Source organism: Mya arenaria, chromosome 16 (assembly GCF_026914265.1).
Source record: "Mya arenaria isolate MELC-2E11 chromosome 16, ASM2691426v1".
Classification (NCBI taxonomy): domain Eukaryota; kingdom Metazoa; phylum Mollusca; class Bivalvia; order Myida; family Myidae; genus Mya; species Mya arenaria.
In genome coordinates, this window is record NC_069137.1 from 34,854,419 (window position 1) to 34,926,507 (window position 72,089).

General features: G+C 38.3%; 2 protein-coding genes across 3 annotated transcripts; both read left to right on the top strand.

Annotated features, from left to right (window-relative positions):
* The first annotated feature begins 12,115 nt into the window (after window positions 1-12,115).
* On the top strand, window positions 12,116-26,058 carry LOC128221026 (thrombospondin-1-like). 2 transcript variants are annotated; one of them, XM_052929427.1, is made up of 11 exons: window positions 12,116-12,144; window positions 12,764-12,790; window positions 13,247-13,356; window positions 13,674-13,742; window positions 16,956-17,109; window positions 18,772-18,939; window positions 19,282-19,452; window positions 19,798-19,968; window positions 20,289-20,456; window positions 20,617-20,745; window positions 25,787-26,058. In XM_052929427.1, exons 1-11 carry the CDS (start codon window positions 12,123-12,125, stop codon window positions 26,056-26,058), a joined length of 1,461 nt encoding a protein of 486 aa, XP_052785387.1. In that variant the 5' UTR covers window positions 12,116-12,122. The 2 variants fall into 2 exon arrangements, with proteins under 2 accessions (XP_052785387.1, XP_052785388.1); XM_052929428.1 differs by lacking the exons at window positions 12,116-12,144; window positions 12,764-12,790 and adding an exon at window positions 12,253-12,334 and having other exon boundaries at window positions 13,257-13,356.
* Window positions 26,059-64,760: 38,702 nt separating this feature from the next.
* LOC128221584 (galactoside alpha-(1,2)-fucosyltransferase 2-like) lies at window positions 64,761-66,700 on the top strand. Its single transcript, XM_052930189.1, has 2 exons — window positions 64,761-65,631; window positions 65,837-66,700. The coding sequence occupies exons 1-2, from the start codon at window positions 64,761-64,763 to the stop codon at window positions 66,250-66,252; spliced, it is 1,287 nt and encodes a 428-aa protein (XP_052786149.1). The 3' UTR covers window positions 66,253-66,700.
* Window positions 66,701-72,089: the final 5,389 nt, after the last annotated feature.

Here is a 72,089-nt window from a genome sequence, read left to right on the forward strand (position 1 = left end):
CTCTGTTTCTCCTGTAGACTCAGTGTCACTTTCACCAGACATTTTGGTTACCTATAAAATAATAAAAGGTTGATGGTTGATGAAGTGATGTTGTTTATTTTTATTCTAACATGGAATTTATTGGAGGCACAGTTATAGAAAAGCATGCTGAGATTCTTCCGAGTAGCAATGAAAGGACGTCAAGGGACACTTATACGTTATAACTGCAGACGATAAGTTTGATATCATAAGACCAACCTTCCTCGCAAATATTATAAATTAATAATTTTGTTTCATTTTTGTGCAACTGGTAATTTTTCTAAGTTAAAATAAGGTTTTGTTACATGGAAATGTTCCAATAAATTATAGTTCAATCTGGTCAATAAAATACATTTATGTTTTTTCTTATTTATTCACGTTTGCGTTTGATTATCATCTGTCAAAAATCAAAATGTCGTATCTGTACTACAACTGAATTATTATTTACACAAGTATATATGTCAAATTCTAGTATCTCATTTCAACATTAAAATAGGGGTTCTTTCGATATCCAAATGAATTATCGTACCAATAAATCATAAGTACAAAAGCAGAATATTAAATTTAAAAACAGCAGTAGGATTACAAAGTATACAGACACAGACTTATCCTCTTTTTTAAAAACATAAATTATTTTTGATGAAGCAACTTGCAATCTATAAGTTTTCTTTAGAAACAGTGTTTTTAGGCATGTTTTTTTTACCCTCTGAAATAACGAAGATAATAAACAACAAAACAACTTACATGCTCTTTCAATCATCATTATTGAATATTTCCACAATTTTCAAAATGCTGTTTTTTCATCGCACACTAAAGTAACAATGTCAAAACCTCGTAACTCAAGTTACGCGGGTTGTGACTCTTGTGATGAAAGACCAATCCGAGTACGAAGTTTTGTCACATGTTACCAAGACCATTTCCCATTGGCATTCACTTACGAGATTTTGTCGGAAGGCGCGGAATTAGTTTTTGTTTCCCGCTGAATGAAAAAACCCATTTCACAAAAAAACAGGTTACGAGTTACGAGGTTTTGACTCCGCAACGACGATATTGAATAACATTTTATGGCGTTCTTTCAGAAAAGTGCACGAAATTGTATACGAACGTAATGTAATTGCGAAAATGAAATTGTTGAAATTGTGTCCCAGCCATGTTAGCGCTGAAGTTTAAATTGGACGTGATAACGGGCTTAAATTTTAAAACAGTAAAAACTTTTATAACACTGCTCAATCTCAATAAACTACCGGAAAGCATGTAATAAGACTTACATTGCTTATTCCAGTTCTTATACAAACTATTGAAAAACACATACTAGTATTAAAAAGACTCTATGTGTCAATGCAAACAATCATAACATTATATGAGAGGTATCATCCGTTACTCATCTCAAATGACCATATTTATGAAAGAACACAAAAGGCAGTAACTCGAGTTTCGACATTTTATCACAAGGGGTATTTCCATTAAGAGTGAGCCCCCTTGTCTGAACGAATTTACTAGTATTTCCAACATTTCTGTTATGCGTGGAACTGAGATTTAGTATTTCTGTGTTTTATGACGATAAAACTGAGTTTTTTTTTCAACATTCAATTGTTAAAGGTAGTTAATGCTGGCTCATCTCATCACAGTCGGAAATGGCTTAATCTAAGATACAGGTACAAAGTTCACTAAAAAGCTAGGGAAAATTCAATATTTGTTAGAAAAACTTTCGGTCTAAGGTAGTTGTCTATCTAAAGAAGTATTCATTAGTACAAACATCTGATTGCTCGCCGACAAAAACAAAGTGTGCCAAAATATGTGTGCCATTTTACACAATCATCGCTTACAAGAACTAGTCACTTTCAGGAAACTGTCCTGCCTACAATACAGCAACATATATCGATAAATGAACACGAGATATCATCGTGCGATACATAACAATTATCTGACCTGGCCCCAATTTCTCGAAACTTCTTAAGTTTAACAGGCTTATTTCAATTAGCCCAAATATATACTAAAGCTGGATGTTGTTCAATGTAAAATGGTTTATTGTGATTATCATAAAGATTATTCCTTTCTAAAAAATAAAAACTCAAAAATGTAAATATAACGCAAGTTATTGAAAAACAAAAATAGTGAGCTGAGCTTAATCCTGTTATAAAGGACTTAAAAAGTTTCGATAAATTGGGGCCTGTACTTTGTGCATTTTTTAATTATAACAGCGGGACATTAATCCTTGTGTAGTAAACTTAAAATCGGAGTTCGACAAACACTTTCAATTATTGCCAGACTTTGATGTAGACCATGAAATCTTAGCACCTTCTACTATGATCATTGTTGTTCTTTTTTATTATGAGATATATGTACGTGTACTGGTAGATTATAAGAATATTTTTGATATTGTGGATGATTATAACAGATATAATCTTAAATGAAGAATGAAAGTTAGATATTTTTGGTTTTAGACAATGTTTGCTAGGATCAAAGCCAATAATGGAAACTGGTGATAAATACAGTGTCTGAAAGTTTCGTATGCATATCCGAGCATATTTCAATATGAAATAACTGGATATAAAGAGAACTTAACTGTCGGCTTATATGTGATTTCAAGTAGTACTGTTCCAGTCCACCATGACCTACAACCACCATGGCACCAAACCTCTTTGGTAATAAAACTACAACATGGCCCAAAACCAGGCCATGCCCCAAACCACAACATGCCCCACAAGCACCGTTGTTTCAAACTATCACAGACTCAAACCACAATCAGTCCCTTACCAACAACCAGTCCCTAAACCACACCCATAACATTACCCAAACCTGCACATGTTCTAAATCACTATATTTGTTGCCATGTAATTCGACGTCATTCGTTATATCGTTGTTTTGTGATTAATATTGGAACGAAATGAGGACGAAATTCTTTAAAACTTCTATATCCGTGAGTCAGATGTGGTTGCATTTCTTTTCTTTTCCTGGTGGAACCTTTGGACCATTTACGAGTTTACATGTGCATATGATTCCAACACATGTATAGTTTATTTGGAAGTGTTTCAGGATTGAAACTTAACTGGAACATACACTTGTTACAAACGGGGTTAATGAAGCTAAAATAAAAGAAAATGTCCTTAACTTTCCAACCGTAGCAATTTCCTGGATGTCAATTGGTCAGGCTGTACATGATAGATAGGATTTGTATTATTCGATTCTCGAGCAAATCGGATGAAGAGGTAATTGAAAAGCAAATGGTATTTTACAAATCTGTTATTACTTTTACAGGGTAAGCAGCAGTGTATCTTGCGTTTTCTCACTATATTTGTCAAACAAATTCATATGTTTTGGTAAACTCATCATATATATAATGCCATTTTACATATTATGTTTCAAGTTCTTGTTTAAACAAAGCACTAGTTTTCAGTAAAATTCTCGTTTGTCATTTTTGGTACAACGAAGTGAAAATAAAAATGAGTCAAAATATATAATTAAGTGCCATCAAATACCAGTAGTTTGTCGCACATACCGCAATTTAATCGTTTAGTAGCAATTATTAAAGATACCTCTTTAAATGATTAGCCAATATTTCAGTGTCGATGTTGAGTTGATGAATTGCATTTATCCGTGAGCCCGCCTGCTTACTTCTGCGGGTAAAGGCGTCTTATTTGGACATTTAATTGTGAGCATTACAACTGAATTAAATATTCAAACTAGACGAACAAGATGCTTCTTACCAGTATTAACATTTCGTTGTCATTGTGTCTCCCACCTTTGCAGAAGATGCATGTGGATATATGTTTTAGTACTTAGGATGACATGTTAGTACAGGAACGCTGTCGTACTTATAATGTCTCACATATGCTTGAAATATTTGTTTATACAAAATTATTTCAGTTCGATTGTTAAGACAGATGATACCAATACTCTAAAAATCCGCTTTCTGGATAGAAACCAGTACTAGTTTTCTTTTTGAGAGGATCGACTGGGTCACTTTCCCACCGAACAAGCAAATCAAGCAATGCATGTCGTTAGAATGGGGAATCGTGTGCGATTCTACTTTAAAAAAAATCCAATTTTGCTTCATATGTCGGAGACTTGTGACTCGGCCAGGACGGCTTTGGATTTTTTTTTTCATTCTGGTACAAAGTACCCCCGCTTAACAAAACAGAGAGGATTGTGCATGCCAAGTTTTTTAATCATCAACCAATCTTTTACTCTTAATTGTAAGGAATATTTCTCTTTTATCAATAGCAAAATCTGCTTCGTCAATCTTTTGAAAAACTTTGTTTCAGCCTAAGATTATTAAAAAGACTGCTTTTGGATCTTGTACTATATTTTGCAGTAGCGATCACGTTTTGACTCTGATCCATCGGTTAAAGGCCCGGTCACACCGCAAGAACTTTGCTGGAGCGTTCCTGGAGCGGTGAAAAAAAAATCATCACAGCTCGTTACCGTTCACCAGAAGTTGGCCCCCGTTAAGGCAACGCCGTATACGCTCGGCCACCGCTTATGGTCCTTCCTACCGCTCCGAAAGTTTTGAGCTGCACAAAATATTGCGAGCGGTGAGGAGCGGGCAATTTTCCGCTCCGGCAAAGTTCACCACCGCTCCAACAACGCCCAGTCAAAGTTTGGCACCGCTAGACGCAAGTTCGTGGACGCTTGGGTCCGCTAGGCCAACGCAGAAATCTTGAACGCTGGACCACCGCTGCTTCGCCAGCTTTGCCCGGGCGGTGATTAAACGTTGCACAAACTTTGGTGGAGCGGTTGTAAGCGTTTTACGAGCGGACACGGGATTGCTGGAACGGTGTCGGGCGTTGAAGCAGCGATCCATTGCGGTGATGAACTTTGGTTTGGCGTTGGTATGGAGGTGTCGGAGCGGGACCAGAATAAACCAACGCTCGCTACCGTTAAGCCAACGCTATAGCAACGCCGGCTTCAGCGGTGCACCGCTAAGGCAACGCCCTTGTTTTCGATTTTTTTCCCATTTTGTGCGCGGTGACGAGCGTTGTCGAAATTCGGTCCCCTCTCCCTACCGTTCAAGGAACGCTCCAACAAAGTTCGGGCGGTGTGACCGGGCCTTAAGGCATTCCACTGTCTCATCATCGCGCCGATACATGGACGAAGGTCATGCGAATTCAGGGACGGCGTTGACAGTTTTACGTTGAGTGTTTAGGCATATATAATAAGGATATGTTTAAGTTTAGTGGGGGTATATTTTTTGTTTTGGTCGCACGGCCCGCATTCCCTATATGTTTGATATGCTATCAGTAAAAAAATGTAATTTTGAAAAATATTTTTTACTTTGATGTTGAAGTAGACATAACTTCAGCCTTGAAATTGGTGTTGTTCAAATGTTCTATAAATATTAGTTGTTTTAATTTACGTTGAAAGGGCACCTGCCATAACCATCAAGTGAGCCGGCAGATTAATAGACTTCTCAATTGTACTTTACATGCATTGTGTTATTCAAAGAGCCGTATCATTCACTGGCAAACAGTTAAATAAAACTCATGTTACCGAAAAGCTAGTGCTTTTCATATTCATTTATTGACGTTCACAGAAGGGTGTCATAATTGGTTTTCGATAAGTATTTTTAGTTTACGTTTTAATATCACATGTATCATATATACTATAAATCTCTTTTGACACTCATTTGTGTGATGTTTTATGCTGCTTAAATGACAACTTACCAATATAAAACATTAGTGCAATAGGCACAGTTAACATTATCATTCCAATCTGAAACAGACTACGACAATGCCGTTCGTCATTTATAATGTGAAAAAATTCACAGCACTTTATCGTTGATTCTATATCACTGCGCCGTAGCAAAATGACACCTGCCAACTTCTTCTTCTTCTTCCAGTATCAATACAGGGCCAGGTTTGTGACAATGCCGCACCGTTTTCAATCTAAATGGTACTATACTCAGGTGGATAATCCACCGTGAGTAGAACGGTAAGTAAATTGGATTCCGTTGCCTGGTTTTAAAACAATCTACGGTATTGAAATTTATTTAGCAAACAAATTACAATATTCTGATCTGCGGCATTGAATTTATAGCAACACAATATCACAGGCTCTGACATCAATGTAACAACATCTTACAATATTCCGATCCAATCTTTTGGATAATAATCTGAGCGATTCATTTTTGTTTCCAACCAAGAGTTCACTCCTGGATAGCCAGCGTAATACACAGTTATTCCCCGTGACAACCATGCACCCCACCATCCGAATGTACCGGAAGTCACTATCACGTGATCACATGACGTCATTAAAGCAAAATCTCTAGCCGCATCATCAAATGGGCTAAACACTACGTTTGATTTCTTAATATTATTTCTACACCATTGAATACCGTCGCTTAGGACAACGAACGTCACATTTGTAAACTTTTGTTCATAAAACGTCATTGCTTTCGTCACAAAATCGAGACCGGCAACTGTGTATCCTCGGTGGATTGCTGACGTCATCAACATGTCGCCTCTTCTATAATGAAGACATACGTTTTCATAGCCTGAAAAATCAACAACAGGGAATTGAAGAGCCAAGCGTTGACAATCAAGAATGATAATACGGAAATATGAACTATATTGATACCATCGGTTTAAGTGTCAGTGGAAAAAGCCTTGATTCAAATGGTTGCTGTTGACAACTTCAACTCTCAGCATGGAACAGGTGTTCGTATTCACAATTTTCATTTGTCAATAAAATTTCTTTCACAATCAATATATTTTCATTTCAAGGTACCTCCTTTATTTAAAGAAATATTTTTTAGTCTCAATGAATAAAGCTGTAATTACAATACAGACTACATAATGCCAATGGGAGGATCTCAAAAAACTTGAACAAAGTTATGGTATTGACATCGTTCATGCATTAAGTAATATACATGTCGTCAGGCGTAACCAAATCAAAATGATTGTTTCCTGTTTCCAGATGGATCATATTTGTTTAATTCTTACCATGCATTTTTTTCTGACTGTAAATTTAATAATTGATTGCGCATTCATAAGAAAGAGGCATTATTTACCGCTTTATGGAACACTGGTTTTAATGTAGCGCAGACAAAATGGCGACGGTTACGTGTGAAAATGATATACAAAAACATTTTATTTAATAAAACAAAAACACAAGAATCTATTATTATCTATCGACGCTATCATTTGTTAATTTATTATATCATCCGTATTCGTTACCTTTTATGAGGAGGGGTTCTGTGAATGGGGGCAATAGAATCAGAAACAAACATTATTTCTTTCGCCTCATATACCTGTCTTTGAAATACTTCTAAGGAAGGCCCTCGCTTGCGTTGCGTAGATAGATTTCATTTTGAATATTCGGCGAATATCATTTGCAACATTCTCAAAGTATCTCCAGGACTGAAAATATCCTTTTATACTCCAGTTGTATGCGGGATTAAGATGTTCCGTTTCATCTGCATAAACACCAGGTATTCCTACGTGATGAGCTCTGACGTTTTCTAGATTAAAATTATAACTCAGATCAACAAAGTTAAACCAGTCCATTTTTGAGAGTCTGTCGTTTAGTATCGGAATAAACCCGTTTTGTTTTGCTATACCAATAAGAGCCGCAACTTGGAACATTATATTTCCAGTCCTACCTGGCATAAGAGAAAGAGAAATATACGTTTTGCAATTTGGTTTTCGAAGATGAGTTCTACTTTTGTTATCAAACAAATTTTTTAAAGGTAATACTTCATTTTCATTCCATTTTAAAGTCGCACATGGTTCGGAATTAAGAAAGATGGTATGAGTTTTATCCGTTTTAATTCTGTGTGGTATCATGTTCTTATTAAATAAGCCAGTCTTCATTGGCGAGATACGTGACATCCCGTTTCTGACACTTGGTTGGAAACCATTATCACAATCTCTTCTTGGACGAATTATGTCTCTCCAAACCATGTCAAAGCAGGTGTCCTTACTGACAACGCGTGATTGGTTGTTAGCCCTTGAAGGGTCGAATACCTTCGTATACGCCTTGTTTTTAGCTGTCTGTCTTTTCCGTAACAGATCTAATACATACACACCGACAGTTCTCTTTCCGTTAGTGTGATAATGAGTTTCTACTTTGGGTATTGATGTGGATGAGAGAAAGTCATGTTGTTCTCCATGATCCATTCGATATTGAAGTTCGACGTACAAAAAACAAACCACAACTGTTATGATAACGAAGAAACATTTCTTCGTTTGCATAGTCGCCAGAGTTGAACTAAAAATCATACAAGTTATATTTCTGTTAGTTACCCAAATAGGTAGTTTTAAAATTATCTGAGAGATTTTCCTGTTTATCAGAGATTATTACACATCCTGTAGATTGATTTTCTATTTTCAGAGAAATGCTTTTGTGTAGATCTTGTAACATTTTTTTTTAATTCTCCTGAAATTAAAAAAAAACAGGTTGTTATATCAATTTTATAGTTTCAATTTGAATATAGTTGTGGAAACGCTTATGTGGAACGCTTATGCCAAAAGAAAATGTTTATTTTCCAATTTGCAAGATCAAAGTGATCTTGTTAAAGGTCATTTTTCATTTTTTTAAAACCTACCTTCTTCGCGGTAAGAAATAAAACAAAAACAAAATGCAATAGATATCACACTTATAATAAAACATGTATTTTCACAACAAACTCATTTTTTAACAGTAATTACCGATGAAAATCATAATGAAGGCAGCATAAACATTTGCAGTCTCATATACATATATCTAGATCAGTTAACTTCTACATGTGTATTATTACTTATTGACTCAGACACTGGCACCGGATTTTCAAACTGAAGTTATTTTATATTCTAGAATATATAAACAGAAAAAGTGCATATTTATGAAAACAAATATTTTTCAATAATTTTTCACAGTTCTGGCATTGAAAATTTTAGTTTGGAATTATAAGATTTTTTTTTATTTAAAAAAAATAAAATAACTTGTGTTTGAAAATCCGGTGCCAGTGGACTCAGATTTGATATTATTGTTTTAATTATTTTTAATCTCTAGAAAATGACATGCTTTTCCTTTAACAAAAACGAACTTCTAAAAGTACCTTTTGTTAGTTCCCGTTGTTGACATATTTTGCAATTATCACGTACATGAACAATTATAGTTCAAGCGCTCCAAGCCTGGAATCTTGTTAAATATAAACAACGTTTTGAACTCTCCATATTTAAAAGAACTATCTCCACTGGCTCCAGTATCGCATTTATAAGACATACGACACCGCATCCTTCTGAGGCGATTCACAACCGCCTCATATTGATCCTGTTACAGACCATGTAACGTTGGAAGACCGCGTGAACATATCGGAGAAACAATTATAAACGTTTTCTTCACTAGAATATCTAGAGCTTCCTGACCTTTCGTGCGCTTTTTGGAACAGATAAATCAGCCGGGAGTTGGTCAAACCTGCTGTTGCATGGTGATGTCTTCTTTTTTTCTCTTTCAAACCCCAAAGCTGTTTCTTATGTATATTCGTCTAGGTACTCTAGCTATTTGGAAGTAATACAATGATTGTCAAAGTAAAGTGTCATAAACAAGATTGGTGATGAAGAGATTTGATTAATACTCTTACAGCTTTATTTATTGTTCAAGATGTGAATCAATAATTATATGTGTCATATAGTTGGAGAATGATTATTATTTAAGCTATGATAAAATATTTTTACAAAACAAAGTTAAACGAACACGTATACTTTTATTTTTACAGTTCATTAGAATATTAAGTTTGTAAGAATTAGGATGGTTATAACAGAATTTTGGAAGATAGAAGTTTCTTCCTTTCTTCAATAAAATGATCACACTCAACCAAATAATGGAATTCATCACCAATAATATTTTTTACTACAGTGAGTACACAGCCTTTGGCCATGGAAACTTAAAATATCGGTCAGAATGTCTATCTCTGTGTAACCTTTCTCATTTAATATCAGGGGAAACTATAGTTTGAAGGAATTATTGCATCGATTTGTGCCGTCTAATGACGTGTTAAATGCAAAAAAAATATAAATGCATTTTCTTGAGTTTTGAATTCCTCAGAAGTTTAAGAAAATGGTCATGAGAGGATATCTTAATTCTTACATTAACAAGACATAAAAGAGGCTACTATTTAGCTGAAATGCATAAACACAATTGTAAACGCTCGCCTCGAGATTTTCTGGCACTTGAGGCAAAATGTTGTCTGGCACTTGATGCAAAATGTTGCTGCATTTGGACTTAAAATGTTCGATATTTCTCTCCTCAATCAGAGAAATGACTGCCAGGAGGATATTTTACGATCGGTTTATGAAATAAAGTACCGTGAACGTCCAGAATGTAACTAAATTATTGGATGTATCGCTCTGAAAATATATTTTATTCCCCTTTACGTTATGGTCACCACCTCTGCGAAATGATGCATAATATATCATTATTTTCTTTAAAAATATGGTCGCTCCCTCTGGGAAAGGATATATGCGTATGTCTTTATTTCCCTTTAAGTTATGGTCGCTCACTGCGGGAAATGATAGATACATATGTCTTTTTTCCCCTTTAAGTTATGGTCGCTTTCTGTGGGAAAAAGGTATAAAAATATGTCTTTTTCCCGTTTAGTTATGGTCGCTCCCTTTGGGAATTGATAGATACATATGTCTTAATTTCCCTTTTTGCTATGATCGCTCCCTCTGGACAATGCTAGATACGTTTGACGGTATTTGCAAAAAATGGAAATGATTAAGTACATTTCTGTCGTCTTTTAAACACTTTCCATCGTAACGTTTGGTTATTTGTATTCGATCGCATTGGTTTACTGTTTCACGTAATTGAATATTTCTTTTGAATGCATATCGCGTACCATCGGTCCAACAAAAACAGAACAATAGAAATATCAATATTCAATTATGGTGATTGGATTTCAATTGCTGATTTATGTTTTTCATTTCAACGTCCACAATTAATTCTCAGTGCATTCATATGATATTGATCTGAACTTTCCAACGTCACAAATAGCCGAGTATGGTTCCCGTTTGCGATCAGACAGCGCTACGACACGAAATGTGAAAAAGTACTATCCTTAATGATCTGGAATGTCCTTTCATGGTCGGAACGCAGTCGTATACGTTCGCCCTAAGGATCGGACATCGACCAGATAGGTCGCCCAGGCATCACCGATAGTGAGGTGCGTCCCGTAACATTCGGGAAACCCAGCCGATTTTGTCTGTTCGGGTTACAATCGTGACTATGTCGTGACAGATTCTGCTGTATCGGATCGAAATCGTGACAATATCTTGTATTGTCTGAAAGGTGTTCGGACGGTGTCCTGTGGAACGGGTATGATCTGAAAATATATGTATATGCCATTGCTGTTTCATGCCGATTGAGTCCAGATTGCGTCCAGATCCAAAAGGAAAACGATGGACAACTATATGCATGCATTAAATTAGTTGTGTGTAGCCCAACTGTTGTGTTACCAGTGCAATCAAGTACATTTTGATAAGACTGACAAGTGGAACACAAGTATGCCCTTTTCGTGGCCGTGTTAAAAATATCGTTCGGCCATGTTTATGGTCCCACGAGTCAAGAACAAACGTTTCATTTTAATGCCTTGTAACATAATGCACTATTGGTAATATCTGAGCACTTTCCTTTCACTTTGGCAGGAACAAAGCAAAGAAATGCTTCAATAAAACAAATAAAAAAGTACGATATTTAAGGGTGAAACTCATTCTTGTGAAACGCGTACTTCTTCAGGTTCTGTTCGATCCATACCACATTCTTGAGTACCGGGTACCTCTAAACACGCCCATGAATAAGACTACCGAAAGGGGAAGGTCAGCTTAATAAATGAGCTCGTGTATAGTCAGCAACAGGCTCGTGTAAAGAACACTTTAATTGAATAGAGGTAGTAAAGCTATTAAACATAAATAAGGCTGAAAGGTAGGCTTGTCACAGAAAGATGATGCTTGAAGGGGTAGCGTTCGTTTATTTTAATTCACAAATTAATAATAGCTAAAAATCAAACTAGTTATAACACCAAAACAATAATAAGGTAAATGAAGATTTAGGTTGGTTTGGCCTTCCTTTGATTTTGGCGTGTTGACTGTCAAAGGTGTGTCAGAGGTAATCTCATGCAAACAAGAATGAGGAAAACGTTTGATTATGGTAAGACGAGTGTTGTTAAGGGACAAATATATGAGTTAACACATCATAGTTAACAATACAACATGCGTATATCTCGATTTTGCGTTTAAACATTTTGTTAGCAATAATAATTTGGATAAATATTAGTTAAACAACAGAATTTTACGGAGACGGAAGTGCCGATAATATAGATAAGGTCGCCTATGTTAAGGTTAAGGATTGAAATGTACATGTTTGTTTCAATGATTGTAAGGTCGTATGGTTTTAGGAAAATCATGCCGGTATAATTTCATAGCCTTGGTGTCGTTGTCGTCATTGGCGTCCACGTCTACGGCGTCGATTTGTTGTTCCAAAATCAATACACAGCCATAATTTCAAAACTGCTCCAGATTTTGAAATGTAACATGGATACAAATATGGAAAAGTTCTACATTTGCGCTAAGTGGTTGCGATATGTCCTATTTCGACTAAAAATGAACAATGATGGTGTTTGCTCCGCTATATACGATTACACTGTTTAATGAGTCTATACTGCGATTGCAATCAACATCAGTTTTAATAACTCGGATATAATTGTATTTTTGAGTTAATTAAACCCTCTTTGATATGATGGCTGTTTTAAATACTCTTCTTGTTTCAGCTGTTTTCCTGCTTATTCTTTTGTTTGGTAAGTCGAAATACAGCTCTAATATTGAAATAATTGTAAGTCTTAAGAGATGAATAAGTCAGCAGCGTAAAAGCTTTACGATATTCAATCAAAAATTAAATTTTATATTTATGATATTACGTTACCAGTGCTGGAAGTAAATTCCCATATATAAAAATAACGCTTAAGTCACACCATATACCACGGAGTCATTGTTCTCTTTGTGTTATTACATATTTTGTATCACCATTTTCATATTTCCCGTATGTTTTCTTCTTCTGTATGGATATCGCTCACCCCCCCCCCCCACGCACACACCTACCACCACCATACCCCTCCCACTCCCCCTCTTTAAACACAAAATAAGAGTGTTGTATCATTCATAGTAATTTAAATGAAAGTTATTTTACCATATTCTCTTAGCAATTCATTTATGTACCTCATAAGTATTTAATGATTTAACCATCTTCCCTTCAGGACAATGCAGGTGTTTCCTCGAGACGTCACAGTCACTAGAATGTTTCTCGTGCGCACGTGCCACCAATGTCACAGATTGTCACGTGGTCATAACGTGCTCGACAGAAAAGGTAAAGCCTTTTTAAGCAATCGGTTGACCACGTTACCGTGACTGTTATGGTTTAAGCCATTTCCGTTAAGAGTACATGTACTTACTTAAACAAAGCGCACTTTAAACACAAACTCGACAAACAACCGACGACAAATCGTTTGGCGCGTAATATCATGTTATTAGCATTATATCAATTAAAATGATCAACAAAGTACACGCCATCCGTTCAGAAGTCAATATTACCATTTAGTTGCTCATTGCTCATTCTTAAAACTGATTGGCGTTATATTTTCTTAATGCTACAATATGTACATGTGTTCATTAATGTTATTTCAGAGTTGTTACACGAGTGTTGAAAACAGCGGAGGATCGTTGTTGTATTCCATGGGCTGCAAAGAAAGCTCTGTAAGTTATATCGTTGTTTAACGCCGAATTCTTTTGACAGCTAATAAATTGGACGCCTCGTTATCAATCTTACATAACGATGACCTTATAACAGAAATGTAACTTTAAATTATAGAATATTGCTGTACAGTCAAAACTGTAAACCGTTTAACCTTCGACCAACAACCGTAGACAAACAATGGTCAGACAAACTAGCTTAGACAAACAACCTTAAACAAGCTAGCTTAGACAAAACAAACCACAGATAAAACTACTAACACACTGAGACAAACAACTCTAGAAAAATAGTCTTAGACAAACAACTTGAGACACCCAACCTTCGACAAATAGCCGTAGACAAACAACCTTATCCACACAACCCTAGAAAAATAGCCTTAGAATAACAACCTTAGACACACAACCCTAGAAAAATAGTCTTAGACAAACAACTTGAGACACCCAACCTTCGACAAATAGCCGTAGACAAACAACCTTATCCACACAACCCTAGAAAAATAGCCTTAGAATAACAACCTTAGACACACAACCCTAGAAAAATAGCCATAGACAAACAACCTTAGACACACAACGTTAGAAAAATTGTCGTAGACAAACAACCTTAGACACACAACCCTAGAAAAATAGCCTTAGACAAACAACTTGAGACACCCAACCTTCGACAAATAGTCGTAGACAAACAACCTTAGACACACAACCCTAGAAAAATAGCCGTAGACACACAGCCCTTGAAAAATAGTCGTAGACAAACAACCTTAGACACACAACCCTAGAAAAATTGTCGTAGACAAACAACCTTAGACACACAACCCTAGAAAAATAGCCTTAGACAAACAACTTGAGACACCCAACTTTCGACAAATAGCCGTAGACAAACAACCTTATCCACACAACCCTAGAAAAATAGCCTTAGACTAACAACCTTAGACACACAACCCTAGAAAAATAGCCTCAGACAAACAACCTTAGACACACAACCCTAGAAAAATAGCCTTAGACAAACAACCTTAGACACACAACCCTAGAAAAAAGGCCTTAGATTAACAACCTTAGCCACACAACCCTAGAAAAATAGCCTTAGACAAACAACCTTAGACACACAACCCTAGAAAAATAACCGTAGACAAACAACCTTAGCCACACAACCCTAGAAAAATAGCCTTAGACAAACAACCTTAGACACACAACCCTAGAAAAATAGCCTCAGATAGACAACCTTGGACACACAACCCTTGAAAAATAGCCTTAGACAAACAACCTTAGACACACAATCCTAGAAAAATAGCCTTAGATTAACAACCTTAGACACACAACCTTTTAAAAATAGTCGTAGACAAACAACCTTAGACACACAACCCTAGAAAAATAGCCGTAGACACACAGCCCTTGAAAAATAGTCGTAGACAAACAACCGTAGACACACAACCCTAGAAAAATAGCCTTAGACAAACAACCTTAGACACACAACCCTAGAAAAAATAGTCGTAGACAAACAACCTTAGACACACAACCTTTGAAAAATAGTCGTGGACAAACAACCTTAGACACACAACCCTAGAAAAATAGCCGTAGACACACAACATTAGAAAAATAGTCGTAGACAAACAACCGTAGACACACAACCCTAGAAAAATAGCCTTAGAATAACAACCTTAGACACACAACCCTAGAAAAATAGCCTTAGACAAACAACCTTAGACACACAACCCTAGAAAAAATAGTCGTAGACAAACAACCTTAGACACACAACCCTAGAAAAATAGTCGTGGACAAACAACCTTAGACACACAACCCTAGAAAAATAGCCGTAGACACACAACATTAGAAAAATAGTCGTAGACAAACAACCGTAGACACACAACCCTAGAAAAATAGCCTTAGATTAACAACCTTAGACACACAACCTTAGAAAAATAGTCGTAGACAAACAACCTTAGACACACAACCCTAGAAAAATAGCCTTAGACAAACAACCTTAGCCACATAACCCTAGAAAAATAGCCTTAGACAAACAACCTTAGACACACAACCTTAGAAAAATAGCCTCAGACAGACAACCTTGGACACAAAACCCTAGAAAAATAGCCTTAGACTAACAACCTTAGACACACAATCCTAGAAAAATAGACTTAGAGAAACAACCGTAGACACACAACCCTAGAAAATAGCCTTAGACAAACAACCTTAGACACACAATCCTAGAAAAATAGCCTCAGACAAAAAAAATAGAAACACAACCCTAGAAAAATAGTCGTAGACAAACAACCTTAGACACACAACCCTAGAAAAATAGTCGTAGACAAACAACCTTAGTCAAACGACATTAGACAAACCAACACAGTCAAACTTACCCAGGCAAACAGATTTAGACAAACAATGGTCAGACAAACAAACTTAAACAAACGAAGACAAACATACTTAGACAAGTAACCTTAGACAAATAATCTTAGACAAACAAGCTTGGACAAATTAGCTTAGAAAAACTTTCTTAGACAAACAAACTTAGACAAACAAATTTAAATAACTAAACTTATGCAAAACAAACAGACTAAGACAAACAACTTTAGACCCACATTCTTAGAAAAATATCCTAAGACAAACAATATGAGACAAACAACTATTGATACACGGTCTAAGAAAAGAAGCTTCCTTGTACAAGCAAACTTAGACAAACAACCTCAGACAAACAATCTTATAATTACTACCGTACACATAGAACCGTAGACAAAACAATCTCAGACAACTGACCTTACATAAACAATCTGAAACACACATCTTAGACATCAAACCTTGTACACACAACCGCAGACAAACTGGAAAGAAATATTACTTCTTTAACATAAACATGTGACGAACAATAAACTGCAGCTTAATCGCATTCCAAATGTTATCGTTCATACTGGAAAAATAGAACTTCTTGCAAATCAAATCAAATAAATGGTGGAATTCATGCCTTGAGCCAGACACAGTGATGCGTTCAATTATTTAGATAGACTGCAAAACATATCAGGGAATCACTTCATGGTTCTCAGTTTTCAGATTGAAATCAGGCGCAGTTAAATGCATTTTAATCAGAAAACATACATATGTAGTAAGCTAATCCCTGAGAGAATTAATACAACATGCTTAGAGCATCATTTTTTAAAACCTGTTCATTCCTTAATACGTTTATTTTTGCGGCGTTGATGATTTTACACATTACAATGTTGTTCAAAGCAATGTCCCAGTCCTCAGACGATCATTGGTCGAGACACTGATCACGTGACAGGATATGACGCAATGAACAAGCGGGCATCGACCAATCAGAATATCTGTAACGAATGCTGCGAAGCCAACTACTGCAATCGGCACGCTTGCGAAAACGCGAACGGTAAGACGTTTATACACAAATGAGCTCCACTCAGAAAAATGTTATTATCAAGACTATATTAAGTTTATGTTATTGAACATTAAAATATCCACTATATAGATTAAAATGTTCTGACAATAACTGGTAAGTAGAATAAGTTAAAGAATTATTTTGATTTCACCCTTTGTCTCTGTTTAAGGATATATGCCACTTAGTCAGACAGTCAAATATAAAGTTTAAATCGGTATTCACCAGCTATTAAGCATTAGCTGTTATTTATTTATATATTGCTGGTAAACATCCGTTGCTCTATTTTACTTACTTTGCTTTCAAGGGTTAAATAATATTTTATTTCGGATAAAAAAAATACATAAAAAATAATACGAGTACAATGTTAATTTTAATAATGATCTCAATTATAAAAAAGGGCCCTTTGAAGTTCATTGTATCTGTTGCTATGCTTTTACCACTTTTGCTTTTGAAGGTAAAAATATTTAAATCTCAGATATATTAAACATAATTTATGCGTAATATAGACGTCCATAACCAAGCAACAATATATAGGCACTGCTATTTTTAATATAAGTTCACGATTGTAATTTATTTATTGCAACAAGACTACTTGTATCTTAGCTAGGCTTTTATTGCCGTATGAAAAAGGCAATAGGTGAGCTATGGAAAGAGTATTTAGAAAATTAACGTTAGTGATTTATTTTTAAGTTTAGATGGGCAACCCTGCTCGTGTTTCCTCAAACAGCATAATGACAATCTATTGGAACGCCATCGTGGCGGAAAGATGTTCGAATATGGTTAGATACGAAAAACAAAATCGTGGTATTTTCATAATTTGACGTCACTGTCGTTTTCAGCGCCGTCGGTGACCCAAAACTTTAACCTAGGTCATTACCAGACACAATACGAACATGTACAAGCGCATTTTTAGCTTTTAAAGTGCCTCGCTCATGTTTTTGTAAAATACACTGTTTTTGATGACGAAAAAAGGGTGGCAAATCATAAGGTGTGTAAACTAGACCCCAATTTCATTAGCGTTAACAACGATATTAATCACTTCATAACAGCTTTGTTAATAAGCTATTGGTTGACAAACATTATCGCGTAATGTTATCAATGTATTGTGTACTGATCAAAATATCAACCACCTTTGTTAAAATCCCGGTAGTTTAGGCGTCGATTTTCTAAAATTGTTCTTGGGTCTACCGGCCTTGGTTCGCAGCCCACTAAATCCTGAATACTTTTTAATACTATTTCTGTTTTTTTCCAGCAGTTTCGATATCATGGAATAAAATATTGTTAGTGTTTACAGACGTATTACCGAGGTAACTTATGTTTGGTCTAAAAACATGAGCGAGTACCTTTAAAACACCATGAGTAATGTACCTTTTTCTATCGAAATAAAGTAGAGATGTTTGTTGGCATCCAAATCAGGCAACCGCACAATGGCGGGAAAATGTTTTTACTTTCCAACCTACACTTGGTTGTCCAGTAAGCACAGTAAAATGGAAGCTAGCATCTCACCATGGCAACCGTTAGTCCATGGTCACATAGCTGGATATGTGGGCGTCCTCCTGCTCCACTGCTTTATCCAACATCACATGACCAAGATTGTTATATGTGGTTTAAAGTAAGTATAAAGCACACTCACCTTCACTTGTTTCATTTCAGTAATAACAACGACAACACCCCAACAGCCCACCACTTTAGATCTTCCAGAGCACTGTGAAAACAACCCTGAATATAACTGTGAACTAATTGGCGCCACCTTTGATATCTGTAAAGATGTGGCGCATGCCAAAACCGTGTGTAAACGATACTGTGGGCTGTGTTTTCTTGGTAAGGAGGGTTTGTGTACACGTTCTTGAACGCCAAATTGAACTGGAAACATCTCAGGAGTTTATGTTTGGCAGGTGCAATATTTATATGTGTATATATCCATCGTGGAAGAAAAATAAGTATCTTTAAGATATGTTCGTTTATGGTTTGTCCGTAGGAGAAAGCGACGCGTCCTTATCTACATCAGCTGTATTTGAAAATTATTATTTACCATTGAATCTGTGAAACGGTGAAAGCGGCCTTTATCCTACCAATTCATTCTTCTAATCTTCGGAAATCCCATTATAAAAAAATCATTTCCAAGATACTAATTTAAAAGCTGATTTCATCAATAAATTATAGTTGATGGTGCATGGTCGGAATGGAGCGAATGGTCGCAGTGCGAACAGACCTGTGGGCAAAGTAGGCAAGTACGAATCAGAACATGCACGAACCCGCCACCCCAACAAGGCGGTGCGGACTGTATCGGGGACAAACATGACTTCAGGACGTGTGTAGGACAACCTTGTCCAGGTGAGTTGTAATATTATTTACTCAAGTACAGCTACAGTAGTAATACTTGTTTTGTTTTGACCAGACTAATTACAAAATGGACAGTATGTTATCGAGATGATTATATTCGTGACCAGCCGGGAATCATCCATTGACTTTGTGAAGTTCCTTCGACGTGTGCTAAATATAGACACGTACAGAAAGCACACATGTACACTTACGCGATTGTTAAATATTCTATGTAGACTTAAACCACGGGTAAAACATATTTATAATAGCGCGTCATGAGGTGTTGCAATGGACACAAGGACACGGGACTGCAATAATGTTTATTACTCGCTATGTTAGTTAAACTGATATTTACAGTGGCGGGTGATTGGTCCACGTGGTCCACGTGGGCGTCATGTAGCGCGTCCTGTGGTATTGGACTGACAACCAGGACACGTGACTGTAACAAACCGTATCCGACCTATGGAGGAGATCATTGTTTTGGCAATAGCGTGGAATATCAGATTTGTCAAAGACCAGGATGTGTAGGTAATAAAATAACATTTTCTACAATGTAAAATGGGTGTCTAATACACGATATTGTTAACGATAACACAATCGTTGTATGAGTCTCTGCTCTGGCGATATATTGGATTAACAATATGTCAATGACCGGGTTGTGTGGGTATTATTGTTTCTATTTGATTAATTAAAAATATTGAGGTGTATACTGTACAATTCTCCTATCTTAATCAATTGTGGCATATCAAAAAATATATATGAACTACTTTCTTCAATCACTTCATATCGTTTTCATATTATTGCAAGAGTTTCCCACATGTATACACACTGTTAAATATTGATTTCAGACGGAGGTTGGACAGCGTGGAGTGGTTGGGGCGCGTGCTCTCTCACGTGCAATGGTGGACTGAGGTCAAGAAATAGGACGTGCGACAACCCTCCGGCTTCGTTGCTGGGAAAGCCGTGCAAAGGAGATAACCGCGAATACGAGTCCTGTGGGGCGACAACATGTCAGGGTACGAATAAAAAAGTCATAAGACGAGTCAGTCATTGCATTTGATCAATTGTTTCACGTTCGATTTAACTTTAAATTGTCATCCTTGGATAATTTTACGTGTACACTATTTCATTAGACAACATTCTACTGATTCTATTGTAGAATTCGAACATTTTTAGGTCCTTCAGGGAATAATCAGAAGATATTTTTCGCCGTCAACACGCCAGACGGGAGCATGATCTTAGGCCACTACCCGGTATTTACTAAGGTCATGGTCAATGATGGACATGCCTACCATCCTGCCAGAGGTACTGCATAGTGTTAGAAAATTAGTGAGAAGGTATAACGTAGCGCTGAAGTATATATTCTGTACAGCGTGATGAAAGCATTAGGAACAGTATGGTGTGGGTCTGAGAATACGTACGGCGCAAACGAAGGTATTGCACCGCTCAAGCAAGGTAATCACATAGCGCACCGCTCCAGGAAGGTACTGTATGTCGCACCACTCAAGCAAGGTAATCACATAGCGCGCCGCTCCAGGAAGGTAATCACATAGCGCGCCGCTCCAAGAAGGTAATCACATAGCGCGCCGCTCCAGGAAGGTACTGTATGTCGCACCGCTCAAGCAAGGTAATCATATAGCACACCGCTCCAGGAAGGTACTGTATGTCGCACCGCTCAAGCAAGGTAATCACATAGCGCGCCGCTCCAGGAAGGTACTGTATGTCGCGCCGCTCAAGCAAGGTAATCATATAGCGCGCCGCTCCAGGAAGGTACTGTATGTCGCACCGCTCAAGCAAGGTAATCATATAGCGCACCGCTCCAGGAAGGTACTGTATGTCGCACCGCTCAAGCAAGGTAATCATATAGCGCACCGCTCCAGGAAGGTACTGTATGTCGCACCACTCAAGCAAGGTAATCATATAGCGCACCGCTCCAGGAAGGTACTGTATGTCGCACCACTCAAGCAAGGTAATCACATAGCGCGCCGCTCCAGGAAGGTACTGTATGTCGCACCGCTCAAGCAAGGTAATCATATAGCGCGCCGCTCCAGGAAGGTACTGTTATGTCGCACCGCCCAAGCAAGGTAATCATATAGCGCACCGCTCCAGGAAGGTACTGTATGTCGCACCGCTCAAGCAAGGTAATCATATAGCGCGCCGCTCCAGGAAGGTACTGTATGTCGCACCGCTCAAGCAAGGTAATCATATAGCGCACCGCTCCAGGAAGGTACTGTATGTCGCACCACTCAAGCAAGGTAATCACATAGCGCACCGCTCCAGGAAGGTACTGTATGTCGCACCGCTCAAGCAAGGTAATCACATAGCGCGCCGCTCCAGGAAGGTACTGTATGTCGCACCACTCAAGCAAGGTAATCATATAGCGCGCCGCTTCAGGAAGGTACTGTATGTCGCACCACTCAAGCAAGGACATCATATAGCGCACCGCTCCAGGAAGGTACTGTATGTCGCACCACTCAAGCAAGGTAATCACATAGCGCGCCGCTCCAGGAAGGTAATCACATAGCGCGCCGCTCCAGGAAGGTAATCACATAGCGCGCCGCTCCAGGAAGGTAATCACATAGCGCGCCGCTCCAGGAAGGTACTGTATGTCGCACCACTCAAGCAAGGTAATCATATAGCGCACCGCTCCAGGAAGGTACTGTATGTCGCACCGCTCAAGCAAGGTAATCATATAGCGCGCCGCTCCAGGAAGGTACTGTATGTCGCACCGCTCAAGCAAGGCAATCATAAAGCGCGCCGCTCCAGGAAGGTAATCATATAGCGCGCCGCTCCAGGAAGGTACTGTATGTCGCGCCACTCAAGCAAGGTAATCATATAGCGCGCCGCTCCAGGAAGGTACTGTATGTCGCACCGCTCAAGCAAGGTAATCACATAGCGCGCCGCTCCAGGAAGGTACTGTATGTCGCGCCGCTCAAGCAAGGTAATCATATAGCGCACCGCTCCAGGAAGGTACTGTATGTCGCACCACTCAAGCAAGGTAATCACATAGCGCGCCGCTCCAGGAAGGTAATCACATAGCGCGCCGCTCCAGGAAGGTAATCACATAGCGCGCCGCTCCAGGAAGGTAATCACATAGCGCGCCGCTCCAGGAAGGTACTGTATGTCGCACCACTCAAGCAAGGTAATCATATAGCGCACCGCTCCAGGAAGGTACTGTATGTCGCACCGCTCAAGCAAGGTAATCATATAGCGCGCCGCTCCAGGAAGGTACTGTATGTCGCACCGCTCAAGCAAGGTAATCATATAGCGCGCCGCTCCAGGAAGGTAATCATATAGCGCGCCGCTCCAGGAAGGTACTGTATGTCGCGCCACTCAAGCAAGGTAATCATATAGCGCGCCGCTCCAGGAAGGTACTGTATGTCGCGCCGCTCAAGCAAGGTAATCACATAGCGCGCCGCTCCAGGAAGGTACTGTATGTCGCGCCGCTCAAGCAAGGTAATCATATAGCGCGCCGCTCCAGGAAGGTACTGTATGTCGCGCCGCTCAAGCAAGGTAATCATATAGCGCGCCGCTCCAGGAAGGTACTGTATGTCACGCCACTCAAGCAAGGTAATCATATAGCGCGCCGCTCCAGGAAGGTACTGTATGTCGCGCCACTCAAGCAAGGTAATCATATAGCGCGCCGCTCCAGGAAGGTACTGTATGTCGCACCGCTCAAGCAAGGTAATCATATAGCGCGCCGCTCCAGGAAGGTACTGTATGTCGCACCGCTCAAGCAAGGTAATCATATAGCGCGCCGCTCCAGGAAGGTACTGTATGTCGCACCGCTCAAGCAAGGTAATCACATAGCGCGCCGCTCAAGCAAGGTAATCACATAGCGCGCTGCTCCAGGAAGGTACTGTATGTCGCACCGCTCAAGCAAGGTAATCACATAGCGCGCCGCTCCAGGAAGGTACTGTATGTCGCACCGCTCAAGCAAGGTAATCATATAGCGCGCCGCTCCAGGAAGGTACTGTATGTCGCACCGCTCAAGCAAGGTAATCATATAGCGCGCCGCTCCAGGAAGGTAATCATATAGCGCGCCGCTCCAGGAAGGTACTGTATGTCGCACCGCTCAAGCAAGGTAATCATATAGCGCGCCGCTCCAGGAAGGTACTGTATGTCGCACCGCTCAAGCAAGGTAATCATATAGCGCGCCGCTCCAGGAAGGTACTGTATGTCGCACCGCTCAAGCAAGGTAATCATATAGCGCGCCGCTCCAGGAAGGTACTGTATGTCGCGCCGCTCAAGCAAGGTAATCATATAGGACGCCGCTTCAGGAAGGTACTGTATGTCGCACCGCTCAAGCAAGGTAATCACATAGCGCGCCGCTCAAGCAAGGTAATCATATAGCGCGCCGCTCCAGGAAGGTACTGTATGTCGCACCGCTCAAGCAAGGTAATCATATAGCGCGCCGCTCCAGGAAGGTACTGTATGTCGCGCCGCTCAAGCAAGGTAATCATATAGCGCACCGCTCCAGGAAGGTACTGTATGTCGCACCGCTCAAGCAAGGTAATCATATAGCGCGCCGCTCCAGGAAGGTACTGTATGTCGCGCCGCTCAAGCAAGGTAATCATATAGCGCGCCGCTCCAGGAAGGTACTGTATGTCGCGCCGCTCCAGGAAGGTAATCATATAGCGCGCCGCTCCAGGAAGGTACTGTATGTCGCGCCGCTCCAGGAAGGTAATCATATAGCGCGCCGCTCCAGGAAGGTACTGTATGTCGCACCGCTCAAGCAAGGTAATCACATAGCGCGCCGCTCCAGGAAGGTAATCATATAGCGCGCCGCTCCAGGAAGGTACTGTATGTCGCACCGCTCAAGCAAGGTAATCACATAGCGCGCCGCTCCAGGAAGGTACTGTATGTCGCACCGCTCAAGCAAGGTAATCACATAGCGCGCCGCTCAAGCAAGGTAATCATATAGCGCGCCGCTCCAGGAAGGTACTGTATGTCGCGCCGCTCAAGCAAGGTAATCATATAGCGCGCCGCTCCAGGAAGGTAATCATATAGCGCGCCGCTCCAGGAAGGTACTGTATGTCGCACCGCTCAAGCAAGGTAATCACATAGCGCGCCGCTCCAGGAAGGTACTGTTATGTCGCACCGCTCAAGCAAGGTAATCACATAGCGCGCCGCTCCAGGAAGGTACTGTATGTCGCGCCGCTCAAGCAAGGTAATCATATAGCGCGCCGCTCCAGGAAGGTACTGTATGTCTCGCCGCTCAAGCAAGGTAATCATATAGCGCGCCGCTCCAGGAAGGTACTGTATGTCGCACCGCTCAAGCAAGGTAATCACATAGCGCGCCGCTCCAGGAAGGTACTGTATGTCGCACCGCTCAAGCAAGGTAATCACATAGCGCGCCGCTTCAGGAAGGTACTGTATGTCGCACCACTCAAGCAAGGTAATCATATAGCGCGCCGCTCCAGGAAGGTACTGTATGTCGCGCCGCTCCAGGAAGGTAATCATATAGCGCGCCGCTCCAGGAAGGTACTGTATGTCGCGCCGCTCCAGGAAGGTAATCATATAGCGCGCCGCTCCAGGAAGGTACTGTATGTCGCACCGCTCCAGGAAGGTAATCACATAGCGCACCGCTTCAGGAAGGTACTGTATGTCGCACCGCTCAAGCAAGGTAATCATATAGCGCGCCGCTCCAGGAAGGTACTTAATGTCGCACCGCTCAAGCAAGGTAATCACATAGCGCGCCGCTCCAGGAAGGTCCTGTATGTCGCACCGCTCAAGCAATTTAATCACATAGCGCGCCGCTCCAGGAAGGTACTGTATGTCGCACCGCTCAAGCAAGGTAATCATATAGCGCGCCGCTCCAGGAAGGTACTGTATGTCGCACCGCTCAAGCAAGGTAATCACATAGCGCGCCGCTCCAGGAAGGTACTGTATGTCGCACCGCTCAAGCAAGGTAATCACATAGCGCGCCGCTCCAGGAAGGTACTGTATGTCGCACCGCTCAAGCAAGGTAATCACATAGCGCGCCGCTTCAGGAAGGTACTGTATGTCGCACCGCTCAAGCAAGGTAATCACATAGCGCGCCGCTCAAGCAAGGTAATCATATAGCGCGCCGCTTCAGGAAGGTACTGTATGTCGCACCGCTCAAGCAAGGTAATCACATAGCGCGCCGCTCAAGCAAGGTAATCATATAGCGCGCCGCTTCAGGAAGGTACTGTATGTCGCACCGCTAAAACAACTCATTATATAGCGTACCGACCTTGCAAAGTACCTTGATACTGTATAGCGCACCGCTCAAGCTAGGTACTGGTAATGGTATTGTATATAGCGAACATATTTATCATGTTTTATGCTATTCTACACTTAACATGGTTTTTCTCGCATACAGGTCAGTTCGTAGCGCCGGTCTCCGGGGTTTACGAATTCTTCGTTACATTCATCAGTTCCAACTCAACCAGTCAATGTTTCATTCGACGAAACAGCGACATTGTCGTCTTTGCGTTGACGTCAGGTGACGACGGCAACTGGAAATCGGCGTCAGCTTCGACGTACGTTCATCTGAACGTGAGTGACGTTGTGGACTTGTCGTGTGGAGGATGGCAGTACGTGGATCATAATGCTTCTGCTATGTTCTCTGGTGCATTGTTACAAAGAGATTGATTAAATAGTTCTCTTGGAAACTGCTTTTCCATCAATTTCTATCTCTCAATGTCTATGTTCAAAAATACTTCTTTTATAATATTTGTTTAAATATATAAATAATATGTGCATATTTTGAAAATATGTACGTTCTAGATGTATTCGGAAAACTTGAAGAATATTTAACCAAACCAATTCACAATTGGTTCATAATTATGTTCAGGTAGGATTATTGTAGCTTTTTTTGTGAATTGCCAAAACAAGGTGTTCGAGGATTAGTTATTCCTCGACTAATACCCCAACTGCCATGATCCGAAGGTCTCTGTCCATATGTTTGGTTCGAGAATTGCAGCCGGTGAACCGTCTCTCGCGGCGACTTATAAATTCTTATATAAAATGTATTTTTATAACACACATGCATCCACGCACGCACCCACACACACTGAGAACTAATGTTATATTTTGTAAAAATATGATTTCGAGACATTCAAACTCGCTTTCAAAGGTATACATATTTTTATTTGAAATTGTCCTCATTTTTGCGTGTCAACAAAGCAGTGTTCGAGTTATGCCGAAGTGTGAAGTATTTGCACGACAATCTTCCTCGTACAATCAAAAACGAAAAAAAAGTCAAGAGCGATTGTATACAGTGATAGTCAGGCTAATGGGGGGAAAACCTGCAGACACGTCCCGTCTGAACGGCAGCGCTCGTCTGTGGTTTTATAATCGTAACAGGAGCAACTATTTAAGATCTTGGGGCAAGATGTACACAATGTTTCACTTGTATGTATAACGGGTTTTCAATTATTGCAAATGTTTTAAGTACTCGCACGACGACGAATACGAGCCTCACTTCGATAAAAAAAAATCGTTGTCGATCGCAATCGTCAACAATAAGTCTCCTTATGCCATAGAATTGCACTTAACAAGAGCTGTCACAGTATGTGACGAATGCCCCCGAATGTGACATTGACCTACGAACAAGGTCAGTACATGAAAAGTTGATCTTGCCTTTACGTGTCAAATACATATTGCAAGTTATTTTAAATTTCCTCTGAACATAAAAAAATACCACCCATACTTGACAACCTACACTGTTATGTCCTTATATTCAGAATTCCCTTGTGATAAACACTTAGTGTATCTTTCAACTTAGAGGTAGGGACATGGGTCTTGCACAGGACACGTCGTCTTCGTATGTGGAACACATATAGCAAGTTATTTTAAAATCTGTCCTTACAAGGGAAAGTTACAGCCCGGACACGACAACCTATACCCTATGTCCTTGTATGCAGCACTCCATTGTGAAAAAACACTAAGTGTGACCTTGACCTTTGAGGTAGGGACACGGGTCTTGCACGCAACACGTCGTCTTGGTATGTGGAACACATGTGGCAAGTTATTTTAAAATCTGTCCATACAAGGGAAAGTTACAGAGCCGGACGGACGGACGGACGGACGGACAGACGGACGGACGGTGCGATTTTAATATGCCCACCTTCGGGGGCATAATAATTCAAACAAAGCCGAGAAAAAATATCTGGCCATTTTTGTCGTTTGAACAAAGAGATTATTGAAGTTGATGATCTAGAAATACGTCAAAACTTCTTGTTTGTATTTCGGCGTGTTTTCTCAGTTGTGTGTTAAGTTAATAGGTTTGCTGCTGCTGCTGCAAATAGCGACGCATTCGTCCGACGAAGCTTAGATTAAATGACCGTCTTTGTTTATTATCACAAATAAGCAAAACGAAGTCGAGCCATTTCAGTCACTGGAACATGCCCAAATTGTATGACATTTCTTATACGTAACAGGTTCAAGTACTGGGACTCACTAAGCCATTTTATTTCGGGATTATCTTAAATGACATTGCTTGAATTTAAACTAAACGAAAATAGCTTTATCCCATTAAGAGGGAATAACTTGGTTCAAAAAAATTGGGGCCAGGTAGTTTAGGGTCATATATTAACCTTTTTACTGTTAAGGAACAAAATGCATTACCTATTCATCTTTTTTATTTTGCTAATATAAATATATGTAACAGAAACCATCAACATCAATAACCATGAAGATATATCATTAAATGCACACATTAAACTACCTGTACGGCAGATCTATTAAAGGCTTCGAAAGAAATTCACAATGTAAAGGAAATAATTATGTATTCATTGAAAGAAGAACTTATATTGAATGGAAAATAGATACTAATTTTGAATGTGAATGTTTTAAAATATACATAGCATCAAACAAACAATCAGCACATCTCATAATTACAAACAATAATAATAACAAACGTGGTTTTAACGCCAACAAAACAAGTCGGTAAAGTAACGGGTTATCAAAAATATAACGCATAACGCTTCAACAATTTCTTAAACACTGGACCAGTGGAACTTAGATTAAAAACAACGTGTTTGATGGACACGGCTATATGTAGCCACAGCTGCTGGTTGTGAAGAAGAAGAAGTTGCGGCGGATACACCTCAGGTACTTGCAGCCACAATCAGAGTTGGAGCCGCATCGCTTGAATAGATTCCATGGGCACGCCTGGAAAACATTGAAGATAAGTCAATACACGGTATACAAACTGTAAACTAATGTATGGTAAGCAAAACCCGTCAGGTCCTGGCAGCCACAATCAGAGTTGGAGTAGCACGGCTTAAATAGGTTTCAGGAGCATATCAGTAGACAAAGTTAAGCACAATAGTTAATTAGAGCGAGATTTGTAGATCTCGCAGTACCGACTTCGTCAAAATCGTATTCAATTATAGTATACATTTAAATGGTCAGAACGTTAGGTATACAAACTTGGTCAAAATGGCAGGGACATGGACCATGAACCCTTATGAACCCTGTTGACCCTATTAAAAATATCTCCTTGATAAGAAATCGCTCCCTAAGAGAATTGATAAATGGTAGATGTACAGCCTTGGTCAATATACGTAACATATTACATCAGATCAATATACTGTACACAGTAGATACGTCAGAAATCAAATGCTTAACGTGAATAATGTTTTGTCTGATTAAACACGTAACCTTTATCATCAGAACGTGGTATGCATGGTGGCAGTGATACTGTACGATAAAGGGAAGTTATCGCTGTGTGGAGTTTGATGTATGATACGACACACATACAAATTCAAAGTAAATACCAGTTTTGAGTTTAATCCCATGTGTATGTGTCTAGCACGCCTACCACTAGGCCAACAATGTCAAAGGCACGACACAAAATGCTATCCTTCGAAAAACAGAAGCTGAAGAATGAAATATACCAACCTGTTTTATGGCGTTTCCGATATCATCCCAGATAGAGCGTCTTTCTGTTTTGACGAGTTTTAGCTTCCTCAACGCTTCCTCTCGCTCCGGGCCGCTCAGACGCTTCACTTCTTCAGTGAGTTGGTCGACCTAAAAATCAAACAAATAAGCATTTTACAAAATTTCAATTCATCTGAACATTCGTTTCAGGTATTCCTCAGATACCAACTTTTATATATACAATTAGAAATGATAGTAACTAATTCTAATCAATATTTTGATAAGACTTTTTGGTTTGTAAGTTTTGATTTGAAAATACGCGATGAAATTAATATTTTGCCGAGAAGCATTATAAACGATATTGTTAATAGGATGATTTGAAGTTACTGCAGCTATAACACATATTTCTTAGAAAGTAGGTTACCTTTTCCTTGGTCTGCTCATATAACTCTCCCAGCTCCGGCATCCTAGAAAAAGAAGGCATCGATATGAATGTCTTAACGTTATCAATTTGGCATGGCATTTGTAGCTTGTTATATGTATTGAATGCGTAAAATACTAGAGATATGTTTTGCGAAAAAGTCCATGATCTTCATATATTCTACTTATCATAATTTGCATGGAAACTATTTAACGTGTTTGTTTACAAGTCTCGGCTTTGGTAGAAATGATAGAATTGGCGATTTGGATACGAAATTATCACTCACAACATACATTGATAACAATAATGATCTTAATGTCGCATCAGTTTCAATTTTTACAGCCCTTTATTAAAACCTCTAGGTAGTCAATGCAAAAATATGCGATGATTAACTTTTACTTTGGCGCATCTATTTCACTTCTCTGATACAACCAGGGATTGTGTGTGTGTGTGTGTGGGGGGGGGGGGGGGGGGGGGGGGGTAGGGGGCACACAATTATGTTGGGGGCTAGGGGCACACAATTCTGTGGGAAAACGTCTATTTATGCTCTCACCGGTGTGTCTAACGGTGTCAGGGTACGCAATAAAAAAGATCCGCAAATAAAAAATATTTTTATCGCAATTAAAATTAAAACAATGGTTTTCCTAAACAACTATCTACACATTTGAAAAAAAGACTTTGCAAGTACTTTTGAAAATGTTTAAACTTGAATGTGCAATAATGTAAGCAAACACAGGTACTCACTCTCTTCGCCAAATGACCGCGGCTTCTTCGCGAGGCACGTCACGCTTGAATTCAGTCGACCTCTTGCCGAAATATTTAAATAAGTGGAATGGCCACTTGAAGAGGCCCAAAAATCGCTTATCCTTGGCTGACTCCTTGTCTGGTGCATATTCCCGATCGACCGACTCCTTGTCTGGTGCATATGCCCGATCGACGGACTCCTTGTGTGGTGCATTTGCCCGATCGACCGACTCCTTGTCTGATGCATATTCACGATCGACTGACTCCTTGTCTGGTGCATATTCCCGATCGACCGACTCCTTGTCTGGTGCATATGCCCGATCGACCGACTCCTTGTCTGGTGCATATGCCCGATCGACTGACTCTTTGTCTGGTGTATATGCCCGATCGACCGACTCCTTATCTGGTGCATATGCCCGGTCAACCGACTCCTTGTGTGGTGCATTTACCCGGCCGACCGACTCCTTGTGTGGTGCATATTCCCGGTCGACAGACTCTTTATATGGTGCGAATACCCGGTCGACCGGCTCCTTGTATGATGCGAATACCCGGTCGACCGGCTTCTTGTATGGTGCGAATACCCGGTCGACCGACTCCTTGGCTGGTGCGAATACCCGGTCGACCGACTCCTTGGCTGGTGCGAATACCCGGTCGACCGACTCCTTGGGTGGTGCGAATACCCGGTCGACCGACTCCTTGGGTGGTGCGAGTACCCGGTCGACCGACTCAATGTCACTGACCGGATATTCCCCCTCTATGTGGTAAGTATGGACGCCACTCTGAAAGGCGACTGAAAAGGAATTTCAGTAGTAAGCAAAGACAGGAAACTAGGAGATTATTCCAGAACCATTATATAATTTGGTATTAAAAACCCATACATCACAGTATGCAATATGTTATTAATAAGATTAATTTCTTATTCTCCTATGTATAGGACCACCGCTTATACATGAATTTGCCTATTGTAAATGAAACATGAACACCAATAATCACATTTAGAAATGTGGGTAAAATAAGATGTTTTCTTCATGTATTCCAATACATACCATCCTTAAAAAAATGGATTATCATTAAAGTTTATATCGGAACATATTCTTCACTTTACATGTATGTTATATATTTATATCTTTAACAAATTCGACATTGCTAACCGATGTCCTTCAAAAGTAAGGCAATGTAACTTACCAAGGAACGCCATACAGGTGGCGAGGCAACATACGACAGCATTCATGGTGACGGCTCTGAAAACAAACGCGACGCTATATATAAACCAAATAAGTTTGAAAATATTGGCCTTGACCTACAACACTAGTTTCTCTCCAGTTATCCGTATATTTTTTTAGTTTGTGTCGTCTTGAGTCATTAAAGGAGGGGAGAGTACCCGGGGTCATTGTTAAGAAGTACTGAGGACTAGAGAATATGCGGGCCATTTTAAAGAAGAAACTGCGGACGGGAGAGTACGAGGGGCGTTTTTAAGGAGCACTGCGGACGGGAGAGTACGCGGGGGGGGGGGGGGGTGAGGGTAAGGAGTACTTCGGACGGGAGAATACGCGGCAGCATTTTAAGGAGTAATGTGGGCGGTAGAGTATGCGGGCTATTTTAAGGAGTACTGTGGACGGGAGAGTAGGCTTGGGCATTTTTAAGGAGTACTTCGGACGGGAAAGTAAGCTTGTGCTTTTTTTAGTAAAACTGGACAGGAGAGTCACCGGGAGCATTTTAAATGAGTACTGCGGACTGGAGGATATCTGGGGATATTTTTAATAAGCACTTTGGATGGGAGAGTACCCGGGAGCATTTTACAGAAGTACTGTTGACGGAATGACACGCCTTGTCATTTTTCAGCAGTACTGAGGACGATAGAGAACGAGGTGGCATTTTTCAGCAGCATTGTGAACGGGAGAGTTAATTTATAACGCGGGAGGGTACGCGGGGGCATTTTTAAAGGAGTACCGTGAACGGGAGAGTACGCGGGGTCTTTTTTAAAGGAGTACCGTGAACGGGAGGGTACGCGGGGGTATTTGTAAGAAGTTCTGTGGACGGGAGAGTACGCGGGACATTTTAAGGAGTACCGTGGACGAGAGAGTACACAGGCCATTTTAAGGAGTACTTTGGACGAAAGGGAACGCGGGGGTATATTTTAAGGAGTTCTTGGGACGGGAGAGTATGCGGGCCATTTTATGGAGTACTGCGGACGGGAGAGTACGCAGGCCATCTTAAAGGAGAACTGTGGACGGGAGGTTACGCGGGGATATTTTAAGGAGTTCTGTGGACGGGAGAGCACGCCGACCATTTTTAAGGAGTTCTGTGGACGGGAGAGCACGCCGGCCATTTTTAAGAAGTTTGTGGACGGGAGAGTACGCAGGGGTATTTTTAAGGAGTTCTGTGGACGGGAGAGTATGCGGGGGCATGTTGAAGAAGTACTGTGGACGGGAGGATACGCGGGGGTATTTTTAAGGAGTACTGTGGACGGGAGGGTACCCGGGGACAGTGATTTTTTATGCAATTTACTGCCTTCTAAAGAGCGTTTTCCCTAGCGAAAAAGTGTCCATTTTTCCCAAAATTCATTATATTTTCCCAATTAATTCAATACAGATCATGTGAATGAATAAAAAAAGCAATAAAATTATTTAAAAAAATGAACAAAATCTTAAGACCATCACTAGCTATTTTATATCATAATGTATGCATAAAATAGTAAAATAAAACGTATATTTGCGATCATATTTGCTTTTAAAGAATGATTTTGTATTTTCCCAAATTAAAAAAGTATCCCAATTTGGAAGGAACAGGCGGTAAACATAATTCCAAAAGAAATCACTGGGGGCCTTTTTAACGAGAACTGTGGGCGGGAAAGTACTCGGGAGTATTTTAAGAAGTACTGTGGACGGGAAAGTACTCGGGAGTATTTTAAGGAGTACTGTGGACGGGAAAGTACTCGGGAGTATTTTTACGGAGTACTGTGGACGGGAAAGTACCCGGGAGTATTTTTACGGAGTACTGTGGACGGGAAAGTACTCGGGAGTATTTTTACGGAGTACTGTGGACGGGAAAGTACTCGGGAGTATTTTTACGGAGTACTGTGGACGGGAAAGTACTCGGGAGTATTTTTACGGAGTACTTTGGACGGGAAAGTACCCGGGAGTATTTGTAATGAGTACTTTGGACGGGAAAGTACCCGGGAGTATTTGTAATGAGTACTTTGGACGGGAAAGTACCCGGGGCATTTCTAAGGAGTACTATGGTACTGTGGACTGAAGAGTGAATAAACGGTTCCCTGTGACATTTCATGGAATGCCTTGGAGTTGGGTGTGTACAACACGGTATTCGTGGCATCTGTACGAGTTCTTTGGACTGGAGAGTTAATTAAACGATACTCGAGGTATTTTTATAAAGTACTGGTTGTGTAGTGTACATTGGTTGGGGCATTTTAAGCAGTATAATGGGCAGTGCGTCCTGTAAAGGAATCATTTAAAGGAGTTCTCAGGACAATTCACAGAGTTCCTTGATTCTATGCAATATATACTTTGTATTATGCACATATTTTCACGATCAATATCAGATCATGCGCATGATAAAGCAGTTCAACTTAATGGAATACATACAATTCCAAAAACACATTCAAAGCTCACAAGTTATAATATTACAAACGCTCCATTATTTTGCTACATAAATCATTCAAACTGTCATTGAAATATAACTAAATCGCGACTTCTCATTTTAAACAAATGAAACTAAAAACATAATAATTACGCATATCATTTCATTTATCTGTGAAATGGCATGCAGTACGAAAAATTAAGCTTAAAAAATACAAACCCGAGTCATTCAATTAGTATAATAGAAACAGAGCAGAACAACGCAAGGTCACAAGGTAAATGATAAATGAAATCGTAAAATCTTACCTTTTATTGCTGATTTCGTGCAAGACGTCCAGCTCCGAGATTCGCGCTCATAAACTGTCCACACAATGTTCAAGATCCAAGTTTTATACCCGTGAATCACGTGGAACTGCAAGACCACGAGGAATGTACATCTTCGAAAGAACACAATTTATTTTGGAATGCAGGGGTGATATTAGAATTCCGTACTTTAACTGAAATTCTTTTTTATTTTATCATTAAAATGTGTATAATAGTTTGAAATGATGTATAATTTGCATAATACAAGTTCTAAATGTTGTTTACTAGGTAAGGGTATTTAAATACTGAACACAATACATGAGTATATAAGGCAAATACCAGTTGCTTCAATAAATATATCAAATAAAACGATAAATTAATAATCCTCCCCAACAATTCAGAAATGTTCTTGTGATATAAACCATCTCCGAGATTTCATGTTTCTCGTGGTTTACGTTTCTTTTTTTAAAATGGATTTTGTGGTGTTGCTAACAAAAAAACTTAATAAATTTAAATGACGATGAAACACATCATCAACTTTCAAGATGGCTGCGTTCCATACTTCATTAACTGAAAACGAGACTTATCTGTTAATTTACTGAACAGTATGTCTGTAAGTGTATCGACATTCCTCGCATAACAACATGCTCAAACATATTTCTTAAGATTAAGTACAATAATGCACCAGTCAATTGTAATCCACCGCGCCCCCCCCCCCCCCAGGCCCGGCGGTATACCGGGGATACCCGGGGAAATGGGCCGTGTTTTTACCTTTCAGGTTGCCCCGCAATGCAGGGTGAATGCGGTGGTTTTGTCTTCGCGCATAATATAGCGGGGAATGGGCCTTACCTAGTTCCCTATGGAGGGGGGCATTTAGCGGGGATTTTACTATCAGTTCGTCCCTGCAGGGCGGAGATTTTACCAGGGGTAGGCTGGACCGAAAGTCAAAGTCCTCGTAACGAAGGAGCAAGAACTGTCATGCTTTGTGTGCGTGTTCGAAAAAGGAGCATAAACTGTAATGCTTTGTGCGCGTGTTCGAAAAAAGGAGCATACACTGTCAGGCTTTGTGCGCGTGTTCGAAAAAGGAGCATAAACTGTCAGGCTTTGTGCGCGTGCTCGAAAAAGGAGCTTGCACTGTCAGGCTTTGTGCGCGTGTTCAAGAAAGGAGCATGATCTGTCAGGCTTTGTGTGCGTGTTCGAAAAAGGAGCGTGAACTGTCAGGCTTTGTGCGCGTGTTCGAAAAAGGAGCATGAACTGTCAGGCTTTGTGCGCGTGTTCGAAAAAGGAACATGAACTGTCAGGCTTTGTGCGCGTGTTCGAAAAAGGAGCATGAACTGACAGGCTTTGTGCGCGTGTTCGTAACGAAGGAGCATGAATTTTCATTCTTCGTGTCCGTGTTCGAAACGAAAGGAGCATGAAATGCCTCTGTGGGGTTGAGTGTACCTGACGTGAGAGCATGACATGTCAAAATTCTTCAAGCGATATTCAAGTGCACGTGTAACTTCATTATACATGTAGTAGGGAATATATATGCGCAGAAATATATACAATAAGTCATCATTTTATTTCCTCTTTTATTTACAAAACACCCATACTGCATTTTGAGCCCGTGATGTCTGGTTCCGGAAGAAGAGGCATCATAATGGAGCCCATTTGTACGTACATTCTCAATCCTTGGCATTATTACGGTAAACATAAATAAGTTAATGATAACCTACACTTGGATAAGGTTTACTTTTTCATTTTAAGAAATTTACATAGTGCGAAAGCGGGTTCAAAGGATCAACACAATCTTCAAAAAGTCAAATGATATGTATATTTAAGGTTAAATAGTATCAATTACGATATGTGTGTTCTATCATACAGTTTTATGTGTTTTGAGAGCTGTGAAAATGTCATGAAAATTTGATCGGATTTTGGATCAAAATGTTCTTTTAATCCAAAATATGTCAGAGACCAATATATTAAATACTACCTACTTTTTAAGGAAACTATTCATAAACGTGAAACGCTCGAGCGACATAATACAATTGCTTTTCTGGCTTAATCCTGTTAAAATCTCCTTTCTTACACCTTTCTGATCTCTCCCGACACTTTCGCATGTAAGAAAGGACTCATGTATTAAACTTGATACAAATGTCACAAACAAGACTTCGTTATAACAATGTTCTTTCTGACCTGTTGGGGCCGATTATCTAAGTTAAATTTATCTATTCAAATTGTTTGTTCAATGATCTTTATGAACACATACAATTCATTGACTTGTTCTTAGTTATATACATGTATGTGTAGACTGAAAGATTGATCAAATCTACGTAATGTATTTCTGCGTAATCAATTAAATCAGCACGAAGGCTGATAAGTTCCAATGATTAAGATGATGACAAACACAATGAATGTCTAATGTCGCCCCTGAATGTCAAATTTAGTTCAGTTTTCAAGCTGATACAAAGTCCACGTGCTGTTTATATCTCCACGTGAATCATATACAAATTTAGCTCTTGAATATTGTCGACACAGTTATTGGACCACAATCCTCGGAGCTAGGTGACTTTGTAGGGAATCAAGAACAAAAAGTAAGAGTTTTGACATTTTATATAGTATAGTTAGCTAAAATGTTAGGTTTATATTGTAGACGTTCCGTCCATATTTCATCCCGTCTGTTTTTCCAAGGAGGAAAGTCCCGATATCTGCATAGCCTTGGTGTCACATCATTGTACGAACAACTCTAACGTTAGTCATGAATAATAAAAAATGAACTTTAAGGTTACTGAAATAAAACTTGGTACTCATGTTAAAGTTTTTCAGCAAATTTGAAGCTAGTCGAATATCATAAACCATTCAATTGATTACCTCGTTACTCCATACATTTTGTTCAGGGCCACCAAAAAATGAATTTGACAACTCAATTTGGATGCAAATAAAACTCCTTGATTGTCTCTGTAAGTTTGGTTAAAACTGTTCAGCATGAAATGACTTTGGACCATATCTAAAAAAACAACGTTGATTCAATTGACTTCACACAAGGACATAAGGCCATCACAATTATGGTAATATCTAAAAAACTGGATTATGCAAAGGACAAAATTCTTCACTTCAGTGTTCAAAGCCATAGGACAAAGACATAAATTAACTCCTATAATCCTAAAGACCAGTTATTAATGTCACTTGTTTTTGTTTGGCTCGAGTAACAAACGAGCGTTGTCATTTTATCGATGGCGCTCTTAAATTGAGAGTGAGAGATTAGCCCAGGTATCAGATCGCTGGACAACAGAAGCATGTAATTTGATTTGCCCTATTGCGTGTACTTTCAGCACTGGAACCATGAACGCTGCTATATGTTGCCTCGTAACCTTTGTAGGATTTCTTGGTAAGTTGCATTACCTTTAATTTGCATTGCAAGTTTACGACCTTTACGTTTGTAGTTAAATTATATGATTATCAATTCATACATATTCTTTGACATTTATCATTCGATTTCGAAAATCAGATCAAATTATTTTCTAAAGAACAACAACTTCAACGTTCCACCGATCTTTCAGTGTGGCTGTATAACATGGATTTTGACCTTACTCTTTGACCAATCAAACGAGGTGTTTACATATTGGTATATTTAAAGAGCTGATTAATCGATTGATGTATTGCCATTTCGTTTTATAATTCTGGCATAACCAGTGTCAAGTGACCACATGGTTTTCTAATTATGTTTAAAACTTGAATTCCTTTTCAGCGGCCTTGCAGAATGTCCACAGTTACCACCTAAAGTGGGAATATCCTAACCGTGACAGATACATTGGTAGTATCGATGCCAACCCGTACAAGGAGTCAGCCGACCGCGCCTACCCTAACAAGGAGTCAGCCGACCGCGCCTACCCTAACAAGGAGTCAGCCGACCGGGCCTATCCGTACAAGGTGTCAGCTGACCGCGCCTACCCGTACAAGGTGTCAGCCGACCGGGCCTACCCGTACAAGGAGTCAGCCGACCGGTCCTACCCGTACAAGGAGTCAGCCGACCCGTCCTACCCGTACAAGGAGTCAGCCGACCGGTCCTACCCTTACAAAGAGTCAGCCGACCGGGCATATCCGTACAAGGAGTCAGCCGACCGGGCCTATCCGTACAAGGAGTCAACCGACCGGGCCTATCCGTACAAGGAGTCAGTTGACCGGGCCTACCCGTATAAGGATTCAGCCGACCGGGCCTATCCGTACAAGGAGTCAGCCGACCGAGCCTACCCGTACAAGAAATCAGCCGACCGGGCCCTCCCGTACAAGGAGTCAGCCGACCGGGCCTACCCGTACAAGAAGGCAGCCGACCGGGCCTACCCGTACAAGAATTCAGCAGATCAAATGTCTCAAAAAATTATCGCACATGACAACGGTGGCCACAATGGCGACAGTGGATACAGACAATTTAAGAAAGCCGAAAACTATTCAAGAGGGTAAATCCTTGTTCAATGGAATAAGTATTTGTTCAAACTTGTATTCACACTCGTAGTTTTAGTCTTCGGAACGGTTCATTCATTATGATCGCTGCTTTCATGACATAGCTATTCCTTTTACTAGCAATCATACAATTTTGCAAATGTGAACCCATTTTAAGCTTTAAACAAAAAGAAATATTGATACAACCGTTCACCCGCACACCCGTTCCAAACTCATGGTTTTTTACCATTTTTTTAAACAAAGATTGTAAAGCCGACCCAAACTCATATATCTGAAATTATCACGAACATAACATTTCGATTTTCAGGATGCCTAAACTAGAAAAGCTTTACCAGCAGGCCGTGGATAAGGTAACATTTATTTTTACAAAATAGGGTCATCAAAGGGATTCCTTGGAATGTTAATGATGGTGACTCATATATTCTTTTAGCTCGTCTGTATTTCTAAAAAAAAAATAGCTTTGGCCTCATCGTGGCAAAAACTTGAACCATGGGATAAAATCCCTTAGTCCATATTCACCTTTGGGGGCTGCCTGGCCGCTATTTATGTCGTATATACCTGGTGCCGTGTTCATAAAACATTTTTAGTCATTTCCTATCTTAAGTCGATTTGTTTTTGTTTTTTTAATTCTCATAGTATTTTTTTCAATAATTGTCAATGAAAATTGTGTTTTGGAAATTATTTACTTTTTATTTCTTATGACTAAAGAGATACTAAAATTAGCAAAGTGACTTAATTTAGGAAATGACTTAAGAAGTTGTATGAAAACCGCCCCAGGTGTGTAATACTTATTAGATGTGCACCCGTTCTGGGGCGTATTAGGATAATGCAACGTCCGGAGCGTAATATGTTTACGCAGAAAACCGAGTGCAAATAGTTTCATATACATACATAGAGAATACTAGGTTAGTGCCGTGGATGGAGGAAGTTTATCTGGCAAGGCGGAGGAATTATCGGGTGAGCCGAAGGCGAACCCGATAAAATCCGCAGCCGAGCCAGATAAACTTTCTCCTTCACGGCACTAACCTAGTGTTCTATTTATCCTGTTCCTTTGTTGATTAAACATTATAAAAACCTTAAAATTATTAAGCATCTTTTAAAGTAAGGGGGGCAACTGTTTTTTTCCCCTGTTGACGTCATCACACCCGGTATCCATGTTTAAATCGTCCCCAAAATAGTTCTCAAAACTGTTCAACTTTTTTCAATACGTTTATATTCAAAGTCATTGCATTTTAATACGTAAATATCAATTCAAAACATAAAAAGCTTTTAAACGTGCATAAGCATGGATCAGTCTCCAAACATTATTTGATGATGTAACAATTATTCCGAGTACAGTACACAGGTCAAGATTCAAGATCACGAGTGTTTACAAACAATCGACAAATATTAAATGGATTTAATTCATGATAATAGTGTTGGATGTTCAGAACTGCACCGGCAAAGGGATCATACATTTCTGTTGTAAGTGAGATTTTGTCATTCACCACAGAAATGGAATTAACTATCGACGAGTATCGTTGAATGCTGTTTCACAGTTTCCAGCATTAGCGGGTGGGGTAAGATTTTCACATCACATGTAGTTTTTCAGGTCGATTGTTTTGCCAGTGTCATTATTTTGCATAATGATGGGACTTTATGTGCGAGTGATTGTTGAGGTCGGCTGTTGGTGGTCCATTGATAAGATACTGAAACAGTATTTGTGCTGTTCCTCTGACATTGCAGGATATAGAAAAGAAGTTCGTTTTCGCGGTCACATGGCCACCTGACTGTAGATAAACATCACGTGGTCTACTATCCTAATAAACTAAAATTTGCACGGCACCTTGTTATTGGATCGATATGTATGCAAGTGACAGGATAAAAAAAGCCTTTAATTACAAACGCTTTAAACAGCTAAATGACACTTTAAATCAACGTTTGCATCTATACATCGCAATGTTCGAGAAAAAAACATGGAAAATTGACAAATTGTTATTAATTTTACAAACTACGTTTACTAGTGCACCGGCATCCATCCGGCTCGTCGTATGGCGGAGATGGCCGATGTGTTGTGGGTGCGTAACGTTAGCACCCGATATCAATAGCATATATTCACACATCAATCTCCATTCCTTATATGGACTGTCTTTCGGCAGTTGTGAATATATCTTCGGATATGTTCGGATCGAGAATCATCGCATAACAATACTCATGTACATGTTAATTGAGAATTGTTTATCTTGTTATTGTTTGCATTTGTCAGCAGGCCCCGAAACACTTAATATATTAGAAAGTATTATTTATTGATATGGTACATATATTGTTGTCATTAGTGTTCAAATTGTACGTTTAAAAGTGATTTGAAGGGATTGATTTCTCCCGCGTTATTGTGACGTCATTTGATCAACTGTTTTCGGTTACGGTCGGGTCTTTCGGACTCCACTTACTTAACAAGTCCAACATACCCCCATAATGACATCAATCCCGCCTTTCATTCCTTAAACAAACTCTATATAAAATGCTTGTGAACAAGACAATTATATATAGGGACTTGGTAATGCGTATTTAATTTGATTGTTAAACATCGCAGGTTGAACACCTCACAGCGAAAGTCAGGCGTCTAGGAGGCCCGGAGCTAGAAGAAGCGGTGATGCAGCTAAAACTAGCCAAGACAGAAAAACGCTCCGTCTGGGATGATGTCGCGAACACCGTAAGCAAGGTCGGTATTTGTTCTGCGTTTTAATTAAACTGTGTTTTGTCCTTGTTAAGCTAATTAGTTTTTTCAAAATATGGAAATCGAGTTAAAGGCATTCTTTGCAATATGAGGACTTCGGCCATGTTCCATCGAAAACAATGTCGGTTGCATGTATTGAAAGTTTACTTTGTAAGAATTCTTTACATTTAAAGCTGCACTCACAAGTTGACTGTTTTGACCTTTTTTCTCAGAATCAGCTCATTTTGGCATCAGTGCCTTCAATTCAGTCATACAAGATAACTCACAATAAAACAGATTACTCAGAATCAGCTCATTTTGGTATCAGTGCCTTCAATTCAGTCATACAAGATAACTCACAATAGAACAGATTACTCAGAATCAGCTCATTTTGGCATCAGTGCCTTCAATTCAGTCATACAAGATAACTCGCAATAGAACAGATTACTCAGAATCAGCTCATTTTGGCATCAGTGCCTTCAATTCAGTCATACAAGATAACTCACAATAGAACAGATTACTCAGAATCAGCTCATTTTGGCATCAGTGCCTTCAATTCAGTCATACAAGATAACTCACAATATAACAGATTACTCAGAATCAGCTCATTTTGGCATCAGTGCCTTCAATTCAGTCATATAAGATAACTCACAATAGAACAGATTACTCAGAATCAGCTCATTTTGGCATCAGTGCCTTCAATTCAGTCATACAAGATAACTCACAATAGAACAGATTACTCAGAATCAGCTCATTTTGGCATCAGTGCCTTCAATTCAGTCATACAAGATAACTCACAATAGAACAGATTACTCAGAATCAGCTCATTTTGGCATCAGTGCCTTCAATTCAGTCATATAAGATAACTCACAATAGAACAGATTACTCAGAATCAGCTCATTTTGGCATCAGTGCCTTCAATTCAGTCATACAAGATAACTCACAATAGAACAGATTACTCAGAATCAGCTCATTTTGGCATCAGTGCCTTCAATTCAGTCATACAAGATAACTCACAATAGAACAGATTACTCAGAATCAGCTCATTTTGGCATCAGTGCCTTCAATTCAGTCATACAAGATAACTCACAATAGAACAGATTTATATTGTTTGGTAGCCAAAATGCCTAAAAATTCATTTTCTGAAGGCTTTAGTAACGTTTTAGTCATAGAATTAGCGGTGCGACTCCAGCAATGAGTGTGGTTGTAAGAACATGGTGTCGCTCACCATACTAGAGTTTACCGCTTTTTACCGTATATTGACTCATCTTCAATGTTTTGCAGGCGTGCCCATGGAATCTGTTCAAGCGATGCAGTTCCAACTCCGATTGTGGCTGCCAGTACCTAAAATGTATCCGCCGCAACTTCTTCTTCTTCACGACCTCCAGCTGTGGCTACATATAGCCTTATTAGACTCGTATATCCAATGTACAATTTCATGATCACTGTTGACCAGTAGACGCGTTCCAAGGCTAACTTGGAACGCGTCTACTGATCAACAGTGATCATGAAATTGTTCAGTCCTTAGAAGTCGTTACATTTTTGATAACATGTTAATTTACCGATTTGTTATGTTGTTTGTTGTTTGTTGTTTGTTTAAGATGCACTTTTGCAATTGTTAGTAAAAAGAATATGAACACTGCATATTGTTCAATGTTATTGGTATATATAAATGAACGTTCAAGATTAAAACTTAACTCTTTTTTAAAAGAGGGTTCATTTGTAAACTTTTTTTTTCGAATCTTTATTTAATATATAAAACTTAAATGTAGTTTGCTTTTGTGTATGTTTTAGATTCAATTGTCAATTGTTTCTGCTGTTTATGTTGACATAAGAGCAAATAAAATTGTATAAACAAACATCGTGCCAACCACGGTTTTGTCTTACGTTAAACTTCAAACATCCGACGATGATAAACAAATAACGTTAACTGTTTTTAAACATAAACCGAAAGCAGCAGAAAAGCGCCTATTTCTACATTGTTAAATAATCAGTTCCTGGCCCCACATACCATAAGTTACATTAAATACATTAAGTGGACCAATCCATTCTATTATAAGTCGGTACGAGTTTATGACGTCATATATCCGACTTGAAACATTTTGCCGCGCATCAAATGTGAGCGTGAGTACGAGAAATTTGAAATTCTTTATGATTAAGCCTAGTACTAATAATTGCTTATCTGCAATTTCATTGGCTGAACATATAAGCTGAAGCCCAACCAGGTTTTAGTGTTGTTCGGGCGGGCGGGCGTCGTCAAACTCAACTATGGTACTGGATTAGGTTTTGGGCACTTTGGGTCAAGGTCAAAGTCACTCTTTTCTAAAATAATAAAAATTGGTTTCATCTGAATATCATTAGTTTGGGTTGACAAATTTTGGCCAACTATGTATAAAGGATGAGTTTATGGAGACCTTTGATGGGAATGCGTTTGAGGTCCCTAGAGTCAAGGTAAAGGGATCATACTTTAAATAGAAAAATGGTCGAAACTAAAGATCTTCAGTCATGATTGACATATTGTGACCAAACTTGGTATGTAAGAAGTGTTAATGGGGAACTTTAATGCGATTGCGATACACAACACACTACACGCAACAAATCAGCTTACATATACTTATCACAACACAGACTGGAGTTCTCCAGTCAATAATAAAAAAGCTAGTTACGTCGCATTGCGGCGTTTCATGTTTTGTAACTTCATTTCCACACCGGCAGAACTCCGATAAAATGGCTAATTATTCGTTCAGATTGTATGCCGTTTGGAAGGGGTTATCTTAATCACATATGTGACACTAAATAAAAGTAAGAGGAAGTTTTACGTTAACATAGTCCCAACGCAGAAACCTTTTTTGCGAAGATTCATGGTTCGTTCATGGGATTAAGAATTGTTTTGTATCAGTGAGTGCTTTTTCGCGACGAGGTTATGGATTAGTTCATGAATGGTTTTATGAGGCGCTTAGAAAGAATCCATTAGCTAACGGCACAAAAAATTCATATACTGTAACTATTAGAAAACCAACAGCAAGTTCCTCAAAATACATAGCACACGATCTAATGCTGCTTTTAATTTCATCTCATTTTAGATTAGCACCACAATCACACAAAACATAGTTACATTGTCGACAGATTTTACCGAAAAAATGCAAATGTCATTAGGTCCAAAATATGATAAAATATGATTTCGTAAAAGTGTATCAACTCCTTATAACCCCGAAGCATGTTGTCAAGGATATATTTTTACTTTCTGAAAATATTACTCTCAAAAACTAAATAAAACATGAACTTTTGAAACGTGTTAATTTTTCATCTTAAGCAAAAGAGGGTGGCGACCCACTTTTGTACTGTGGCAGGCCATTTTGTCAGTTTTATACACTTTAGCTCAGCTCAGCAAGTACAGAAGTATGCAAATCAGTAACAAATATAAATTACAAGTATTCATTCTTTAGCAAATGAACGTGAAATCTGTCGCGGTAAAGCAATGTTCGGATCCACTTTAAAATGTTCAATTGATAAATTTGCTTACAATTAGGATAAGAAAGGTGCTGCCGAGCGCTTACAAATACAAGTATGGCATATTCAGTACAACGGGGATTTTCGTGGTGGTCGGCGTCCAAAACCCTTTGCATAAGAACAAGATATTAATAGGATTGTGCATTCTTCTAAGGACACAAAAAGCACTTTTTGTCGTATAATCTATGGGAGTTTTGCCGGACTTGGATTCCTCCGTGTATTCGTCTGAGGACTTCCAATGATGATTAGGCACATTGAACTTTCTGCACAAATGTTTGTGTATGGAGCGTACAGCCCGGGTTCCTTAAATAACCAGGGGGTTAGGTGGGTTTTTAACTGAATAAAATAAATTACAAAATCTTTAACAATCCTTGTATCGACGATGACTTGATTTGAAAGGACGCTTTGTTGATCTTGTTGATGTTGATTTTATAAAGGTTTGCCCACGCCATATAATTGCTGCATTATGGCTTGACCCGTCACATCCCTAGGTACGACTTAAAAACAAATGAAGACAACGGGGAGTTCTGCCCCCACCGGTTGGAAGGATATTCTCCGAAGAAGTAATGTTGCATTTAACATGCCGCGAGACCTGTCATGATTGACATCTAGAGTGGCCCCACTATTGGATACGTATTCATTTCCCTGGTCTTAACTAGTGGTAATTTAGAAATTTGATGCTGTGCTTTGTTGTGTACCGTGGGCAATTTGGCTAGAAAAATCTCGTAATCATGAATAATTAATGAAGCAGTTTCACAGGTTCCGCAAAGTACCTGGTCCAGATGCTTTACGGTTGAAAATTCATCCTTTAATGTGAAAACATAAGAAGAAAAGAAAAGAACCGTTTTGTCACCTAAATGTAGATTAAAAATCTTTAAAATTATTTATAAATACTAAAAGTAATAGAAATCCAAAGTATACGCGTTCATCGCATAACTCCGGAGATAAAATGTTTCTTTAGCTCGATAATGTTGTATAGTGAGAGAATTTATATTTGTTATTTTTGTTTCCTGCGTCCCCGGGATGTTTACGCAGTCATTGTATTACCACCCTAATCAAAGTTGCCCTAAAACCTGGTACACGGCGTAAACAATTATCATGTTGTCCATTTGTTGATTGATTCGTGTTGTGAACCTACCCAGACCTTATTTCTTACAGAACATTTTATTTTGTGTGGTATTAGATTTGGTAAAGGTATTTTATCCCCGACATGTATGCAAACACTGCTACACTTACCTTCTCTGTAATATCAGCATTCAAGAATCAGCAGACGATACCTGTCAATGACTGGCATATTCAGTTTTAGAATTTATATTTTCAGATTTTCCCGTTGTTCCTTATATGATGGGCATTTAAAAAAACATGGAATGTTTTTTGTCCCCGCATTGGTTACAGTAGACAGTATTGTTTATAGTTTTCAGCAGCTAGCATGCTAGTTCCTAATCGAAGTCGTGTGTAGACGTCATCTTTAAGTGTATGTGTACAATATGCTTTTCATTGTAGTGTTAATTTCCTCATACTCAAAATTGTGCTCAAGTTTATATATTTCAAAGTCTTTTACATTTTTGTTAGTATCTTTATCCAACTGTAAGCTTCTGGGACGCTTAATTTGATGTTTGTTCGTCACTTTTGTCTTGGCATGCAATTTATCAGCAATTCCATTTCCTAATATGCCTATATGACTAGGAATCCATACAAATGTTATTGACACTTTTAGATCATGAAGCAGTGTAGTATTATTAAGTATTTGCTGTAAAATTTCAGGTCGTGATCTAGAAAAGCTTGTTTTCATTTAAATGAAACGAATGAAATGAACCAACGTTGACCTTCGGTTAGTAATGCACCAGTCATTTATAACCACGGCCCCTAGGTCCGGGAAATAGCGGGGACTTTGACTTTCGGTCCAGCCAAACCCAGGTAAAATATCAGCCCTGCGGGGACAAACAGCTGGTAAAATTCCCGCCAAATGCCCCCGCACCCCGAGGACATCCTGGAATTGGAAATTGACTTCTTCCAAATTAGGACAGAATCAGAATGAGGCGCCATCTTTTTTAAATATATCGCGAGATCTCGTTAAAATCCGGGAAAAGCTTGGCTAAAACGCGGACAAATCCCGTTTAAAGAAGGATATTTCCCGGCACAAAGCCACGGCCCATTCTCCGCTATTTTCGGCGCGAAACAAAACCACCGCATTCACTCGGTACTGCAGGGCCACCTTGAAGGTAAAAACACGGCCCATTTCCTTCCCCCGCTTTCCCCAGTATATCCCCGGACCTTGGGGGGAGGGGAGGGCGTGGTTACAATTGACTGATGCATAACAACTAACATTTCACTTACTGATGACCTCGGATGCTCAAGATGAGTAACCGATATAACTTGAAACATCACGTTAGACGGTTGCATATTTATGAACGTTCAAATTCATTTAGCTGTTTTATGTTAGAAATATAAACGGAATATCATTAAGGCGCTTTATTACTCGCATATCCTCAAATTACCATTGACGATTTTCCCACAGCGGAACAAATGTTACAAATTATTTTGAAGCCAATTATGATTATACAATCGTACTGTATGCAGTATTTATGATAAAGAACAATGCTAAAAATAGTACACAGAGAGCAGTAACCATAACAAATGTGGGTGAAGTTCGGTAAGCCATCGACAATCGACAATAGACATTCGGAATTATTTATAAAAAATGCAATTTCGAGGTTGAATGTACAGCCCGACGGAATATTTCCGTGTATACACACCAAATGGTTTGTGACATCACATTTCGTTATTACAGGAAGCAAAATACGACTCGATTCAGATAGAATTATCGCTGTAAGTTTGTTATTTCCTTATCATTTTTTAATAAAAACAGCGCAGGCTAAGGGACAAACAATATTTTATACATTCTGAGCATTTGCCCACGATTTTTTATAAAAATATGAACTGCTCAACATATAGCTCAGTAACCGAGTATAGTATACATTTTTCCCCTTAGCCTGCGCTATGTTTTGTAAAAAATAATAACAAACTTATAGCCATAATCCTATCTGAATCGAGATGTATTTTCCTTCCTGTAATAACTAAATGTCACGTCACAAACCACGTGGTATGTCCACATTGTTCTTGCTCCTCATTTGATATCTTATGGTGAATTTTCAATATCGAGCTGGACACATTCGAAGGTCGACATTCAAACATATATTACAATGAAATTCCAATGTGGAGCTGGAATGTCGATCGTAACAGGATCCCTGATCGACATTCGATTTTATGTAGTGATGTTTTCATTGTCGAGCAAATTGATTGTCAATCTAGACGGAATCCTAGCTCAACATGCAAAAATATATAGTGTAATTTCAATGTCAGGTGGACGGAATCCTAGTTCCACATTCAAAAAGATATAGTGTAGTTTCAATGTCGGGTGGACGGAATCCTAGCTCAACATTTAAAAATATATAGTGCAATTTCAGTGTCGGGTGGACAGAATCCTAGCTCAACATTAAAAATATATAGTGCAATTTCAATGTCGGGTGGACGGAATCCTAGCTCAACATCTAAAAATATATAGTGCAATTTCAATGTCGGGTGGACGGAATCCTAGCTCGAAATTCAAAAATATATAATGAATTTTCAATGTCGGGTGGACGGAATCTTAGCTCGATATTCAAAAATATAGAGTTAAATTTCAATGTCGGGTGGACGGAGCCTTAGCTCGACATTCAAAAATATATAATGAATTTTCAATGTCGGGTGGACGGAATCTTAGCTCGATATTCAAAAATATAGAGTGCAAGTTCAATGTCGGGTGGACGGAATTCTAGCTCGATATTCAAAAATATAAAGTGAAGTTTCAATGTCGGGTGGACGGAATCCTAAACTCGACATTCAAAAATATATAGTGCAATTTCAATGTCGGGTGGACGAAATCCTAGCTCGACATTCAAAAATATATAGTTAAATTTCAATGTCTGGTGGACGGAGACCTAGCTCGACATTCAAAAATATATAGTTAAATTTCAATGTCGGGTGGACGGAGACCTAGCTCGACATTCAAAAATATATAGTTAAATTTCAATGTCGGGTGGACGGAGACCTAGCTCGACATTCAAAAATATATAGTTAAATTTCAATGTCTGGTGGACGGAGATCTAGCTCGACATTCAAAAATATATAGTTAAATTTCAATGTCTGGTGGACGGAGACCTAGCTCGACATTCAAAAATATATAGTTAAATTTCAATGTCTGGTGGACGGAGACCTAGCTCGACATTCAAAAATATATAGTTAAATTTCAATGTCGGGTGGACGGAGCCCTAGCTCGACATTCAAAAATGTATAGTTAAATTTCAATGTCGGGTGGACGGAGACCTAGCTCGACATTCAAAAATGTATAGTTAAATTTCAATGTCTGGTGGACGGAGACCTAGCTCGACATTCAAAAATGTATAGTGCAATTTCAATGTCGGGTGGACGGAGACCTAGCTCGACATTCAAAAATGTATAGTTAAATTTCAATGTCGGGTGGACGGAGACCTAGCTCGACATTCAAAAATATATAGTTAAATTTCAATGTCTGGTGGACGGAGACCTAGCTCGACATTCAAAAATATATAGTTAAATTTCAATGTCGGGTGGACGGAGACCTAGCTCGACATTCAAAAATATATAGTTAAATTTCAATGTCGGGTGGACGGAGCCTTAGCTCGACATTCAAAAATATATAGTGCAATTTCAATGTCGGGTGGACGGAGACCTAGCTCGACATTCAAAAATATATAGTTAAATTTCAATGTCGGGTGGACGGAGACCTAGCTCGACATTCAAAAATATATAGTGCAATTTCAATGTCGAGTGGACGGAGCCCTAGCTCGACATTCAAAAATATATAGTGCAATTTCAATGTCTGGTGGACGGAATCCTAGCTCGACATTCAAAAATATATTGTTAAATTTCAATGTCTGGTGGACGGAGCCCTAGCTCGACATTCAAAAATATATAGTGAAGTTTCAATTTCAGGTGGACGGAATCCTAGCTCGACATTCGATATTACATATTGCATTTTCAATTTCGGGCTGGAATATCGAGCGGACGGAATCGAAGGTCGGCATTCGGTATTATATTGTAAAATGTAAAATTTGGTTCCAAATTACTTGAATGTGCAAGAAGTTGCTATGAAAATTAAACTAGTAAATTAGTAAATTTATTTTCTGTGTCTTTTTAATTTCAGGAGAAATTAAATACCAGTTACCAGCATTACACCAATGGATTACCAAGTGGCTTCATATAACGTGAATGTGATAACCGAGTAATGAATGTCTTAAAATGAGTGTGTTTATAGTCAACAGGTCTTATAAGTAAGTAAAAGCTTGTTTGGATTGTTTGTGTATACTAAAGAAAACATTACGTTTATAACTTATATAATTTATGCGAACATGGCGACCGCGCGAAATTACAAATGTGTCGTTGTTATCATAACAGCTGTTATGTTTTCTGTATGTCATGTTTCAATATCGAATGGGACATGGAGAAGTTCAATGGGACTTGCTCTCATTCACGCCCAAAGTAGAAACGCAGTATCACACTAATGGCAAGAGAACTGTCGATGTGTATGTACTAGATCTGTTACGGAAAAGACAGACAGCTAAAGACAAGGCGGATACGACGTTATTCCACACTTCAAGGGCTAATAATCAATCAAACGCTGTAGATGACGATCATAGTTTTCAATCCCGTGTCGGACACGGGATATCACATAGTCCACCAATTAAGAAAGGCTCTTTGAAGAAGAATGTGATAGCAGATGTTAAAACAGATACATCTCATACCAGTGGAAGTATTCATTTAACTCATTTACAACCCTGTGGTCCTTTAAAAGTAATTGAAAAAGCAGTGTTATACAATTCTCAAATGTATAATAACAAAATTGGGACTCATGTCCCAAATCCTGATTGCATAACATACATTTCTCTTTCTCTCATGCCAGGTAGGACTGGAAATGTTATGTTTCAAGCTGCAGCTCTTATTGGTATCGCAAAACGAAACGGGTTCATTCCATTTATAAAAGACAGCCGCTCAAAAATGGATTGGTTTTACTTTCCGGATTTGAATTTCGACTTTCCTCTAGAAAATGTCAAAATGCATTTTGTAGAAATGCCTGGTGTTTACGCAGATGAAACGGAACATTACAACCCTGCATACAACTGGAGCGTTAAGGGATATTTCCAGTCCTGGAAATATTTCGAGAATGCTGCGAGTGTGGTTCGCCGAATATTCAAGATCAAATATGTCTACATGGCTCCGACTAAGGACTTCCTTAAAAGTATTTTAAAAATAGGTATAGGATGACGAGCTCTTAATTAGATGTATACTATATAAAGAAAGTGGTTTACCCTGTAATACATTGAAGAACACAGTCCATATGCACAATAACACAGCAAAGTTTATATTTTCATCGCAACATTAAATATCCGAACGCTTGAGCAATTGGGCATAATTATGAATCACTTTTTTATTATTTCAGATTATGTTAATGCGTTTCTTCATTATAGAAGAGGCGACATGTTGATGGCGTCAGATTTCCAACGAGGATACTCAGCTGCCGGACTCGATTTTGTGAAGAAAGCAATGAGTTTTATGAACAAAAGTTTACAAATGTGACGTCCGTTGTCCTAAGCGACGGTATTCAATGGTGTAGAAATAATATTAAGAATTCAAACGTAGTTTTTAGCCCATTTGAATATGCGGCTATAGATTTTGCTTTAATGACGTCATGTGATCACGTGATAGTGACTTCCGGAACAATCGGATGGTGGGGCGCATGGTTGTCACGGGGAATAACTGTGTATTACGCTGGCTATCCCGGAGTGAACTCTTGGTTGGAAACAAAAATGAATCGCTCAGATTATTATCCAAAAGATTGGATCGGAATAGTGTAATGCGATGTTGTGCGGATGAGAAGAGAAGTTATTTTCAGCGGGCATTCTTCCTAACACCTTTACACGAATAATTTATATCGTAATACAAGGCTTACAGCCAAAAAAACACATCAATCATTATAGTTGTATGAAGACGTAACAAAACATCTCAATTATAAATACACATGCAACATTCTCTATATAATACATATAATCTTGCAATAGAATTTAACTTCATACATGCATGTACTAGCTTTAGACAAGTATACACTCGGAGAATGCATCAGCTATATGATAAATGATAATCAGATTACTTCATAATCGGAAATAAAAATAAGCATTAAATCATGGGGTTAATACTTGCAATAAATCAATAAATATTAAATTATTTCGTGACATACATTACTAATCTAATCTACTAATTACAGAATCTAATCTAATATAACCATTACGACTTAAACATTATGGACGACACCTGTATCATCTCTCTATGTTTATATGGCGACCTTTTTCCTATCACCTGTTTATGGCCTGTACAACGAAAGCTTGATATATCTTTATTATGTAAATATGTCGTACCAATGGTATGGTACTTATCAATATTTAACAATGACTTAAATTCCCGATGATAAATTGTTTTTGCAGATGAGTTTATATCAGCTCTTAGTTTCTGTAAGGAACAATCGTTAAGTCTTCTAATAAATGACGTCATAAAAAACATTAACATCGCCAGTCGCAATCCACGCATATCCAAAGCCGTATTGAAATAAAAGTATTTTAATTCGGGTTCTCCAGTTCGTTCGTCCGGCTTCTTCTTGCCCGCAGCGTATCAAATAACACTGCCGTGTATAACATTGTATAGGCATTTGAAGCAGTTTTGTCCAATATGTTGTCATATAAATTTTGTCGATATTACAATCACTTCTAAATATTGAATTAAACAGTTATATCAAGAAAGGTACTGTTTTATTCATAGTTACTTTAAATATTTCGATACTTAGTCTTCATCTTCACCTGATGCACAGTTTCCGTTCAAATGTGTACTACTATCAAAAACTTCCCGGTCGCTCATGCGTTAGTTTAAAATATCCGTAGTACTCTCCCTTGCTAGCTGCTCAGTTACATATAGTCCTCAAAATGCGCTTCTACATTTTCGGCACTGAGTTCACAACAATATTGTTGCTGTTTTTTTCAAAAAGGTAAACCACTGTTTACTGTCTATGAGATTATTAGTATCCGATTTGTTTTGTTTTGCATTGTTATTTTTGAGCCAGAACCGTTTAGGATCATGACGACAGTTTATTAGAACTTCTCAGCGATTAACCTCCATTATATGCTGTTGTTTTTATGCCCCCACAAAGTGGCGGCATATAGGGTTGCCCTTGTCCGTACGTACGTCTGTCTGTCTGTCTGTCTGTACGTACGTACGTACGTCCCGAAGATTGTTTCCGATCTAATTCTTGAAAACCGTTTGTCCAATCCTCACCAAACTTTAAACACATGTTTGTGACCATAATATCTTGATCAAGTTCGATAGTCATGGAAATCGCTTTAGTCATTTAGGAGTTACGGCCCTTTTTTGCCAAAAATACTTCAAAAATATATGTTTCCAATCTAATTCTTGAAAAGTATGTGTCCAATCCTCACCAAACTTTACATACATGATTGTGACCATAATATCTTGATCAAGTTCGATAGCCATGGAAATCGCTTTTGTCATTTAGGAGTTACGGCCCTTTATTTGCAAAAAAAGACTTGAAAAATACGTCCCGAAGATTGTTTCCGATCTAATTCTTGAAAACTGTTTGTCCAATCCTCACCAAACTTTTAACACATGTTTGTGACCATAATATCTTGATCAAGTTCGATAGCCATGGAAATCGCTTTAATCATTTAGGAGTTAGAGCCCTCAGATTATCCTGAATAATCATTATGGCTTATTTTCTGTGACAAAAAATCGAAGTGGGGGCATCCGTGTCCTATGGACACATTTCTAGTTTAGTTTTGCACAGTTGACTTAACTGCCTTTGTTTTTCAATTATACATTTAGGTCTTATCTGGTATTAGTAACCGTGTATTTTCGAAGGCTATGCTATTTTTCATATATTAAGTGTTTACACTCACTGTCTCACAATTGTGGTTGAGTTGGCCGCACGTGCTTGCTAGCGGGACCACATTGTCTCACTATTGTGGTTGAAATGGCGCACGTGCTTGCTAGCGGGACCACACTATCTCACCATTGTGGTTGAGTCGGCCGCACGTGCTTGCTGGCAGGACCACAGCGCACTGTCATAAATCAATCCCATGACTGTGGGAACGAACATGGCGGATGACAAAAGGATAACAAATGCGTGTAGAAATGACATATTAGAACATTGTAAAATTGAAGAAACGCACTGCAGAACGTTTTAAAAACGTATAAAAGCAATGTCATATATGAATTTCCTTAACCCTTGAGTATTATAGCAACAAAGATGCATTATAATATGCAAAGTATGCATTTTTCATACCCAGTTGAACCGTGACTAGAAGAAATAGGTCATAAACTATTTATTTTGATAATCAATTGAACCGTGACTAGAAGAAATAGGTCATATACTATTTATTTTGATATTCAGTTGAACCGTGACTAGAATAAATAAGTCATATAATATTTATTTGGATAATCAGTTGAACCGTGATGAGAAGAAATAGGTCATATACTAGTGTTTTGAATTATCAGTTGAACCGTGACAAGAATAAATAGGTCATATACTAGAGTTTTGAATTATCAGTTGAACCGTGACGAGAAGAAATAGGTCATATACTATTTATTTTGATACTCAGTTGAACCGTGACGAGAGGAAATAGGTCATATTCTATTTATTTTTGATAATCAGTTGAACCTCGACGAGAAGAAATAGGTCATATACTATTTATTTTGATACTCAGTTGAACCGTGACGAGAAGAAATAGGTCATATACTATTTATTTTGATAATCAGTTAAATCGTGACGAGAAAAATAGGTCTGATACAACGGTTTTAAATAATCAGTGAACCAACAGAAGAATTAATATGTCATATATTATTGTTTTGAATTATTAGCTGAACTGTGACAAAAACTATGTCTTATACAATTGTTTTGAAGCAAATAATAGCGAACAAATGTTTAATATAACATATATAGGATGTTACATGATTTAACAGGGCATGACCAATGTCGTTGTTTTCATTACCAAATGAGTAACAGGGCATGACCAATGTCGTTGTTTTCATTACCAAGTGAGTAACAGGGCATGACCAATGTCGTTGTTTTCATTACCAAATGAGTAACAGGGCACGACCAATGTCGTTGTTTTCATTAGCAAGTGAGTAACAGGGCACGACCAATGTCGTTGTTTTCATTAGCAAATGAGTAACAGGGCATGACCAATGTCGTTGTTTTCATTAGCAAATGAGTAACAGGGCACGACCAATGTCGTTGTTTTCATTACCAAATGAGTAACAGGGCATGACCAATGTCGTTGTTTTCATTAGCAAGTGAGTAACAGGGCACGGCCAATGTCGTTGTTTTCATTACCAAATGAGCAACAGGGCACGACTCATGTCGTTGTTTTCATTAGCAAGTGAGCAACAGGGCATGACCAATGTCGTTGTTTTCATTAGCAAGTGAGCAACAGGGCATGACCAATGTCGTTATTTTCATTACCAAGTGAGCAACAGGGCATGACCAATGTCGGTGTTTTCATTACCAAGTGAGTAACAGGGCATGACCAATGTCGTGTTTTCATTACCAAGAGAGTAACAGGGCATGACCAATGTCGTGTTTTCATTACCAAGAGAGTAACAGGGCATGACCAATGTCGTTGTTTTCATTACCAAGAGAGTAACAGGGCATGACCAATGTCGTTATTTTCATTACCAAGAGAGCAACAGGGCATGACCAATGTCGTTGTTTTCATTACCAAGAGAGCAACAGGGCATGACCAATGTCGTTGTTTTCATTACCAAGAGAGTAACAGGGCATGACCAATGTCGTTGTTTTCATTACCAAGAGAGCAACAGGGCATGACCAATGTCGTTGTTTTCATTACCAAGTGAGTAACAGGGCATGACCAATGTCGTTGTTTTCATTACCAAGTGAGTAACAGGGCATGACCAATTACCAAGTGAGTAACAGGGCATGACCAATGTCGTTGTTTTCATTACCAAGTGAGTAACAGGGCATGACCAATGTCGTTGCTTTCATTACCAAGTGAGCAACAGGGCATGACCAATGTCGTTGTTTTCATTACCAAGTGAGCAACAGGGCATGACCAATGTCGTTGTTTTCATTACCAAGTGAGCAACAGGACATGACCAATGTCGTTGTTTTCATTACCAAGTGAGCAACAGGGCATGACCAATGTCGTTGTTTTCATTACCAAGTGAGCAACAGGGCTTGACCAATGTCGTTGTTTTCATTACCAAGTGAGCAACATGGCATGACCAATGTCGTTGTTTTCATTAGCAAGTGAGCAACATGGCATGACCAATGTCGTTGTTTTCATTAGCAAGTGAGCAACAGGGCATGACCAATGTCGTTGTTTTCATTACCAAGTGAGCAACAGGGCATGACCAATGTCGTTGTTTTCATTAGCAAGTGAGCAACAGGGCATGACCAATGTCGTTGTTTTCATTAGCAAGTGAGCAACAGGGCATGACCAATGTCGTTGTTTTCATTAGCAAGTGAGTAACAGGGCATGACCAATGTCTGACCAATGTCGTTGTTTTCATTACCAAGTGAGCAACAGGGCATGACCAATGTCGTGTTTTCATTACCAAGTGAGCAACAGGGCATGACCAATGTCGTTGTTTTCATTACCAAGTGAGTAACAGGGCATGACCAATGTCGTTGTTTCCATTGCTAAAACAGCACCAGGGCATGGCCAGTGTTGTTGTTGTTCTCTTATTAATACACTGAATTGCTCACGTATCCAAATATCACCGTTGTGATGGTATAGCACACAGGGCAATATTTCACAATCATTGGAACGCTTATGAATGCATGTACGTTCTAAAAACTAGACAAAGGGAAAATAATGAAATTAAAATACACAATGACAAATATGATTTCTGCTTCGGCGCATATAGAGGTAATGATCAGCATTTTCAGTGATTCCTTGAAAAGTTCAGATCAATAATGTATGAATGGACTGAGAATTAATTGTGGACGGTGAAAATGAAAACATAAATCAGCAAACGAAATCCAATCACCATAATTGAATATTGATATTTCTTTTGTTCTGTTTTTTGTTTGACCGATGGTACGCGATAGGAATTCAAAGGAAATATTCGTAATACGATAAATCGTGCGAGCGGATATAAATAATGGTTGAAAAGATAACGAGTATATACATGCTGACAAATATGTTTGAGAATATATTTGAACCATGTTTTGTAGTGTTTTCTTTGTTTTATCTACATATAAACATCCGTATCGGGACAGTATTAAGTAGAGTTGGTGTATCAGCTGTACAAATACCGTGCAGATAAATTAAAACGTAATTCGCTTGATAACACAATAAAAATTACAGGGACAATCTTAGTCGTCGAAAATTCAGAAATATGTCCAGTTTAGATGCACAATGAGGCGCCCAAACGACAATAAAATAGAGACACAAATGTACAAACACCACATACACAAATACAAACAACACAAACACAAAAACAAACACCACATACACAAATACAAACACCACAAACACAAATACAAACACCACATACACAAATACAAACAACACAAATACAAACACCACAAACACAAATACAAACACCACAAACAGACCATATACGCATCAAAACAGTTCGAATGTCAAATGATGGTAGTTCCGCCTTGAACACGAGTCCACAGGGGGCTTCAACTAGATTGTATGGCCATAACCCCACACTTGTCCCAACGTTTACCATTTATTACAAAATTAGGAATACAAGCCTTATGAGAGTCAGCATCGACTTGAAAGCAATCTAGAATAAGTAGAAATAACACATACACTGGTAAAATAAGTTCAAGTGCTCAACGATCAGATACAGACATCACATGCAAGCAAATAATCGAGCTGGAGCAAAAGTGCTAGAGCTTAAAAGACAGCCGTCTGAATTGAATCGCACACTATTTATTGAACGTTGTCATTGGAACCATGGCACAACACGGTAACATGTTATAGACATACGAGAACGATTTTGTTTTTCATAATAAATCATCATATACAGATTTGTAGTATAAAAATTGTCATAACTAAAAGATAAATAAAGTCATATGTGTCTGTCATTTCGCAGAGGTGAGCGATCATAACTAAAGGGGGGATAAAGAAAAACGTATCAATTATTTCTCAGAAGAAGTACCTACGAAGAGGGTTCAAAAGAAGGTAAGAGAGATACCTTCAATATTCTAGTTACATTTTAGCTATTATTTCCCAGATAAAGCGAATAAGCAGAAAGGATTTAGGAGAGAACGATATTTATGTAACGTTATAATTAAAAAGCAGCTCGCATCTAGTACATCATTTATTTGGAGCAATTTACAAACAAAATGTCAGTCTCATTAATGTGCGTCCTAAATCAAGCACTCATCATTAAGATATACAATTTTGTAATACAAAGTAGAACATTCAAAACATGATTTCAAAAGATTAATTTTGCACAGGACACTTCACTAAGATTAATGAAATATAAAATTTCAGATTAGTTTTCAATACACAGACGAAGCTACATCAGATGACACGGGATTTGAGAGGGGGAGACATCCAATACTGTACGTAACCATGCGACAGCAGATTGCATTCAATTCTGGCTGCTATATTGTCCCAATAGTGACTGGAAAGGCCAGGAAGCTCTAAAACTTCCAGTGGAGAAAACGTTTATAATTATTTCTCCGATATTTTTCCTTCTGCGTAACATGGTCTGTAAAAGGATCAATATCAGATGTTTGAAATTTGGATCGGAATGATGTGGTGTCGTGTATCGCATAAATGTGATAGAGGTGTCAGTGGAAATGGTTTCTTTAAAATATGGTGAGTTTTAAACGTTGTTAATATTTAACAAATTGCCTGTAGCGGTTGAACTAGGACTTGCTTATATAGCTGAAAGATCGTAAGACGTGATGTGTTCATTAAAACAATGTATTTTAGTTATTTCGAAAGTTCATTATTGTGAAAGCAGAGAAATATTACTTTTCTTAAAAATATATTACAACAACAATTATCCTAGTCAAGAAGTATACAATACACAGGGAGAAGTTCTATTGTTTATATGAATGGACATACATATGTATAAAATACACAGAGTAATTCAATCGTCTAGATGAATGGACCTGCAAATGTAACACACAGGTTGAAGTTCAATTGTCTAGATGAATGGACCTACAATTGTAACACACAGGGAGAAGTTCAATTGTCTAGATAAATGGACGTCCAAATGTAATACACAGGGAAAAGTTTAATGGTCTAGATGAATGGACCTACAATTGTAACACACAGGTTGAAGTTCAATTGTCTAGATAAATAGACCTGCAAATGTAATACACAGGGAGAAGTTCAATGGTCTAGATGAATGGACCTGCAAATGTAATACACAGGGAGACAGTCAATGGTCTAGATGAATGGACCTGCAAATGTAATACACAGGGAGACAGTCAATGGTCTAGATGAATGGACCTGCAAATGTAATACACAGGGAGAAGTTCAATGGTCTAGATAAATGGACCAGTAAATGTAACACAAAGGTTGAAGTTCAATTCTTTAGATGAATGGACCTGTTAATGTAATATACAGGGAGACAGTCAATGGTCTAGATGAATGGACCTGCAAATGTAATACACAGGGAGAAGTTCAATTGTCTAGATGAATGGACCTGCAAATGTAATACACAGGGAGAAGTTCAATTATCTAGATGAATGGACCTGCAATTGTAATACACAGGGAAAAGTTCAATGGTCTAGATGAATGGACCTGCAAATGTAATACACAGGGAGACGTTCAATGGTCTAGATAAATGGACCTGCAAATGTAACACAAAGGTTGAAGTTCAATTCTTTAGATGAATGGACCTGTTAATGTAATATACAGGGAGACAGTCAATGGTCTAGATAAATAAAACTACAATTGTAATACACAGGGAGAAGTTCAATGGTCTAAATAAATTGACCTACAAATGTAATACACAGGGAGAAGTTCAATTGTTTAGATGAATGGACTTGTAAATGTAATACACAGTGAGAAAGTCAATGGTCTAGATAAATAAACCTACAATTGTAATACACTGGAAGAAGTTCAATTGTCAGGATGAATGGACCCGCAAATGTAATACACAGGGAAAAGTGCAATTGTCTAGATGAATGGACCTACAATTGTAATACACATGGAGAAGTGCAATTGTCTAGATGAATGGATCTACAATTGTAATACACAGGGTGAAGTGCAATTGTCTAGATGAATGGACCTGCAAATGTAATGCACAGGGAAAAGTTCAATCGTCTAGATGAATAGACCTATAATTTTAATACACAGGGAGAAGTTCAATTGTCTAGATGATGAATGGACCTACAATTGTAATATACAGGGAGAAGTGCAATCGTCTAGACGAATGGACCTACAATTGTAATACACAGGGAGAAGTGCAATCGTCTAGACGAATGGACCTACAATTGTAATACACAGGGAGAAGTGCAATCGTCTAGACGAATGGACCTACAATTGTAATACACAGGGAGAAGTGCAATCGTCTAGATGAATGGACCTGTAAATGTAATACATAGGGAGAAGTTCAATTGTCTAGATGAATGGACCTGTAAATGTAATATACAGGGAGAAGTTCAATAGTCTAGATGAATGGACCTACAATTGTAATACACAGGGAGAAGTGCAATCGTCTAGATGAATGGACCTACAATTGTAATACACAGGGAGAAGTTCAATTGTCTAGATGAATGGACCTGCAAATGTAATACACAGGGAGAAGTTCAATTGTCTAGATAAATGGACCTGCAAATGTAACACACAGGTTGAAGTTCAATTGTCTAGATGAATGGACCTGCAATTGTAATACACAGGGAGAAGTTCAATTGTCTAGATGAATGGACCTGCAAATGTTATACACAGGGAGAAGTTCAATTATCTAGATGAATGGACCTGCAAATGTAATACACAGGGATAAGTTCAATTGTCTAGATGAATGGACCTGCAAATGTAATACACAGGGAGAAGTTCAATTGTCTAGATGAATGGACCAGTAAATGTAATACACAGGGAGAAGTTCAATTGTCTAGATTAATGGACCTGCCAATGTAATACACAGGGAGACGTTCAATTCTCTAGATGAATGGACCTGCCAATGTAATACACAGGGAGACGTTCAATTCTCTAGATGAATGAACATGCAAATGTAATACACAGGGAGAAGTTCAATTGTCTAGATGAATGGACATGCAATTGTAATACACAGGGAGAAGTTCAATTGTCTAGATAAATGAACCTGCAAATGTAATACACAGGGAGAAGTTCAATTGTCTAGATGAATGGACCTGCAAATGTAACACACAGTGAGAAGTTCAATTATCTAGATGAATGGACCTGCAATTGTAATACACAGGGAGAAGTTCAATTGTCTAGATGAATGGACCTGCTAATGTAATACACAGGGAGAAAGTCAATCGTCTGGATGAATGAACCTACAATTGTAATACACAGGGAGAAGTTCAATCGTCTAGATGAATGGACCTACAATTGTAATACACAGAGAGACGTTCAAATATCTAGATGAATTGACCTGCAAACGTAATACACAGGGAGAAGTTCAATTATGTAGATGAATGGACCTACAAATGTAATATACAGGGAGAAGTTCAATTATCTACATGAATGGACCTACAAATGTAATACACAGGGAGAAGTTCAATCGTCTAGATGAATGGACCTGCAATTGTAATACACAGGGAGAAGTGCAATCGTCCAGATGAATGGACCTACAATTGTAATACACAGGGAGAAGTGCAATCGTCTAGATGAATGGACCTACAATTGTAATACACAGGGAGAAGTTCAATTGTCTAGATGAATGGACCTACAATTGTAATACACAGGGAGAAGTTCAATGGTCTAGATAAATGGACCTGCAAATGTAACACACAGGGAAAAGTTCAATGGTCTAGATGAATGGACATACAATTGTAATACACAGGGAGAAGTTCAATTATCTAGATGAATGGACCTGCAATTGTAATACACAGGGAGAAGTTCAATTATCTATATGAATGGACATGCAAACGTAATACACAGGGAGAAGTGCAATCGTCTAGATGAATGGACCTACAAATGTAATACACAGGGAGAAGTTCAATTGTCTAGATGAATGCACCTACAATTGTAATACACAGGGAGAAGTTCAATTATCTAGATGAATGGACATGCAAATGTAATACACAGGGAGAAGTTCAATCGTCTAGATGAATGGACCTACAGATGTAATACACAGGGAAAAGTTCAATTGTCTAGATGAATGGACCTACAATTGTAATACACAGGGAGAAGTTCAATTACCTAGATGAATGGGCATGCAAATGTAATACACAGGGAGAAGTGCAATCGTCTAGATGAATGGATCTACAATTGTAATACACAGGGCGAAGTTCAATTATCTAGATGAATGGACCTACAATTGTAGTTCACAGGGAGAAGTTCTATTATCTAGATGAATGGACCTGCAAATGTAATACACAGGGAGAAGTTCAATTATCTAGATGAATGGACCTACAATTGTAATACACAGGGAGAAGTTCAATTGTCTAGATGAATGGACCTGCAAATTTATATAATACACAGGGAGAAGCTCAATTGTCTGGACTTACAAATGTATATAATACACATGAAAAAGTTCAATAGTCCAGATGAATGGACCTGTAAATGAACAAAATACACAGGGAGAAGCTCAGTTGTCTGGACTTACAAATGTATGTAATACACAGGGAGGAGTTCAATGGTCTTGATGAATGGACCTGTAAATGTAATACACAGGGAGAAGTTCAATGGTCTAGATGAATGGACCTACAATTGAAATACACTGGGAGAATTTCAATGGTCTAATTGAATTGACATACAAATGTAATACACAGGGAGAAGTTCAATTATCTAGATGAATGGACCTGCACATGTTATACACAGGGAGAAGTTCAATGGTCTAGATGAATGGACCTACAAATGTTTATTATATGCAGAGAGAAGTTAAATTGTCTAGATGAATGGATATGATACGCTGGGAGGAGTTCAATGGTCTAGATGAATTGACCTACAAATTTAATACACAGGGAGAAGTTCAATGGTCTAGATGAATTGACTTTAAGTAAAAAATTAAATTGAAATTTAAGTAGATGTTCAACAGATTTTGAGAATTCAACTTTTAGTCAGATATTATATTTCGGCAAGATGCTATTTATAATGGGGGTCTTTAACCTTTCTTAGAGTTATATATTGTTGCAAAATGTATTTTTAACGTTGTTTGAGACTTTGGAACAAACCTCCGACTTTTTAAACCTCAAGTTGGTTAATTACATAGCCATTACGTTCACAAGTCAATAAAACACGCACCTGGAGCGTTATTCAGATCACTACAGAAACCTTTTAGTTATTGAGCAATTTTCATAGGTCCAAACAATCCGAATCCAAAAAACATAATGCAGTGATTATGTTTGGCACATTTTTATCAGTGGGTAGAACACATTGACATTCCAGCTCAACATTGAACTTTCACTACATAATATACAAAGTAGAGTTAGAATCCCGTTCACCTCGACATTCCAGATCGACATTGAAATTTCACTAAATATTTTTTATCTATGGTTGTTACAGCTCGACATTCCAGATCGACATTGAAATTTCACTAAATATTTTTGACCTATGGTTGTAACAGCTCGACATTCCAGCTCGACATTGTACTTTTACAATTTATTTCCGAATGTCGATTGCCTATGGCTGAGCCATCTCAACACACATCCAGAACAATTGGTTTCCCTACGGCTCTCTACTGTTCTCATTAAATCGAGCTGGATGCAATTGCATTTTTGCCGTAAAGTTTAATAAATATGAATGTTATATGGGATATTTGCTGGAGAGAGATGGGAGACCGAGAGCGAGAGCGAATGCGTGAGAGTGAGAGTTTGTAGTCACTCGTAGTTAACAGAAACTGTGGATTATTTTGGCGAGTATGTTGGTTTTAAAATTGGGACTTAAAGCCTAACATATTATCAATACAGTAACGCCTGACTTAATCAATAATAACTTGTTACGACGTTTATACCTATCCATTCTTAAGTATTAACAAAAGCCAGAAACTATCGAAACTATTTAGCTAATATGACAAACGATGAAATACTTTGAACTATTTTCTGCATTTTAATTTCAGGAGAAGTTAACTACCAGTTACAGTCTTACACCAAGGGATGACCAAGTGGCTTCATATAACGTGAATGTGATAACCGAGCAATGGATGTCTTAAAATGATTGCGTGTGCATTTATAGATGCTTAAGAATTAACTACTAGATAATACAATTAATATTAGATAATACAAAATACAATTAAAATAATGTAAACATGTTGAATAGGCTGTGAACATGTCTAAAGAAATCTCTGTGTAGGGACCGTCTGAATAGTAAAAAGAGTGAAAACAATTCTTATAAGTAAGTAAAGGCTTGGATTGTTTGTGGATACTTAAAAAAACATAACGTAAATAACTTACATAATTTATGCGAAACTGGCCGCCATGCGAAAATACAAATATGTCTTTGTTATCATAACAGTTGCGATATGCTTTCTGTTCGGCGAGCTCCAATATCGAATGGGACATGGAGAAGTTGAAGGGGACTTGCTCTCATTCACACCCAAAGTAGAAACTCAGTATCACACTAATGGCAAGAGAACCATAGGCGTGTATGTATTAGACCTGTTACGGAAAAGACAGACAGCTAAAGACAAGGCGGATACGACGTTATTCCACACTTCAAGGGCTAACAATCAATCAAACGCTGTAGATGACACATGCTTTGATCTGGCATGGCGATACAATATACGCCTAAGAAGTGAATGTGAGTATGGTGTTCAATCCAGTGTCAGATACGGGATACGAAATAGTCCACCAATGAAGGGGGATTCATTTAAAAAGAACGAGGTTCCAGACGTTAAACCAGAATCATCTTATACCACCGAAAGTAATCGTTTAACTTATTTCAAACCCTGTGTACCTTTAAAGGCGAATGGAAAAGGAGTGTTATACATTTCTAAAATGTATGAAAACAAAACTGAGACTGCAATTCGAAATCCTAATTGCAAAACATACATTTCTCTTTCTCTTATGCCAGGAAGGACTGGAAATGATATGTTTCAAGTTGCGGCTCTTATTGGTATAGCAAAACGAAACGGGTTAATTCCATTACTAAACGACAGACTCTCAAAAATGGACTGGTTTTACTTTCCGGATTTGAATTTCGACTTTCCTCTAGAGAATGTCAAAAAGCATCATGTAGAAATGCCTGGTGTTTACGCAGATGGAACGGCAAATCTCAACCCTGCATACAACTGGACCGTAAGGGGATATTTGCAGTCCTGGAGATATTTCGAGAATGCTGCGAGTGTGGTTCGCCAAATATTCAAGATCAAGTCTGTCTACATGGCTCCGGCTAAGGACTTCCTTAACAGTATTTCCAAGACAGGTACATGTATAAGATGACGAGTACTTAATTCGATGTATGTATATATAAAAAAACCTGGTCTACCTTGAAATTTACGAAGAGCGCTGTCTATTAGTATGCGCAACAGCACAGTATAGTTCATCTTCCTCGTCGCAAAACTTAATAGCCAAACGCTTGTGCAATTTTGCACCATTGTAAATCACAATCTTTTTTTTTATTATTTCAGGTTATGTAAATGTGTGCCTTCATTATAGAAGAGGCGATATGTTAATGACGTCAGCAATCCGACGAGGATACACGGTTGCCGGTCTCGATTTTGTGGCGAAAGCAATGACTTTTTATGAGCAGAAGTTTACAAATGTGACGTTCGTTGTCCTAAGCGACGGCATTCAATGGTGTAGAAATAATATTAAGAAATCAAACGTAGTATTTAGCCCATTCGAAGTTGCTGCTATAGATTTTGCCTTATTGACTTCATGTGATCATGTGATAGTGACTTCCGGTACATTCGGGTGGTGGGGCGCGTGGTTATCAAGGGGGACAACTGCGTATTACGCTGGTTATCCCGGAGTGAATACGTGGTTGGAAACAAAAATGGATCGCTCAGATTATTACCCAAACGATTGGATTGGAATATTGTAATGTGATGATGAGTGGATGTGAAGAGAGATTATTTTCAGCAAAATGACAGTAGATAAAAAAAAACGTTTTAAATATTGCTTAAGTTATTTTTCTTAATATCCGTGATGGTTTTGTTGCTCATTATTTGTCAATTTGTGTCCATGAGATTATTGATAAGTGTATTGATTTTATGCATGATTATAATTTCTACTGAGTGATATTTTTTAAATGAAGAAAGTCGAAAACAGTTATTTTTAGAGCTATAGAAATTGTGAGATGCCCAAAAAATCACAGAGGCTGTGTGCCTCTTATTGGAAAAGTTGCATTATTTTATTTATGTTTCTATTCATATATTATAATTCAGGACTTCTATTCGACAACGCTGCAAAAACACATATATTTCATCTGCATACACATTTTCGACACGCTTTGTACAAATGGTGTACGTTAAGAAAACATAAATCATGGCAAAGAGATATAGGTCTTATACGTTTGTTCTAAATAATCAGTTGAACCGTGACAAGAAGAGATAAGTCCTATTGTGTTAAATGTTCTTCCGTGTTTTTTTTTTGTTTTTGTGAATGATTTTTTTTTCTGATCAGTGGCATTGTGTTGACCCTGTGCTAATGAACGGGGTTTATGTTTAAACTTCGACTACTTGACTTGTTTGTGTAGTTTTTCATATAAATATCTATATTCTTGTTTTGAATTATCAGTTGAACCGTGACAAGAAGAAATAGGTCATATATCATATATGATGACGGTAAAGTTGGAAGGCAGCTGGTAGTTGGTAGTTGGGGATTCGAATATTCAACTACCTACCCGTTGCCAGTTGGGGATTCGAATAGTCAACTACCTGCTAGTTGCCAGTTGGGGATTCGAAAAATCAGAGTTAGCTGTGGATATTGAGCTTCTCGACTATTTCCAGTCGTTTATTCGTGAATATTCAACTACTTACCAGTCAGTAGTTGGGGATTCAGAGTATGTGTCTATATATAATCGTCTGGAAATGGTCGAATATCCGACTGGCGAATATACGAATAAAAGTGATTTAAAACAGTGTTTGTCGCAAATATACATATGTGTAGATGCATAAACAAACATTAGGCGGTCGAATTTCCATATGTGACCTTTAAAACCATATAAATGGACATAATCTGAATTCTCAACTACTGACTGGTTAGTAGTTGAATATTTGCGAATAATCGACTGAAAATGGTCGAATATCAGACTGGCGAATATACGAATAAAAGTGATTTAAAACAGTGTTTGTCGCAGAGATACATATGTGTACATGCGTAAACAAACATTTGGCGGTCGAATTTTCCATATGTGACCTTTAAAACCATATATATGGACATAATCTGAAACCCCAACTACTTACTCGTAAGTTGTTGAATATTCGCGAATAATCGACTGGAAATGGTCGAATATACGACTGGCGAATATACTAATAAAAATGATTTAAAACAGTGTTTGTCGCAGAGATACATATGTGTACATGCATAAACAAACATTTGGCGGTCGAATCTTTCATATGTGACCTTTAAAACCATATATATGGACATAATCTGAAACCCCAACTACTGACTGGTATGTAGTTGAATATTCACGAATAATCGACTGGAAATGGTCGAATATCCGACTGGCGAATATACGAATAAAAGTGATTTAAAACAGTATGTGTCGCAAAGATGCACATGTGTGCATGCACAAACAAACATTTGGCGGTCGAATTTTCCATATGTGACCTTTTAAAACAGCATGCTACGTTAATGTTTTTGAATAGAACAATGGTTTTTAACATTAAGATAACCCGATAAGGCCTAAAAATACATTTGGTTCGGGTTACCAGACCCTACCTACGAAATAGGCTCAGACCTTGCCATTTTTAGGGTCGGTTGGTAGTCAGTGTATGTATGAATATGGAGTTTTGAACCTTAAGCTTTATACAGAAGATTACTTTAACATCAATACTCCAATAATGGCAATATAGTTTTTATTTAAAGCCTAATGCCTACCTACCCTACTTGTTTTGAAATAGGATGTAACCCTTACCAAACCTATTTTATCTGACCTAACCAAAATGCTGCTTTAAAGTCCAATATGATAAAAGCCTTTGAAGTTGCCGCTTACATAAGATAGACATTTTTTACATTAATGTAATTAATGTTTCAGGATATTGAAAATACTAAACTGTTGTGCAATATTATATTTAAAGTTATAAATATGTCTTTACATTTCAAATCTAAATTTGTGTACATGTATTGTGCTTATAACTCGTGGGTAGAATGAGTTATTTTTAAAAGCATGAATCTTTGAAAAGGGACAGGGACATTCTAGAAACACACGTGTATATAGGGTCATTGACAAAGTAGAAACACAAATGTTATTTTTGCCCTTTAAAATATTGATAAACTGGCTGCTTATTTTGGCTTTTATTATACCCCCGAAAAATGAAGTTTGAAGGGGGTATATTGGAGTTATCCAGTGGTCGGTCGGTCGGTTTGTCGGTTCGTCGGTCTGTCCGTTGCAACTTACCTTGTCTGTAGCATAACTAAAAAACTACTAGATGGAATCGGAAGTGCAGTGTACAATAATCATAACTTTATTCTTGATTATTACTGAGTTCTTGCCCTTTGTTACTTTTTTGTCCGGAGTATAACTTGAAAAATACTGGATGGAATTCATTGGAACTTCATACAATGGTAAAGCACAATGAGAGGAAGCGCAGTATTTGAGAACCATAACTGTATTTAAGCTTATTACTGAATTATTGCCCTTTATTTGTGTTTTTGCTGTCATTTATTTCCAGACATTACCTTGCAAACTTCTAGATAGAATTTATTGAAACTTCATACAATGGTAAAGCACAATGAGAGGAAGTGCAGTTCATAAGTACCATAACTCTATTCTTGGTTATAACAGAGTTATTGTCCTTTGTTACTTTTTTGTCCGGAGTATTACTTGAAAAGTACTGGATGGATTCCATAGAAACTTTATACATTGGTAAAGCACAATGAGAGGAAGTGCAATGTTCGAGAACCATAATTCTACTTTAGCTAATTACTGAGTTATTGCCCTTTATGTTTGTTGCTGTCATTTTTTTCTAGACTTTACCTTGCAAACCACTTGATAGAATTAATTGAAACTTCATACAACGGTAAAGAACAATGAGAGGAAATGCAGTGTACAAGAACCATAACTCTACTTTAGCTAATTATAGAGATATAGCCTTTTATACTATTGTCTTATCCCGAGCATATCTTTTGGATGGAATTTAATAAAGCTTCATACAGTGATAGATCATAATGAGAGGAAATGCAGAGTACAGGAACCGCAATTCTATTTCAGCCAATTACAGAGTAATTTCTCTTTGTTACTTTTTTCTTGTCCGGAGCATAACTTGAAAATTACTGGAATGTAATAAAACTTTATACAATGGTACAGCACAATGAGAAGGAGTTCAGTATACATGAATCATTACACTATTTTAGAAATTACAGAGTTATTGCTTTTTTCTGTTTGATTTTTGTCAAATTTTTGTCCGGACAATAACTTAAAAACTACTAGATGGAATTTCATAAAACTTCATACAATGTTAAATCATAATGAAAGGCGGCGTTCGGGAGAATTATTCACCTTCAGTGATAGCTCTAGTTAATTTTGTTCTCATGTAGGCATACAACAGTACGGAATTCAAACATTTTTAGTTAACATAAAATATATTCTTATTGATAATGATTACAACTGTTCATTTTTAAGGGACACAAAGGTTGTAAGAATTTGTTTTAAAATCTGTTCATTTATTTTAATTTACACATATTCGTACTTTTTATCGATCACTTGCCATCAACATGCAGATACTCATGTAAAAAGAATTGTGTTAATTTTAGCGTAACTCATGCTTTACAGCAAAATGTCCTCTGTAATATTTTATTTATATTATTAATTTTCATAGCTGACACAAAAGAGCTCTAATTTTACTTTTGATGATATTTCATCATTGGTACAAGCATTAGGTTTGCCTTTCAAATGAAAATTGTTTTTGGAATGACCTTTGAAATGTGAACGAGCAGATTCTGTTACATTTTTTACGTGTTTGCTACTCGCATTTTGCAACATTGTTGATGTGTGCCTTTTGAACTTTCAGTAAATGCCTGGAAACTCTTTGTAGTTAATAAAATTACTTTTTGGAATAAAACTGATATGGTGCTAAGTTGTGAATGGGTTTGAAATAAAATACCGAGTTAATGGAATTAGACTACAAGTGTGCTTTCCAGCGATCCTACATTTCCTTCTTTTTTCCACTTCCTTCCCACTTGAAAGGTTTCCTATTTTTTCCTACTTTTTGGTAATTCTTTCATAAAATTCGTCATAGCTGTGAAAATACATCAACATCATGCTATATAGAAAATGGTAAAAGGAAGTTCCTAGATTAATGAAAAACCCTTATTTTCCGTACATTTTAAGCTGGATTTGTCTCTGTAGTTATTCATATAAATATTTATACCAACTGCATAACTGGTCAAATACTACTGCATGACCTCTGATTCTGTTCTCTTGTGCACATTCAATTCTTTCTAGGAAGGATACTTTTGTCACTTTGTAAATCATTCTTTTAATTCGTCGCCGTAGAGTCACAAAGTGTGTTTTTACATAAGCAGCATCCAAAAAAGTGAATGTATCATTATGTTTTCGATTCATTTTTACTGGTGTTTTCTTTTCGTGTTATCTTATATAATCGTTTTGTTTCCTGTACGCTCAAACTTCTATAAGTATCCAAAATGTTTTTTTTTCTACGGTGGAACAGAGGTGACATCCGTATACTTTATTTTTATAATGGCCATAACTTAGTAAATTGAGGCCACAACTAGTAATTTGTTGTAAAATACATCTGACTTCAACTGAATTTATGAATAAATCAGACACAAGCACTGAGAGTTTAAAATTATAATGCAATAGGAACACCGATATCTTTCATTTATGTTTAGCTTTTCTCGCTTAAGTGAGGTGATCACTCCCATTTAAAAAGACAAAAGTTTTCATGGTGTTAAAAACCTTTTTCACTCGGTTGTTGGATAACATTGGTCATTTTTCATATATATGTACAACTAATTCCAGTTTCAGATTTATTTAAAAGAATGAAACAGATGACAAAGTACAAACATGCATAATCAATAGAAACATAACAATACACATTTGTATAAGAAATTTGATTCATGAAACACAATCAGAAGCAAAAAAATACAAGAACTAAAATGACAAAATTTCAAAGTAAATAAATATGAGAATAGTTCAGATTTTCACTTATAACTTCAATACCCTTCATTCAATTTACTTAGTACTTCACACAGTTGTTCAGGGCCGTGACTTAATAATTAATTAATACAGATCTTGTTTTATAAAAGTGCTCACTCCCTGTTTTTTCAACCAGACTTGTGACTGGCTTAGGTCAGGTTTAACACTTGACAAAGGAGAAGTTACACACCATTACTCTGCCAGCACCCTTAAGAGCCCTCCCAGGCGGGTTATCTACTGTAGAGGTCCTAGCGAGGAGTAGTACTGGGCCTCTCGGAACATTTCTACGGGGCCACACTGGTATTTTATGGGCATAACACCAAACTAATGATCAAGATACACGAAAAGATATACTGAAGCAAGTATCGGGTGCATCAGCCGCATAGTCCGATCAGTATCGAAAGGATGTCTGCAATCAACATCATGTACTTAAACCACCAGTCAGGCTTGAAAACTCTAATGAGTTCACCTTCAAACATGCATCATTGGGTAATGAAGCAATTGTTTGGCCACAGACTCACTTTGTCTATTAAAAATTAGGTAGGAAATGGTAACTA

Coding starts and splice junctions, on each gene's coding strand:
- LOC128221026 (XM_052929427.1), top strand. CDS start 12,123: ATGAGGAAAACGTTTGATTATG. Junction 12,145..12,763: donor GAGGAAAACGTTTGATTATG/GTAAGACGAGTG, acceptor TTCTTGTTTCAG/CTGTTTTCCTGCTTATTCTT. Junction 13,357..13,673: donor TAACGTGCTCGACAGAAAAG/GTAAAGCCTTTT, acceptor ATGTTATTTCAG/AGTTGTTACACGAGTGTTGA.
- LOC128221584 (XM_052930189.1), top strand. CDS start 64,761: ATGGGACATGGAGAAGTTGAAGGGGACTTGCTCTCATTCACACCCAAA. Junction 65,632..65,836: donor TAACAGTATTTCCAAGACAG/GTACATGTATAA, acceptor TTATTATTTCAG/GTTATGTAAATGTGTGCCTT.